This window comes from Rhinolophus hipposideros, assembly GCF_964194185.1.
Source record: "Rhinolophus hipposideros genome assembly, chromosome: 2".
Classification (NCBI taxonomy): Eukaryota; Metazoa; Chordata; class Mammalia; order Chiroptera; family Rhinolophidae; genus Rhinolophus; species Rhinolophus hipposideros.
The window spans coordinates 92,173,024-92,245,112 of NC_138048.1; positions in this window are offsets into that span (position 1 = coordinate 92,173,024).

Below are 72,089 nucleotides of genomic sequence, written 5' to 3' on the forward strand. Positions count from 1 at the left end.
TCTTTCTTTCTTTCTTTCTTTCTTAATATTGCAAATGTTTGGGAAACATAAAAGAAATTTAAATAGATGGCTCAGCTAACATTTTATTTTAACATATTAACTAACTCTGCATTCATGCACCGTGTTAAGCATTTTTGCACAAAGGTCCTGTAGCTAATTTTATATTGCATGGTTGAAACTGATATGAATGTTATCTTCCACAAATTAGTACCAATTTCCTGAGGATTCATTTAAAAATAAAGGGGAAAAGTACATGTTTTATATGACTGTATTTTCTTATTATGTAAAAAATACATTATGAATTATTGAATAATATATTATTTATATTACATTTGTGTTTCAGGCCATGAGTGTTAAATGAACCAAGTGAATTATTATAATGTAATACATTATTTTCTTTGAACTTTGAAATTAACTTGAAAGGATAATGTAAGAAAAATATACATAATTTTTTAATTCCCATAATCTCAACTGTGATTAAAAGAAATACTTGAAAGCATTTTAACATCAGGGTCTGTTGAGGTTATCAGATTATAATGTTGCAGTACTCGGCATCTTTCACATCTGGCATCCCTCTCCAAGGACCAGTCCCACTTGCCTGATTGATATAGGAAGTCAAATAGCTGTTCCAAATGCTTTTGCAAGCTCATATTCTCCTCCCTTAATCCATGGTTATGGAAACGGAAACACCATTTGAAATATCTACTGTCTGTATAAGTTCTTAACTAGTAGAATGTTGCTACTCTGCCCTCCACCAGGTCTAAAGTAAGAAAAGTGTATCCAGCAAAGCCTGGTTATGGTTTGGTTACACATCTTTCCTCTTGCCTCCTTCAACCTCCCCAAAGCTGTTCCTTTTTCTGAATTTCCTGACTAGCACTTCCAAATGGACAAAGACAGAATCACTGCTTTGTCCGACCCCTCCAAGATTTGGGGTCATTACACATAAAAGTCACTCAATATCCATTGAACAATGAATAAAGATAACCCTTGGTTTCATCTGACATTCATTTGACAACATGTAAAATAAGTTGGGGTTACAATCCTTACTTAATGTTTACTCTTTCCCATCTGCTGCCCTGCTTGGTTTATATCAATTAGTGTCCATTTCAGAGTGTCATATAACCAGTTTTAAGGTGATATCTTAATTTATATATAAATGTATTACCTTACTTAATTTATATATAAATGTATTACCTTACTAAACAGTCCACCTAACATAATATGCTAGTTTTGTCCTTGAAAAATAACTCTTCATATTCTGTATGAGGAGTTGGGAAGATTTAGGCATATTATATTCATCAATGATTTTCTTTTATATATATATATATATATATATATATATATATGCTCTTTCACATGTGGAGAGACTCTCAAGGCAATAGCAAGATAGTTTGTAGCATGACTGGACGTTTATCAGGGTGATATTAAGAAATTGGTGTGGGATGCTCTTCCTCCTGCAAGAAGTCTTTTCCCTCACATTTCTCCACGTCATAGCTTACATGTTATATCATCACAGAGAACTAAAATACACATCTCTATGTCCCATAATTTTTATTACTATCTTTAATTTTTAAAACAATTTTAAATGCCTTTGTTATCTGAATTAGAAGCAAATTTACTCATTAAGTAATTTATTTTTTCTCTCATCACTAAAATGTAAACTACATGAAGACATGACCTCTTCTATCCTTCATGTCTATACGAATCACCTGACATGGTCTGTCTTCGTCAGTTTGGGCTGTTATAACAAAACATCACAGGCTTGCTTGTAAACAACAAATACTTATTTTTCATAGTTCTGGAGGCTGGAAAGTCCAAGATCAATAAAGTAGCATGGACACATGCTAGAAAGAGCTCTCTTCCTAATTAGTTCATAGCCAGTGCCTTCTTGCTGTGTTCTCACACTAATGGGAAGGGATCTGATCTTCCAAGAGCCTCTTTTATAAGGAACTCATCCTATTCATAAGGACTCCATTCTTATGACTCTAACACCTCCCAAATGTCCTACATCCTAATACCATCATCTTTGGCAGTTAGACTTCAACATACAGATTTTAGGAGGACACAAACATTCAGACCATAACATGGTAATACTTCCTTATGAGATGAATCAGGTTTGTGTTAAGCCACACGTCTTCCACTTTCAGAGAATGATAACCACCCAGAATGGAGGTCATCTGACCAACATGCCATCAGAATCATTTGATAATATTGATAATTTATTGGACTGAAAACAAATAAGATCAAATTTGTACTTCTTTATGTTATTCAAAAGTTCAAAACATTGCGTAAGAACAACTTTGAAAAATATAAAGCCAAACCTATCTCTTACAATCTTAAATTTTTTCCTTGGATAAAATGAGGAAACTTCAATTTCAGTTTCTACAAAATTCCTATATGAAAAATAAAGGCATGGAGTAGGCAGAATGAAAGACTGTGGTAGTCAATGCAAACTGGAGAACTTACATATGTTCAAAGAGATAGCAGGTACATAGGCAAGGAGTGTCTGGTTGCTAGGTGGGTAGGGGTAGGTGTGAAGGCTAAATTCTGTCACAGTGTCCAGTTTTTTGAAAGACGTTTTAAATCTGGATATTAGTTAATGTACCTAGAAATTCAAGTTTTGGAGGTTAATTCTAAACATTTTAATTAATCCAAAAAATGTTTGAAGAGGATTGTGACCCACAGATTGTGACTCAATTCTTAAGTGCAGGACTCTGTGTATCATGATTCTAAGGTCCTTTTAGAATCATATTTACTCAAATGCAAATTATTTTGAAAGACATCCTAAGAATTAATATGTGAAATTCACCATTGTGGTTATTATTGGAATAATGAAAAGGTATTGCTTATAATAGCCTTAATATGCACTCTTTGGAAAATTTTACTCAGCCCTTGGCATTTTTTTCTTCAGAAATTGGTGTTTTCATCTTAAAAATACTGTGAATCGAGTAACAAAGAATATCCCATTTGTGATGGCTACAGAGAAGTTATCTCCATTCAACTCCAGTAAATATATGGATATGGTGACATTGAGTTTAGATGACTTTAATTTATCACATTGCTAAATTCTAATAGAACCTGAGATATACTTCAAATAAACCTCTAAGATGATATATTATTTTATAACATTGCTATCAACAATGCACATATCTGCATGTATAATGTATGAAATACAATTGTCAATTATAAGTATTGCCCGTTTTATTCATGTTGCATGTTACTAGTAACCAAAACAGTGGCTGACACGTATATGTACTCAATAAATATTGTTTAATGAATGAATGGATTCTTAACTTGTAAATCGGATGCCTACTAAGTTATAATAAAATATACTAAGTACCTTACATGAAGTAGTTATCTAATAAAAAGCCATTTTTTCATATATGTCATCTTACAAATAATCTAATTTAGACCCCTAAAAGTTACGAATCTCAGTTTTCACACACTTAGGGTAACGATGTATGTCTCAAAATTCTGTGCTATTTCCATAATTCCATCATTTACAAAATGACTTTAAATCACAAACATTAGATATTATGGAAGTGATTAATAGTTTATTAAATCTGTTTTCATTGTTATGTTTAAAGAAAAAAAAGAAAATATGTTCCTTAGAAAAATCATTCTTAAAAAGCAATTACGTTAAACAAGTTAATAAAGAAATAATCAGGAGCTTGGATGTTAAGATTCATGATAGTAATAAGATGTTGTGCAAATAGGAAACAGTTATTACTGGATATTTTACTTTTAGGAACTCTTGCATTTTTAATAATTTGACCAAAATTTTCAATTTATAAAAATAAGAAAGAGTGATATTTATTGTGCTTTCATATTTCTGGTGCCTATTATAACATTTTTATTGACAAGGAAAAGCTTAATATAATCATATTTATTTTAATTTCCATGTTGCCCATATAAGCACTAGCTCCAAATTCTAATTAAGATAATGAGGAAAGTCTTGAACCAAAATTATATATACTAACAATAGCTTTGTAGTGAATGTCCACATGCTAGAAAACATATTTAGAGAGAAGAATCCTGAAAAAATTAGTCAGTAAATCTTAAATCTGCACTTTTAAATTTTATTGAGATGCAGAAAAATATTCTGAAGCTTTAGAGATATAAAAGCCTTTTTGGCTAAAAATAATCTAGAGTAGATTACTCATCTTCTATTTCAATGTACATGAATGTTGTTTGATCCTAGTAGGATCAGCATTTTATTCCAAAAGAACACCTTCCCTTCTCAATCTTATTATTACATTTGAAAAATGTCGTCAATTTCCTATTGTTTGTGGGCAACTATTTTTCAGCCCTAACCTTAGGCCTGGAACCACACAGTGTGTTAACTCATTTAACATTAAAAAAAAAAAAAAATCTCTCCTTAGTAGGTATTATTACATATATGTTACCAAGGAGCAAAGCAACTCTCAAAGCAGTTAACAACTTAGCAAATGTAGGAGGCAGAACCAGGATTCTAAGCAGGATTTTTCTGACTTGATAACACATGCTCTTTATCATGTCATTAGATTTAGTCTGCTTGAGCTGAGGTCCAGTTGAATACAGAAGAGGTTCCTGTTACCCCCAAATTTGATATAGATTAACAAGGAAACCAAAGTCAGTAACAGAATATGTGTGAAATTAGTCCTAACTTGCTTTTCTTTACAATGAAAGACACTGTTATGGATGGAATATTGTGTTCCCCCAACTCATATGTTGAGACCTTAACACCCAGTGTGGTGATATTTGGAGATGGAGACTTCGAGAAGGCACTAGGTTTGAAGAGGTCGTGTAGATGGGCCCTTCAGGAAAGGGACTGGTGTCCATATAAAATTAGGAAAAGACTGTAGCTCTCTGTGAGGATACAGTAAGAAGGGGACTATCTAAAACACATGAAAGGGGCTCTCCCCAAGAACCAAATACTTTGATCTTGGACTTCGTAGCCTCCAAAACTGTGATAAATAACTACCTGCTGTTTCAGCCAACCAGTCTATGGTATTGCTTACATCAGCCTGGGTTGATTAAGACAGGAATCTACTAAAACTTTTGATCTATTAAATTTCATCTTCTCTATCCTTCAAAACTACTCCATTGTTATTACATTTCAATGTGTCACTTGCCCCAGCTCTTCTGACAGCAAAGTAATGTCTCATTTTTCCTTGTTTCTAGCACATAAAGGTTCCTAGCACATAGTTTAGTAAATATTGTTACTTGTTGATATGATTTTTCATCTGGCAACTTGCATTTATTTTCATTCATTCCCAAAATATCTCTTTTATAAATGAATTAATTTTCCTGTCTATTTCTACTCTGTCAGGAATTATACATGACAAACTCATTCTTTTATTAGTGTGAAATTCAATGTCAGGTAACTTTCAAATTGATGGTGTGGGAGTTGAGTGCTCTCCTCAAGGCAAGTGGATATAATTACTGTCCTCATGGGTCACCATTATGATTCACATTTTCTTGCAGGCTCCCAAGGAAAATGTCAGTTGTTCCTGGACTAAGTTGACCTTAATGTGTACGTATGCTCAGTATTCTTTTTCTGAGTTCAAAACAAATGATATACTTTGATTAAACTGATTTTATAGCAACCAGAATAGCAAGCAAAATATTACTTTTTATAACAAGATTTTGTATGATTCCTAAACGTCCTATTTTTTCACACCTATGTTCATAACATAATATTCACGAATGTCATCGAGCCTCTAAAACACTGAACTAATTAAAAAAAAAGTATTCTTCAGAGAATTGAAGCATGCTCTGTAATTTTATTGCCTCACTGAGTAGCAGCCACTATTAGCCTCAAATTAGAGATCCAACAAGAATAGCATGCTTGTGAAAGTTTTAAGCCCCCTGCTGCTATTTTGAAAAACAAACAAAAATACGCATAGACTATGTAATCTTTGATATTAGTATATCGTATTATAATAGCCAGAAATCACAGGAAATCATTTTTTCAGCATAATTTAAAGAATATTGATAAAAATTAGGTAACACAACTAATTTATCCTAGAAGCCAAACAATCCTTTGTATGTAGTAATAGAATTTGGGATCAAATGCAGGTCTTACAGATGCAGTGTTAAATATTTTAGAACTATCTGCAGATCCCTTCACAAATCCACAGAGTACTAAATCATAATCAATGTGATTGCATTAAATTATATACTTTACTTTTAATTTTCAGGATTAAAATAACCTATTTAATTAATCACTGCTTTTTCCCAATACATTCGGGAATTTACATGAGGAAGTGAACTGGCAATTTTTCTTGAAATGTCTAGTAAATTCAGAAGAGAATGGCTGAACAGGTGTGTGTGTGTGTGTTATTCAGAAAAGTGGATTATTCTTATAAACACAAAAGTATAGAGAAAGAACTCTATGGAATAATTTTGTAAAACCCTTACCACTTGAGCTTTTCCCCAACAATAACATACCTTCTTCAACTTAGGTCTAGGTGATAATTTTTTCTCATTTATCAAGGTACTAATAAATGTGTGATTTCATAATTAAAGAACCTAATGTTGAATTTGACTTTATTTAAAGCAAATGAAAATATTTTACAAAAATAGTTTTTAAAAGATAAACTTCCCTTGAGATGTAAAGCAGAACAAATAAATCTCTTACTTATTTGAATGAATTCATTGCTTACCACTCTGCAGTCAATTGAATTCATTTAGAAAAGACACTCATTTAAAAAGAAACACTCTAGTAAGCAGTCAACAGCTCATTTGATGTTAAAAGTTTACAAAAGGTACTACACTGGCTTACAAAGGAAATTTTAATTCAGTGAAAAAGCAAAACAGAAATCATCTTTACTAAGAATTACTGCAATTCTCATTGTAATGTTGGAGAGGTTTTTGAAATAACTTTTTAAAATAGGATAAATGTTTATTTCCTCTAGAGTCAGGCAGTGCAATGGAGTTTTATACAGAGAAAACGTATTGGCCTTTTAATGGTGGAAATGGGCTTTATATTCCTGAGAAAGGCAGCTGTAAAATTCTAAAAGTAAATTGGGCTAAAGAAATTTCTTCCCACCACCTATATCAAACAAGTTAGAGGCGTATTCAATTGCTGTTTGAATCATTTACAACTGGTGATTGTCATGATGTAATGTGTCATTTTGCAATTACAGTCAGCTTTTTTCATTCGGTTTTCAGACTTAATTTCAGAAAATGAATTCATATTTTAAGCTCAGAGCACCTGGCCTATGACTAAGCCATGCATCGATATAAACAATTGGACTGTTTGATGAGAGGAACATGCTTTGGGATTTAGGTGGCATTTTATGAATATGGGTGTTAATTGCTAAATGGCTTGGTTGGTTTGACACACTGACAATGCTTCCATGTATATATAAATTCTTGCTTTAGCTATAGATATCTTCCTCTGTGTTGAATGTGAGTTTCCCAAGTTGTTTCAAAGCTTAAACAAGATTTACAGAGCATTTTAGGAGAATTTTAGAAAACTAAGTGTCTAGGGCCCTCAGCCCAAAATTTATTTAATCATATCTTTGTAGGCACTTCATATGCAAAAATTGGATCAAAATTGGATCAAAAATTCAAAGTTAGAAGATCTTTAGGAGGTATATTGTCTTTAAAGGTTACATTTAAAATCATATGTGACTTATTTATCAACAACTTCCAAGTTTTCATTTTTGACATGTAATTTCAGTTTCTAAAGAAAAAGTTGACATCTATTTTCACATTTACATATTGATTGAAGAAATAACACAATGATGTTTCTAAAGTACTGTCTTAGTCATGATCTATTTTAATACTTGCATCATCATCAGGTAGATATTATTTTTATTAGTGTACCATTTATAGTTATGCAGAGTTACACACACACACACCCAAATCTTTCTAATACCCTTCTCCTGAACTGTTCCTTTATTTATTGCTCTTGTTATTCAAAGTGCAGTTAGAGAATCTGCAGTATCACCAACATTTATAACAAATGCAAAATCTTGGGCCGTGTCAAAGACTGATTTACTTAGAATCTGCATTTTAAATAAGATTCCAATGTGATGCATCTGGACATGAAAGTGTGAGAAGCACTGGTGTAGACTACCTTCATGGTCATGTTGTAGCAGTTGTAATCTTCATGTGGTCTAAAGATAAATCTTGATCTTTGATATTGAAGCTTTGATATTGATCAGATGTACCATGCCACACACCCTATTCGCAATCTGTTAATGACTACATTTTTCTTGGGCATGTAAATGAATCACATTTTATATGTGATTAACATATAAAGAGACACATTGACATTTAGTATTATTAATAATTACGCATTCTGGACTATAGAATCAAGAAGAGAGTATAAAACTATATCAAATCACTTAAATAGATGGTGTATGAAATTGTATCTAATCACTCGAATGAGAGAGATACTCTGTTAAATACCTTAAAAGATGTAAAAAATTAAATGTTAGTATCCAAAAAGTAAAAAGGAAAAATGACAACCAGCTGGACAAATGAGGAAAAAAATCATTATGGAGAAAGCTTCGTTTGCAATTGAAATTAAAGATTAACAAAATGTCAACAGATATAGCTAGGAAGTTATTCTCAGACAGAAGATTAGAGTGTGAGCAAAAATTTAGACATAGGAGAAAGGGATTTTTTTTTTTTTTTTTGGTGAATAAGTAGTATGTTGAACTATATTACATAAACAATAACACTGAAGTAAATTTTAGAAAACTGTTTTGAGGAGTTTTTACTTTATTAGGTATTTTGATTCTTGAGTAATTTTTGTTAAGGGACTAATGAGGTTTGAACAAGGTGTAATGGTTCATTTTATGTGTCAACTTGACGGCCAAAGGGTGTTTAGATTACATATTTCTGAATGTATCTGTGAGGGTATTTCCAGATGAGATCAGTGTTTGAATTGGTGATTTTAGTAAAGTAGATTATCCTCTCTAATGTGCCTCATCCAATCTGTTGCAGTCCTGAGTGGAACACAAAAAAATAGGGAAGAACTTGCCCCTTTTGCTTCCTGCCTGCCTATTGGAGCTGGGGCATTAGTCTTCTTGGATTGGAATTTAAACCATCTGATCCTGTGGTTCTCAGATTGGCAGGTTGAGGGGGCATATATATCACTGTTCTTCCTGGGTCTCCAGCTTGTAGTCAGTCAAAAGACTGAGACTTCTCAGCTTCCACAATATCGTGTGAGCCAATTAATGTATATATATATATATATATATATATATATATATATATATATATATATATATATACACACAAAGCTTTGTCTATTTGTTGTAGGAAAGATTGTACAAAGCTGAGAGAAAGGCTGAAAAAACAGCCCCTGAAAAATACGATAGAAATAAGGATAAGGGCAGTAAGGATAGATAAAAGGGTTATTACAAATAAATTCTGGAAATGTGACCTATAAGACTGGGCAGTCATTGTATAAAGTAGATAAAGAATGATATAGATTAAAGGTTAATTATAGAATTTCAATCCTGTTTAAGAGAGAATCAATAGGACATTTACTTAATAAATCAAAAATAAGAACTTAAGAAATCAGAAAACAATCAAATTTAGTTTTTATATATAAATGTTCACATTGGACTATTCGAAGTGGAAGAGATTCTAGTGTGCCTGACGAGGTAACATGAAGATATATTTTACTCTTCTTTGCCTTTTTCTGGCTATGATGTTATCAGCAGCCCAGTCAAAAAACTGCTAGATTGTAAACTTTCTTTCAGCTACCATCCTTTCTTTTTGTAGTTAAGCAAGTGCTAAAAGCAGGCATCTCGCATGCTGACAAATGTGACTAAGCAGCACAATGCTCCCCAATGTCTACTCTCCTTTCTTCTAAGTATAGAACATAGTTTACTTGTGGCTTTAAGAAGTTTTTTCCTCCTCCCCAAAAATGTTTTTCCAAATTCCATTTCAGCTCCTGTGATATAATATACAGTTTTTACCAAGGGGATAAAGACAGAACTTAGAGGGAGGCCTCTGAAGGATGCTCATCAATTCAACATGAACTTCATTTATGTTTTGTCTTCTTACTTTATGAAATATCCACTTAATGGCTGAACCTCTGGCAGCCATGTTGCAAGTGTAAAATGGTGATCATACCAAAAGGATGAATGTTAAATGTTAGAGGATATTAAAAGAGTGATATCAGAAGGGACCAGCTTGCTTTAGATCATGTTATAGCCATAGCAAGTCATGGATATTCTTATTTTAAAAAAAGTTCCTAGAAGTAAAAACATATTTTTAAAAATGTGTTTAACCTTTGCTTTGGATCTCATTGCTTTTCTTGCCCAAATGCAATTATTTTATTTTATTATTTTTAAAAATTTTTGTTAAATGTATTGGGAGTGACATTGCTTAGTAAAATTATGTAAGTTTCAAGTGTAAAACTCCACAAAACATCATTGATATATTGCATTGTGTGTTCACCACCCAGAGTCAGTTCTCCTTCCATCTCCATATAGTTGGCCCCTTTTCCCTTTTCTGCTAACTTCCCTCCCCCCTTTCCTTCCGATAATCACTAAACTGTTGTCTGTGTCTATGAGTTTTTGATTCTTTGTCTGTCTCGTTGTTTTGTTGCTTTCATTTTTATATTCCACATATGAGTGAAGTTATATGGTTCTTGACTTTTTCTGTCTGACTTATTTTGCTTAGCATGATAACCTCAAGATCCATCCAAGTTGTCGCAAATGGCAATATTTCATCTTTTCTTATGGGCAAGTAATATTCCATTGTATATATGTACTACATCTTCTTTATCCAATCATCTACTGAAGGACATTTTCGTTGTTTCCGTGTCTTGGCCACTGTGAAGAATGCTGCAATGAAATCAGGAGTACATATATTTTTACAGATAAATGTTTTCAGATTTTTGGGGTAGATATATAGAAGAGAGATTGCTGGGTTATATGGTAATTCTATTCTTAATTTTTCTCTTCTTAATTCTAACCTCCATACTGTTTTCTATAGTGGCTGTTCCAATTTACATTTCCATCACAAATGTATGAGGGTTACATTTTCTCCACAACCATTCCAACCCTTGTCTTGTTGATAACAGTCATTCTAACCCATGTGAGGTAATATCTCATTGTGGTTTTGATTTACATTATCCTAACAGCTAGTGAAGTTGAGCATTTTTTCATATATCTGTTGACCATTTGTATGTCTTCTTGGAAGAAATGTCTGTTCAAGTCCTCTGACTATTTTTTAAATTGCATTATTTGTTTTTTGTTTTTGTTTTTTTTTGAGTTGTATGAGTTCTTTATATATTTTAGATATTAGACCCTCATCAGAGGTGTTGTGTGCAAATATATTTTCCCATTCAGTTGATGGCCTCTCTGTTTTGTTGATGGTTTCTTTCTGCTGAAGATTTTTAGTTTGATATAGTCCCATTCATTTATTTTTGCTTTTATTTCCCTTGTTTTTGAGATCAAATTCATAAAATGATCTCTGAACTCAAGGTCCATAAGTTTAGTACCTATGCTTTCTTCTTTGCAATTTATTGTTTCAGGTCTTATGTTTAAGTCTTTGATCCATTTTGAGGTAATTTTGTTGCATGGTGATGGATAACAGACTAGTTTCATTATTTTGCACATACATTTATGATTAATACAATAAAATCAGTATAGAAGGAAAGTACTTCAACACATAAAGGCCATATATGACAAATCCTCAGCTAATATCATACTTAATGGAGAAAAACTAAAACCCTTTCCTCTAAAATCAGAAATAAGAGATGATTGCCTCCTGTCACCACTGTTATTCAACATAGTATTAGAAGTCCTAGACAGAGCAATCAGGCAAAAGAAAGAAATAAAAGGTATCCAAATTGGGAATGAAGAACTTAAATTGTCACTTTTTGCAGATGACATGATTCTTTATATCCAAAACCTTAAAACCCCCACCCTAAAACTATTAAAAACAAAAAACAACTACAGTAAATTTGCAGGATACAAATTCAATGTACAAAAATCCAAATGCAATTCTTAAATGATAAAATTAATTCAATGTGTTTTTGATGTAGTCTTAGTCAATGTAAATAGCAGACTTAGTGTCATCATGGGTATGTGTACATCTTAAGGGAAAGAAATCTTATTGCACTAACACCGAGTCCCATCATCGATGTGGTTTAACAATGTCTGTTACACTAGGGGTAGATACTAAAGACAGGTGTGGTTTATAGATGACAGGCTTATTTATCACTTTAATATCACTTTAGCTTTCTGTTCCAATTGTCTTATGTTGACTGGAGCAAGCATGAATTCTATGTTAGCAACCACAGCATCAATCATGGATACTAGCTGAGAAAGCACAACATCTTAAAGTCCCTTGATTCCATATTCCTGTCATGCTGGCTTAGTGCAGTGTGGAATGTATGCTGATCCATTAGGGGTTGATAAAAAGCAACGTGATTAACTAGTGATTTATATCCTTTGAGATCGACAGCATATAGAAAATAGTGACAAATGGAGGGTCTAGTGGGGCTGAGAAACATATTGAAAATAGAAAGCTTGATTACCTTATCTTATATAATTCATCATTCTTGCTTCATCAGTTATCTCCCCTTATCCCACAGCACAACAATCAGTAATGTAAAAAAAAAAAAGAAAAAGAAAAAAAAAGTGCAGGCTGGGCTTACATCCTCTTAGAACAAATGCATATTTTACTCTTCAGTAGCATCTAAAGTCCTCCAGATTAGATTTTGTAAATAATTATATATAAAATTTTAAATTGAATGGAAGAATTCAAGAAATTCAACTTACCCTGCAAGTATATTAGCCTTACACATTACAAACCCAAGCAACAAAAACAGTTGATTTAGTAATGTTTTATATGATACAGGTGAAAAACTTTAATAAAATATTTAAAGAAATGCTTAATATCCACTAGCAGACAATTTTGATTGTCTGACAAATATATATTTACTTCTTTGCTGGCAGGATCAAATTTTTGTGTTCATCCTTCACCAACTCAATAAATAGACACCTGTCTCCATCTCGAGGTTTCATACCTGATCAGTTTCAACCAACCATTCTGGAGCCATTCTCATTCCTGCTGATGGATTTAAGCATTGACTTGTGAAACAATTCTAGCCAATTAGATAAAAGGGCATGTTTGCCAGGAACCTCTAGGATAGATTACTATAATCTGTAAGAAAATCTTCCTTTCTTATACACTGGCCCTTTTCATTTTTGGTTGTGTGTTGGATGGAATTTGGCAGGTTTTCTATGGCCTTGTAAGGAGCTTGACTGTGAACAAATCAACATGCTAAGTGTGGCAGACAGATGTTTAAAGGTTCATTGGTCCTTAGTGAAATGATTTAGTGGCAAAATTTGTAACCCTGGAGCCTTCTATGTTCAGCTTTCTTGTTTTATAGCAGGATGCTTTATTTCTTATTTTTTAAGATGAGGAAGTAGGATTTCTTTTGCTTGCCTCCAAAGTATGCTGATAAAAAAAAAAAACATATAAGAAAAATAAAATAAAAAACCCACTGATGTCTACTGTGGGCATGCCTAGTGTTACTACAAATGTATTATTTATGTGTTTTTTTTTATATTTTTTAGTGTAAAATGCATAATTTTCCATTTTTTATTAATATAAGAGAGGTGTGCTATGCTCTGGAGTATAATCCCCATCAGTGTTTTTAAAGTGATAATCTGAGTACCAACTCCCTGAGGTTAAATTTTCAGATTCCTGGTCACTACACTTGAACTACTAAATCAGCATACTTAAAGGTAATGACCAAGATATATAAATTTAAACAAATTGCTTCTAGTTGGCCTTAGGTGTTGGAGAAACCACATAGATATATAATTAACTTTTTAGTTGTTGAAATCTGGGTATAGTTGTATCTTCTCCATTAAATAAAAATCTTATATCTTAATATTGTCATGAAGACTATTTAAAAAATATCAAAATCTTTATTAAAATAAAGTAATTTTTTACAAGTTAGCTGTATTCAGTGCCAAAGATATGTCTCATACACTAAAACTCATGAACATAATTAGTATCAGCAGCAGCAGTTTCTAAGAATGTGTTAAACTTAGTTTTAACTATCTTAATCAATTCCACTTATTCTCTTCAAAAAATTCCCTCAAAAATGAATTTGCACTATCTTTATAAAAAATAAATGGCATTCAAAAATGTAAGTTAGTACGTTGATAATTGGAGATGAGACCAATAATGCAATTCCCAAAGGATATAGAATCCCATTTTACAAGCATGAATGAATCAATTTTAATGATGGTTTATTTATGGAAACTTTAGAGGATTGCAAGTGTGTTGTTGTGTCTGCTGGTTCCATGACTAGACTGTAGAAGAAAATCCACAGTGGGGGGGAGAGAGAGATAAGAGAGAGAGAGAGAGAGAGAGAGAGAGAGAGAGAGAGAGAGAGAGAGAGAGAGAGAGAGAGAGATGGGAAGGGAGGGGAGGGGAGGAGAGGGGAGGGGAGGGGAGGGGAGGGGAGGGGAGGGGAGGGGGAGGGGAGGGGAGGGGAGGGGAGGGAAAGGAAAGGAAAGGAAAGGAAAGGAAAGGAAAGGAAAGGAAAGGAAAGGAAAGGAAAGGAAAGGAAAGGAAAGGAAAGGAAAGGAAAGGAAAGGAAAGGAAAGGAAAGGAAAGGAAAGGAAAGGAAAGGAAAGGAAAGGAAAGGAAAGGAAAGGAAAGGAAAGGAAAGGAAAGGAAAGGAAAGGAAAGGAAAGGAAAGGAAAGGAAAGGAAAGGAAAGGAAAGGAAAGGAAAGGAAAGGAAAGGAAAGGAAAGGAAAGGAAAGGAAAGGAAAGGAAAGGAAAGGAAAGGAAAGGAAAGGAAAGGAAAGGAAAGGAAAGGAAAGGAAAGGAAAACTACTTGTCACACTCAGCAATAACAAAAAAAATAAGGTTTCTGCTTGGGAGTCAGGCCCTACAGCTGAGCGTCATCATCCGCCTTCTGGTGATAAGATGAAACAGGAGTTGGGGAGAGAAAATAAGAAAATAATTCACTGCTCTGGATGTAAACCAGAGAATTGATGTGCATTCCTCAGAGATACAACTGAAGAGAGGATTTGAATATTTGCCCTTCATAATATGTTATGGTTTGTACTGGTGATCAAACTAGTTTAGCTGCTGAAGAATAAGACCACCAGGGTCATTACCAAGGATGCAAAGAAGCAGAAATTAGAATGTCAGTAATATATTTTGTCAAGATGTTTCATGGTAATATAAGTTGTGATGTCTTTGTGCACCAGTTCTAAGAAGAACATGCAAATATGCCAGCAGAATTGAGGATGTAACACATATCTAGTGCTTAATGTTAAATATGCATGAAACGTAATGTCTTCATGTTTAATTCTATTATAATTTTGAGTTATATTTGCACATTCAAATTTACATTTATTATTAACATACAGATGTGAGAGCAGTTTTCTGCAGCTACAATAAGTTAGGTTTTCCAGGTTTCTTCCTAACAAAGATTAATTTTTTTTCTAAGGGACATGACTAAAGTAGCTATCTTTCTATTGAAGGACTAGAACACAATGCAGGCGTCTCTTAAATTTTTTATCAAGATCATTTATGCACATTGTGTCCTTAACAACCATAGTGATAAGTGAAAATACAAAAGGGCATTTTACCATAAACAAATAAAGATGTTCAACTTATTTCAAGGCACATTAATAATTTATTTAAGGCATTCTTGATAAAGTTAGGAAACTAGCTCTTATTTCTATTGTTCTGCAAGATAGGTTCTCCAATTATTAGGATTTTTCAATGGGATAGTATAGAATGTTTTTAATGGAAACATAAAACTAGAAGATTTAATTTTAATTTATTTGTAATTAGTGTGCTTATTTTTCTCATGTCCTAAAATAGAGATTAGTCTTGCTCCTTATAACCTGGCACATGTTTCTAGAGTAAATTTACAGAGATTAGTAACCCTCTGGCACATATTGTCACATAAGAACATAAAACAGAAAACATTTTTGGTTATTCAGTTGTTTTGTGAATGATCATAAATGGCCATTAACTTTGGTTCCTAATTGTAGGCTAGTGGCTAATAATATTCAGATATTACTTTTATTGCTCCAATTCAGTTACTGGTTTTATAAGCAAAACAGTAAAGATAAACTGGGTCATTTAAAAAATAATAATTTAGTGCTATTGGTGATGAAATTAAGATTAAATCATGCTTTTTACACATCAAAAACGTGATCGACATAAGAGACCTATAACAGCTAGTCAGCCTCAGCACACAGATCAACTCATAAATCAACACAGACATTTTTACTAGAACTACTAACATTGCTGGAGTTGTAAATTTAACATTGATTTACTTATCTTTATTTTTTTTATTTCAGATATGACAACCACAAACCTTTGGGTTTTCTATTTATGAGGCGGTTGAACATAGTCACTAGAAATTCAGAGCAAATGCATCAAAAGTCTCAGTCCACCACAAGCACATTTCTTTTCCTTCTGTGCCTATGGCAGTGGGTCCGATCCCCTCAATCCCCACTCCTCTTCTCTGAAATCCAAACCTCTCTCATCCTATCCTAATTATCTGTGACAATTTCATCTCTTTTCGCCAGTAAACCTCTTTACACTCTAGTTAAGACTGATCTATTCCTTTTTTTTCCCCTAAACTATAGTTGTTTATTTTTTGTTTTTTTGGTACCTCTCCTTTTGGCAGAGAATCTACACTTTCACTTTTATTACCAACTATCCCAGAAATAGAACTGAGCCCTTGTTATATGTAACTCAGATTACAGACCAGTTCCCATTCCGTAGCTACATACAAGTACGTACTGCTTTAGCTTTAAGAATGGGGGAGTGGAACAGTGGGCATGGTCAGCTTCTGTGATCTCCATCTTAGATATAATAGCTTTACCGCCAAACACACACACACACACACACACACACACACACACACCTTTGCCAGTGTTTCCACCTCTCCAAGTGTTGGGTCTATTGATGGAAGATTAGAAGACAATGCACATTACTATATGGCAGGTTGTGTAGGAGATGGAGTGGGCACTGGCTCAGAGGATAATTGATTACAGTCAGTTCTTTCTCTGGTAGGCCCTTTTGTGGCTTTCTCAGATCCTTTGTCTCCCTAAATTCCAACCTATAGCCTCTTAATAAGGAAGGTATCTTTTACAAGTTTGGCTGTTTACAATCCTTCTTCTGTAAGGATTCTTTTTGGTACAATGCACTCATAGAGCACCTCCCCCAAAGCCACCCTCCCTCTCTCCTTAACCTCTTGAACCTTATTCAGTTTTCCCTTTGTGATGGGGTAAGAACACCAACACTAATGTTTCACATTTCTTTGCAAGGTCTACATAGTTTCATTCATTAGACAATAAATATTAGTTGGGTGCCTGATAAACTGGCAAGCAGTGGGACTATATTAGGAAACAAAAAAGAAATCAAATGTTGCCTTCATTGAGCTAGAAACTATACAAATAAAAGTTAAATATATAGTGTGTACATAGGGATAAGTGCTAAGAAGGGAAAATAAGAAGGAAAGATGATATGAAGTATATTTTCAAGGGGCGGGGGTGGAGTTGAACTTTTAGATAAGATGTCTAGGAAAAGGCTTCCCTGAGAATATGACTTCTGAGCAGAGATCTAACAAAGACAAAGAATGAGATTAGGTGACATGGGAGAACTCTCCAGATAGAATGATCAGCATATTCAAAGTGCCCTGAGTCAAGAAACTTGGATGTTCAAGGAAATTTGCAGAAGCCAGAATCAATAACATGGGTTATGGAGGTGATGAGAAGTAAAGTGGTAAGGGCAGAGAAGTACCCTATGCCACTAGTTAGCCTTGTGTGCTCTAAAATCTCTTGGGTTTTTCACCTTGAATGAGATAGAGTTCCACTGGAGGGTTTTGAGGAAAAGATGGAAATTGTTCTTTTCATGCTTTAATATGGTCACGAAAATTGCTGTGTTGAGACTGTTGTGTTTGAAGAGCACAAAGGCCAGAATAGGGAGACTAGTTATCAACTTTTGCAATTATCTTGGCAAGACATAATGAAACTTGTTCCAAGATGGTGATGAGTTGATGAGAAATTATCAAGTTTGTGGTGTTTTAAAGGTATAATCAACCTGATTCACTAAAAAATAGTCACGTGTGAGAAAAAGAAGAGTCAAGGATGGCACCAAGATTTGTGGCATCGCCAAATAGAATAATGGGCATATATAGGGGATGTCATATGTATACATACATACATATACATGCACCTATTTATATACACTCATATATATATATATACACATACTACTGCATATGTATCACACATACACTGACATGCATAAAACAGTGTTCCACCGAACTATAAAATTATTATATATGTTTTACTCTTCTATTTCTGTTTTATTTTATTAAAAATAAATAAATCTAGCCTTAAGTAAATAAACTAATTTCATGACCCATCAGTTTGTAAAACACCATTTTAAATCATTTGTTTCACTATGTAGTTATGAACAAACAAAAAAATGGTTTAGGGAAAACACAAATGTATTAAATGATATTTCTTAACTCAGGAAGGGACAAAGTGTCATTTCTATTGTATATAACAACCATCGGTTACACTCGGACCATATGGCAGAGCTGTACTTTGGACCCATCAATGCTGTCGTTGGGCACAAACAGCTTAGTTTGTGTCACACACACTGGACATTGTGTGTTGACATCGGAAGCTCTGCTTCTACTGCCACTGAAGAGGCATGGTGGGAGTGGGGGGAAGGGTGACATTTCTTGGTTTTCTAGTTTAATGAATCAAGGCTCATGCAGGCTTTCTTAGTATTGGGGTTCATTCCATATAGTTGAATACTGCCTGATAGAAAGCTTGGTTAGAATGAGTTTCTACCTTGGAGATGGACAAACTCCATATGGCCAGTTTCACCAGCCTAAGAAGCATTTCTAAATCTTTAGGACCACCAAAAAGTGGACAAATTATATCTGTACCTGATAACACAGAAAATCTGCCTTGTATTTATAGATTTTCATAATATGAGGTTTCACAGTCTAGAGAATTACAATAAGAAAACCACAAAATTAGCTACAAAAATATAATACACCATAATATATGGATTTGGCTGAGAGACTTAATTCTATGTACATTGTTACATATTACTATGAATATTTGCAAAAAATCTCTCAAGCTAATACTTTATTAAAGACAATGGCAAAAGATTGAATTTAATGTGTAATGTATTTCCCTGACATATCATCCTACATTAAATACTACATCTGACAAATCAGTGATGATTCAGTTTACCTGAGAAATACATAACAAATGAAAATAATTATATACTTGAAAATCATACTCCTTTCTATTTCATAAATAACTACCTCCTAGAAGTCTCTGTTGACACATTTGTTTAATGTTGATAGTTTTAACACAAATTACTTTCAGAAATAACGGGAATGATTTTAAATAATTGTATAATGAAAAAATAAGTTACCTATGAGATTATTATAAAGTCCCAACCTGACTTTGCAGTGTATCATATTGATGGTGACATGTGTAAAAGATGGTTTAACTTACACCTGATAAAAACTTAAAGCAACCCAATCATCCTGATGTTTAGATTTCTCAGTATGCTACATGGGCCTAGTCAAAAACAGCAATATTTCCACTGTAATTTTAAAACCAAAGAGCATTCATTCTTATGTGGTAGATAAAATTAGCAAATTTAGGTTCCCTCCCAAATGTAAACTCATTACTAGGAAAAGAAACTTTAGTGCAGAGCAGCATAGGATGCTAGATTTCCTTGTTAAAAAGCAAGCAAATGAAAATGAGAGAATGTGGATGGAATGAGCTATTCTTGGACACATTTTCTTCTTTCCCTTATGTCTTGCTTCTGGTTCCCCACAATTTTTGAGCAAGGAGAGACACTATAGGGACTTCATTTTGTGATTTTCATTTGGTGAATTTTAAATGATCAGCAGTTACTTGACTTTCACTGCTGCCCAAGCTTCATCGCATGGCAAAAGAGGTTTATAATCTTGATAGTTGGCTTTTTTGCCATAATTTATGGTCTGGATACCTAGCATTTTTCCATCAAAGATGTGGAATAGTAATAATTTAGAAATATAGGTATTCTGTAAATTCTTTGATAAAAACATATTGGGATATATTTGGTTTTCCTCCTATAACTAACTGCCCCATAAGTAGACACCCAATATTCCCTGAATTTCATCCAGCCAGGAGTATGTTGGCCCTAACTTGCACTGGAATATCAGAGCTAACTATTCAGTTCTCATGAATTGTGCAAGCCTTTTGCTGTTTGTTGATAACTTAAATTGGCCATGGTGGGAGTATTGACATGATGAAAATGTGCAAAAGCTGCAAATGGGAGCTCTCGTTTTGTCTGTTTGTTTGTTTGTTTGCAGACAGCCATTCTACCAGCACACCACTGAACCCAGCACATTGTGTTTGATGGGCATGGGAACTTTGACACATTTGCATAACAGAGAAAACTCCAAATGTTTGTTAAGTGTTCCTAATCATTAACCAGTTTATGCTTATATAGCTGGGGATAGATATAGTTATCTTATCTGCTAGTACTAAAGATTATTTCCTTTGTTAGAAAAATACCTTGAGATATGACTTTGGATTTGGATAATAGGGATCAGATGAATGGTCTAGAAACAGATACATATATAAAAGTATTACTGAACTGTTGTACACATGACAGTGTGATATTCCTGGAAGAGTGGCTTGGGAAAAGAGGAGATGGTTATGAGGAGGAAGGGGTTACATACAATACTAGTAAGGGGTCATTTTAAGATTGAGCACTTTCTATTTCCCCAGATTAATATTATATTAAAAATGAAGAGTGTCAATTCTATCTTTTACTCACCCTGTTCCTATTGCAATTGTTCTACTATTCTACTTAATAGACCTATCTCTTCAGAAAAAAAAAAAGTGAATGTTCAAGGTTTAATAAAGGCATATAGAAATGAAAATAAATGTGATGTGTATGTGTGGGGGAAGAGTGGGAGGGAGGGAGGGAGAGAGATTCAGAAAGTTAATTTAACAAAATTTTGTAGGGATTATATTAAGTGAAGGCATGTGTTTTGGATTTCTGATTCCTCATTCAATATTTAATGGATTTTCCCTTCTCAGAGCACTTATTGATTTTAGAGAATTTGGTACATAACATCCTCAACATGATCTCTTAATTTTAATCTACAAAAAATTTAGTGAAAAAAAAGTATAGATATATAGTCATTAATGATGCTCATTGAAGATGCTCTGAATGTGACCAACAATTCATTACAATTTTGTCCTCTCAACAAATTTTTCTCCATGATGAAACCTGACACATATTCACCTCTGACATCTCATTTCTACAGCCTTCTTCCTTTACTTATGTTTATCAGACCCTGTTAGAGTCATAACTTATCTCCTACTTCTTCAGCTAGTGATCTAAGCAAAATATCTTCATATGTTAGGGATGTTAAGGTATAGTCATACTGAAGAAGAAAGAAAACATCCACCAAAACAGATTGAGCCTTCCAAGCAGAACAATGTTTCAGGTAAGTAGAATATAAAAAAATACGTGTGAAAAGGATATTATTTAATAACTCACTGTGTTATATACCACAAGTGGTAGTTCTACTTTAAAAATAGACAACAGCATTCTCTAAAAGAAAGAAAAACTATATTTCTGGGACTTGAGATATTCTCAAACTGAGAAGGACAGGGAAAATTAATTTTTACCTGTGGAAATACTTGATGACTTTTTGCAAACCTACCAGTTATTTTCCGTACCTTAAAGTCAATTTGCAATGGATATATCAGTATAAATAAATATTTGTATCTTCTCTGTGAAGCTCCATGTAATATTAACTAACCTCTTCAGATAATGTAATGGTCCGCCAGCTGCCTATTCTGTCACATCCTTAAATGCATCCTACTGGGATGTTGCAGCTACCACCACAATATGAAAGTGTTACTTTCAGCTTTCATCATATTTGTAAGTTGTGTATTTGAGAACAAACGTTTTTAATAGGACTTACACCCATCAAAAATGTTGCAGTGAAGTGATCCAGCAATTGTAAAAGCAGATTAGGTCAGGAAACCTTAGACTATTTTTAGCAAACATTCTCCGATATTTTGAATTTGCTCGATAATATGGTGGTAAAGAATCCCAGTAGTAAGATCAATAGGAAGCATTCAGTGCAACTGCAATAAATGGGATGCAGCTATTGTATCAGTAATGGTAGTCGGAGGAAGGAAACAGGACTCTCAATGATGAAGCCAATAGATGCCCTCTTTAAAAATAGGGAAACCTGGATGTATGCATGCTAAATTATGTATACTAAATCACTATTATTAACTGATTGACATGACTCCCTCATGACTTTCCTTCTTCATCACTTGCATTATGCTCTTTTACAGCTAGATTTTCAGAGTGCACAGGCACATAAATACACAACACACAAACTAAGACTTCCTAATTAGAACTTTAAGTAGATATTGGCTTAGACATTATTGTTATGTAAGTTTTGCTCCTTAAAAATGTTAAAGGGCTAAAAATAATGTGGACAAAACTCATAAAGGAAGAAAAATAGACTCAGGATACTTTCCATCACTTCTGAATAAATCACAGCTATTTCGTCAATGTCCTTTTAGAAGGTTTACCTGCTTTGTAATAATGGGAGCCTAATTATCATCACATAGCTAAAAAAAGCTGAATATTTCCAATACATAGGAAGAAATGGAACATTTCTCCATTTGTTCTTATATTCTGGGGCCAAATGTATTTCTAGAAAATAATTGTGTCTATTCTAATTTAATCTCTATCTATATTTCAGGATTTCTAGATCTTATGTTGGTTTTTATACTTCAGCCTCAAAATAATAAACATGGATTTGAGTCAGAAATTCTTTTTGGTTTCTGTCCTTGATAATGAATAATGTATATTATTTCTTCAGGTGTCATCCTTCTCTTGGGAGGGCAAATGTTCCATGATATTTTTCTCCCTTTGGACACTGATTTAATTGGGTGAAAGTTAAATAATCTTGGGTCTTCATTCACTGTTCTAACCAGTTTTAGTCCTGATACAGTTTTGTCCCAATTCTACTCCACTTCCTCTTATTTATAACTTCCAGGGATGCTAAACTTAATCTCGATTAATGGATTCCTAGGGTCCACCCCTCTATAATCTACTCCAGTCTAATTTTCCACTGGCTACATGGTCATTGTTTTTAGTCATGAAGAACTTTTTCTTTCTTTTTACTGGGGCTACTGCAAATGCCACCAGTTCCTCTGTATCTTATAATGATTCCACACCCTCTACTGCTCCCACATCTCAGGATTGCTAATGTCAACAATTCTGCTGCTGCTCTCAAATCCAATACCACCTCAATGAGTCTTGATCCCCTTATTCTACCATTAATGGTTGTGAAGCTCCAGTCTAATTATTTCTTCTGCATTATCTGTTTTATCTTGTTATGTCCTCAATTCTCTGGTAGTACCCAACTCCTGATGGTGAACTTTGTCACACATGTGATTATAACTTCTTAGGTCAGTTAAGTTTACCAAATACTGTTAGGCATTGAGAGGAGTAGATTAGCATGGTGCTAACTGTAGGTAAAAGAGGGACAAATAAGACATCCCAGACTTTAAGAAACTATTAATTTCCCAAGAAGGAAAAATGGAAATTGCAACTTATTGTAAATTTGTACTGCTTAATAGTATTGATGATTTCACTATTGCTTCTACTCTAGCCTACTGCAGCACTCATCTGTACTGTTAAACGATCTGCAGAAAGTCAGGTGGACAATCTCGACTACAATTTATTTTCATTAGGAAAAATAGGTCGTGGTCTCTTGTCTGTCCAACAGAGCATCAGTGTTTCGTCTTATAACGCTTTCCCCTGTAAATCTTACACAGTATTGACAGCATGTTTTCCTCTCTCTAAAAGTAGAGTTATGAGCCTCTAAATGATAAAATAAATTTTACTTTTTTGCATATATTACTTTAAACATGTATCATTTTCTTTAAAAAATGAAGTATAATTGGCATATAACGTTAAACAGTAATACTTAGTTTGAGGTGTGCAACATCATGATTTGATACTGGTATGCACTGCAAAATGATCACTACAATAGCCTACTTAACATACATCTTCATAAAAAGTTAGTTTTCATTTTCCTCGTAATGAAACCTTTAAGATTTATTTAGTCTCAGTAACTTTCAAATATTTAAAACAATCTCATTGGCTATAGTCACCCTGCTATACATTATATACCATGACTTAACTTATTTTATGACTTATTTTATACTTCTTATACCCCATCACCCATTTTGCCCATCCCCTAACCTCCTCCCTTCTGGCAACCACCAATCTGTTCTCTGTATGACTTTGGTTTATTTATTTGTTTTGTTTCTTAGATTCCACATATAAGTGAAATCATGCACTTCTCTTTTGTTGTTTATTTACTTAGGATAAGACCCTCAAGGTCCATCCATATTTTCACACATAGCAAGATTTCATACTTTTTATGACTGAGTGGTAGTCCGTTGTGTGTGTGTGTGTGTGTGTGTGTGTGTGTGTGTGTATGGTGAGATATATGTGTATATGTATACACACACACACACACACATGTCACATCTTCTTTATCTACTCATTCACCAATAGACACTTAGGTTCCCATCTTGGCTATTGTAATAATGCTAAAATGAACATAGGGGTGCCAAGACTGTCAGTGTTACAAAGGCAGAAATTTCAGTCAGCACTTAGTTTCAGGCTGACTGGAAGACATACTTTCAGGCAGTAGCTTTAAAAGTACGTAAATATGTATTATCCTGGGGACCTACAATCCTAGACTCTACTGTGATCTGGAGTTGTTCCTGTGGTGACAGTTGCAAAAATTGGTGCATCAGATGAGTGTATAAGTTCTTTCCTAGAAGGTACTAGTGAACTGTAGGGAGGCCAAAGGAGAGAGCAAAGATGGCCTCCCTTTGCCTACCTCCCCTGATGTGTACCTCCATGTGTTGCCACACATAGCCTCTAGATGTGTGGCAAACCTAAAACCTGCCCCTCGGGCTGAAGCTACAGAATCAATAAATACATCTTATTTACAGGAAGCCTGGGGACTTGTTTCAGTTGGTTGTCTGTGTAGTTCCCTGAGGCTGGCAGCATGCCAAGATCGTCTCTCCGATGGTTTCAGTCCCATGGGGCCCAGAAATGCAAGTCCCTTGGCCACCAGAGGCAGCTGCTCATGGGGTGTTTTCTGTGTAGACTGCCCTTATCCACTGGCATTCTCCAGGCCGTAGGAAGGTGCAGGGCTGGGGTGTGCCTGCACCCTTTAGCAAGACAGCAGGAAAGTGCTGTAACTTTGTACCCTACTGGTAATCATAAGGTAGAGGGAAAGGGCAAAAATGGGAGAGACTCCCAACAGGCCCCCGTCCTTCTGACAGACACTGAAGATTAACAAATAAATCTCCTTCACATAAGATTCTTTTAGAACTGCTGCTTTTGTGCAGGTTTGCTAGGCAAGTGTGTCTGTACAGAAGGCATTTACAAATATAATCTGAATTTCCGACAGTCCTTTCGGTCTCCTGGCCCTAAGCCCATTGTTTTTTTTAAGCTGGACATTTTAGGGGTTTGTTTCTCTAGTGGAGGTCCCAAGGCTTGGGGGTACTGATGTAGGCATGGCCCCTCCCCCTCAGGAAGAAACTTCATATCTGTGAGATCTCTCCTGATTGAGCGTCACCACACAGAGGGTGGGTTTTTAGTGAGACTCGCGTTGACATAGCCCTTTTATTCTTTGTTGCAGAGGATCTGTTCAGCTAGGTTTTTAGATCTTTTTCAGGGGGACGTTTTTATGCGTAGCTGTAGATTTGGTGTGTCTATGGGAGGAGGTAAGTTCAGGATCTTCCTACACCACCCTATTGAATGTCCCCTTCAAACAAGTATCTTTTTACCAGTTTCCTTCAATAATACATTCATAGTTTCTTTGAAAACACCGAAGTCCATGAGAAGAATTATGTTTTCATATAAACAAAATAGAAATTCAAAATGGGACCACAGAATTCCAAAACGTTAAATCCTCTTCTAGACATTGATTAAAGAATTATATTTCTTACCTTGTGTATGTGTGTGTGTGTGTGTTGGCAGATGATGATCTTTTCAAATATTTTCCTCAGTTCTAGAAAAAAATAGAAATCATAAAATACAATAAAGAACAGACTTTACATTTTAATTAGCTTCCAAAGCATGCAGCATCCTTAATTTTTTTACCATAGTAATAACATGGGATGAATTTTTCAGTCTCTATAATTTACCCTCAAATAATAAACTTGTATTCAAGTCAGGAAATTTTCTCAGTTCTCAGTCCTGAGTATATCTGTTATACTTTCCACACAACAATCACTGCTCATGCATTTTTATGAAAGTACCTTAAGAATACATTATAACTGAGTCTATGCACACCGTGAATTGGGGAATTGTCACACTCACAGGTATAATGCAAATTGCATAATACACTCACTTAAGACACCTGCTTGTTTCAGGTCAATAGTCTTTGGCTTGAACTGCAAAGAATTTTCTAAGACACTATATGGCATGTATTGACGTAATCTTAATCAGTATCATCATATCTGGTTTCAAAATGTCAGTGAATTTAGGCACTTAATAATTAAATACGGATGATAAAACATTCCCTCGCATTGAAGTGGTACACCAAACTATAAAATTCACAATAAAGACACTAAAAATTAAGGTGACTGTCAATAGCCAGAAGGCTTCTCTGATGTCCTAAAATACACATGAAAGATTTTATTAATTTAACTACCATCTGGGATATAGTTGAAAATTGGCATCTAAGGGCAGTTAAATCCAAATATAATCTGAATGTCACAGTGTGTTCTACTCAAACTTTTGCTATTTTTCTCTTTAGTGACACTGTATGAAATCATTTTAGTTCTTTTTTTCCCATGTGTATGCAAAAATAAAATACTTTCCTTCCATCAGGATGATATTGTTAAAAGTACTTGGAGTTCAAATGAGAAAACCTGTATGTATATCTCCATAAGGAGGTAATTGACTGCTACACAAATCCAAAATTATTTTCTCATGAAACCTATTAAGTTACATGCTCTCAACAATTAACATTAATTTGATTTCAACTTCACTGGCTCCTGAAATTTATTATATCATGCATAATTTTTTAATTTTAAAAATTTGCACTAATTTTCCAAAGTAGTGCATATCCAGAGAAGATTAGATCTGGTCTTTTAAACGACATTCTGCCCTTGGTCTTCAGATCAACCTTCCTCACGTATAATACAATTTCTCACCTTTGAATTTAAGGTATTGCAGCTCCAGATGGCATTAGCTCTACTAGACCAGGGATTGACAAACTAGGACCCCTGGGCCAAATCCAGTTCACAACATGATTTTCTACCACCCTCATGTTAAAGCTGTTTCTTTTTTTTTTTTTTTTTGGTTACATTTTAAAGAGTTGTAATAAAAAAAGAGCAACAACCACATAGACATTAAGAAGAAGAACATGAAACAGAGGCTAAATGCTAGCAAACATATTTACTATGTTTGTGTATATTAGGTGCATTCTTTGCAGCCTAAGATATTTACTATCTTGCTCTTTACGTAGTTTGCTAACCCCTGGACTAAGTTACAAATTATTACAGAGATTTTGCCTGTTGGCTTCAGCCCTGACACTCGATTGCAATAATTTCATAAAAATAAGAAGTACACACAAAAAATCACTCTCTCTACATAAACATGGAAGAGCTCTAAGATGAATAGTGCTAAAAGAGCAAAGTCTCATTGGCTGATACATCTAAGCACTGACAATGTTAATTAGAACCAAGAACTCTGAAATCTACTGAAGTCATTTGCTGGGAATTTAAATTAATTGTTAATATTAAATTATTTCAATGAGCTTATTTTTATAAACTTACAAAAAGAAATCATGTATCTTTCTGAATGTCACTGATAATTTTGTAGTGCTTTTGAATTTTATAAACTATATTCATCCATGTCTTCTCATTTGATAGTCACAAAGATCCTGAGTTTTTGTATTTTGTTTACAAGATTTACATAAAGTCATACAGTTACTTAGTGATAACCTTTCAGCTTAATTAACTATTAATTCAAGTTTCTGTCCCCCAAATCCATGCATTTTCCTCTACACAGGTTTGCCCCTCATCAAGTGAAAAACAAATAAAAAAGTAACAAAACAATGAATAAACTCAAAAAATAATTAATTGTATCAAGGGAAAGAAAAGAGTTTTATATGCATGTAAAAATGAGTGAATTAATAGCATACCAAACTCAAACAAACAAGTTGGATGCTAGTTTAAATAACTTAATTCATTATTTTTATTCTATTTATTTAGAATCCATTTTTCAATTAATACAAACAGAAGTTGAAGAAAATAGAGTGAAAAATCATGAGCACTAGGTTATGAAGTAACTATTTTTAAAATAGTTTTTAAAATGGCTATTCCAAAACTGTATCCTTTACATTTCTACTCTCAGACAGAACATATCAAAATCATTAAATGTAGATGGCTTCAAAAGTACAGAATTAAACATTGTATGTAATTCTTCTAACATCTTGTAAATCAGAAATAGTGCAAACATACTGGTGGTATGACATTCACATTTTTTTCTTTAATTTTTCATCTTTTTGGCTAAACATTTTGTTTAATGCAAATAAAATATAAATATATCAATTAATTCAAATTATTATAAATGTATTTTAGTAAGGATAAGAGATCACATTTCCTCTTTGATATTCATTAACTTAATATAAACTAAAAGTTACAGTATTTCTGAGTCATATAGACATTCTTTTTACCACAATCATTAGTGTTGGTTTGTAAAACTATAGTTTTATTACTCTACTAAAATCTTTTATACAGCTTCATATAATATGGAGCACTCTAGTTTTCCCTGTGGTATATAATCTTCCACACTGTTAGGTTTTTATAACCTCACTGAGTAAAACGCTCTCCAAGTTACTGATTTTTTTTAATATAAAATTTTAAATCTCAACAGCAAATGCACTTGATGAAATAACTAGGCTTTTTAATAGGCTATTATAGATGCAATGTATTGCATCAACCCCAAACCACAATTCCCAAACTTAAGATTAGGTCTGTCTCTTAGCCTTGCAACTAAGGAGATCAGATCTCTGAAAATTGTTTTATCTGTGATCTGAGAGTATTCATGAATGTCCTACTATGGGAATTTATTATCTTATACTCCAACTTTATATTTAAGGAACACATTCAAAATTATATTCCACAAACTTAAATACACAGCATTTGCCATATAATAAGATACCCCACATACTGCAACCTAAGACAGCTTTTCAAATATTAATTTTGAAACCCAAAGCAGAAAGTGCTAGCCCATTCCCTATTAATTTCTGTGACTTACTTAACACACAAAGACCTTTCTATGAACACAGCAGAAGCATTACTGTGACTTTCCTACAGCAACTCCAGCAGAGAATTAAACAACAGGATTCTATGTATCATTTTAGTGATAACAGAGGGTTAACTTTAGGTTGTTTGGGGTATTTTTTTGTTTTGTTTTGTAAAAGTTTAATATTTCTAAGACTGATAGTTCTGCCATTGCGCTTGGCATTGGCTTAATTTTTCTTACTTGTAAATAGAAATAGAAAGTTATAACCTAAATAATTAGCTAATATTCCTAAAGGATTTATCTCCTTGGGGAAAACATAAAACAGAATAAATGCTTTTAATTGTAATTTGCTCATGCATACGACTATCAGGGCCCGTTTATTATTATTTTTTATTTAAGAATAACTTGCACAATATTATGGCAAATTAGCAAATGCAATGATGATTCCAAATCATCACAGTGCACAAAAGGATACACTACTTTGTAGAAATTAGTAATTTAGCAATTTAGAAAGACAGGCAGATATTTAAAGAGATGATAAATTCAGTTGTACTGATGACATATTTTCATAAAAATTCATCCAAGGTATAAAGGAATTTTCTTAGTCTTCAGTGTGTTTCTTCTCTACAGCAGAATTCACTTCCTTCTAACATTCCCAGAAAGTCAATCTTGCCAGCACCTGTGTGTCTGAGAAGACTGGTCAGGTCCAGGTCACAACATTAAGACTGTGGGCTGTAATTTTAGGAGTGTGTTCAAGCACAGCCCTGCTACTTGCTAACAATATAATCTTCGGCACAATTTATTTATTTGTCTGAACTCCAGTTTCCTCATTTGTGAAAAGCTTTGAAAATGTTACACTCATAGGGTTGCTATGGGAATAAATAATTTCTATAAAATATTTGGGGTTGCACTTTTTTCAGAATATGCACTTAATACATAAATATTGTCTATTATTATTGTTAACTTACTGTCACTTTCCAGTTTATGTCTCTCTAGACCTGGGTGTATGAAAATTTAGCTATTACCAAGCATACTCATTTCTAAACCAATGTTGAACTGTCCACACATAAGCCTTTGTAACCCACCTTCTGAGGTTTTATTCTTTCTGTCCCTTCTATCTTTTTTTTCCTTTCAAAACTCTCAAACTTATAGCATGACATGCTTAAGATTCAGATCAAAGTTATTCTTTAGTCCACTTAAGTATATACATCTCTCCCATTATAAGATACTCCAAAGTACTGTAAATTAGTACTCAACAATACCATACTGACTTTTTTTTTTCATTTCTGCTAATATATCTAGTATGTGGATAATTATCGGGCACATAATAGCTACTGGATAAATATAAATTGGCTAAATAAATAAATTACTACTTACATTATAAACGTGTATTTTAGAGCTAGATCGTAAGCTGCTAGACAACTAAAGCTTTCCCTCTCCTGGTCGTCTACCATCAGTCAATATTGTAGAGAAGAAATAATGTACATGCAGCACCCTGGTGGACATGCCCTTAGAAATCATATTGATTAATTGACACAATATTTAAATTAAACTAAGTTGAACTTTAGTCACAATGGCATAAGTGTTAATAACATTACTTTAGTCTTAGCACAGTACTTTCTATAAAATAGGAATTCAATTACATTTATTATCCTGTGCCTTAGATATGAAATCTTTCTTCTAGCTCCTCTGTGATTCTCCTAAATATTTATTGTCACAACTACATTCTATGTATTAAACATAATAATTTAAACTACCATTGAATAGTGTAATTATCTTTTTTGTATCAAAAAATATTAGAAGGTATGTTTAAAAATAAGATATATGTAACCCAATGTTCATTTCAGCATTATTAATGGTGGCCAAGATATGGAAACAACTGAAGTGTCCTACGATAGATGATTTATATATATAATGAAATACTACTTGGCCATAAGAAAAGATAAAATGCTGTCATTTGTGACAACATGGATGGACCCTGAGTTTATCATGCTAAGCAAAATAAGTCAGACAGAAAAAGTTGAGATCCATATGACTTCACTCATATGTGGGATATAAAACTGAAAACAATAAATCAACAAGACAAACAAATAAACAAAAACTCATAGACACAGACAACAGTTTAATAGTTACCAGAGGGTAAGGAGGGAGGGTAGTTTATAGAAAAGGGTAAAAGAGTTAAAAAATATGGTGATAGAAGGGAAACTGACACTGGGTGGTAAACACACAATGCAATATATAGATGTTGTTTTACAGAATTGTACACTTGAAACCTATGTAATTTTACTAGCCAATGTCACACAATGTCACACGAATACATTCAATGAAAAATAAGTTGTCAGACAATAAAATATGTGATGTAAATTTCCATTAACTTTGGAAAACATGTTTAATAAGAGTAGTCAAAAATAACACTATCTTAATAATTATAGTCCTGAGATTTTGTCCTAAGGAAATTTTAAAAGAGTAAAAATTGTATGCTCAAAGATGCTAATTAAGATAGTATCAAAAATAGCGAAATATTAGGAATAATAGCTTTAGTAAAGTGAATAGTCAGGAATTGATAGAATATTTTCCAGCATTTAAAAGTATAGCTATACTATAAGTGAAATAATTAAAATGCAAATTTTAATAAAACAATGCAAAGTGCAAAGTTATACGTTGTTTCTGATAAAAAGTGCTCAACCGATATTTAAAAAAAAATGTTGAGAATGATTTTTTTTTTTTTCACATTTCAAACACATGGCTAAATTCCCAAAGTGCATGATTTTCCCATGTGGAGGATGATTAGGCTGCTGATACTATTAACACTAATGGTTTGGAAATGGGGACCCTGACTCATTCTCTTGTTTTAGTGAGAGGTCGGAAAGGATGACTCAGTTTCTCTTGCTAACAGAATATGCAATGCAAATTTCTTTGCAAGTAATCAGCTGAACATCAACTTGCTGGAAGGATGTATATATTAATATTTGGTGGTAAGAGATTTATATTTTTTGGAGATTTGTTTATCCCCGTTCTCCAAGGCATTTAAAATACGGCAGTGAAATGACAAATCAGAGATAATATGTGGTCTAAATAATATTCATGTTAAGATGATATAAACTACACATTAATGAATAAATCCAGATAAGACCAAAGATATCTTAGAAGCAAGTTATCTTCCAGCAAAGATGCGGGTTACCCCATGGAGTACTTTTGGAAGAAGCATTTTGTTGTTGTTCTAGTGTATGATTTTAAATTATGACAGAAAGCAAAAGTTCTTCAAGAGAAAGGACACTGGGTTTTGTAAATTTAACCATTCCATGTCTTTTTTAAATAATAAAAATATATTGATGGTATATTATAGAAATGTATACTTAAAACCTATATAATTTTACCAACAAATGTCACTCCAATAAATTTAATACAAATTAATCAACAAAAATAGAGCTCACATAATAATAGCTAATCTTTCTTAAAGTCTTACTTTTTCTAGTCACCAGATAAGTCCTTTTTTTGTGTTATCCCATTTAAACCTTATAAGATCTTAGTGTCATAGGTAGTAATTTTACCTGTTTCACTTAGGTGTCACCTGAAGCTCATAGAAAAATAATAACTTGCCTAATGTCACACAGTTTCAGAAAGGTAGATTTTATTTGTTGAAGGGCAGATTTTTCCAGCAAAACATTGTACATTGCAGTAGTTGTTATTGTGTATAAAGATAGCTTCTTAATTACCAAAGGCATCCCAGAAAAGAATCAGTAATGCAATAAACATGTACTTAAATGAAAGAACAGGGACACTTAGTGCTACATGACATCTGTCCCAAAATGTCTATGAAAAATATGGAATCCAAATGTGAGATCACTGGTGTCTCGTTTGTTACATACAGAATATGTTCTCTATGACAAGACTATTATTTTAGATTGGTAAGACTTGCGTAACACCTTTGCAGAAATGGGAGAATAAATTTAAGATGTCACAAACATTTTTATCATATTGATCTCTTCTTTTCCTGCAGCATACTCAAACTTGTAAAACTGAGAGAATTCAGGGAAAATGTCAACTTCGCATGCTCCTATAACTAAGAAGTGTATGACTGGGGTTTGAACTTACAGGTGTTCGATTTCAAATCTGTGCATTATGTAGTATAGATGTAAAGGTTCCATAAGGGTACATACAAAGAAGTTACAGCAATTGTCAGTGGATTCAGTTAAAGGGGTCCAGTAATAGCACTGGTTACCAGAAACTGCAAATTTGGGAAACAGGTGACAAAATCATTCACTTCATGAATAGATGACATTGGGAAAACCAATTTTAGTTGAAGTGTTAATAACCTACTATGATCAATATTTTAAGCAAAGAGATAATTTTTAAAAAATCTGGCTTTGTGCAATGAGAACCTGTGCTCCACATAACAGAGCTATGGATAAGGATTTAGGGAAATTTATGCATTGACATATGAATTATGATAGAATCCACAAGAAAGATAACATCTTCAAGACATAAAGAGAAAAAAATGAACTCAAGAAGATCCAGTTTTGCATACTGAATGCTTTCCATCTCAAAGAAAATATAATATCTTGTTAAGCTGTAAGTTTTGTTCAGATAAGCTCTAACATATTGTTTTTGCTATCATGGAGTAAAGATTTTTTTTAAGTCCTCAAGCAAAGAAATATAAAGGCTCAAGTCTTATTTTAGCATATCATTTTGAATAGCATATTCTACCCCCAAGAGATAGAATTCTATATAACTCTGTTAGAGCAGATGACTGAGAATGTTATTCTATGAAAATCTACTTTTTTACCACATTGTCTTAATTTTGTGATTGTTATGTCACTTTTATTTTAATATGTATGTTAAATTTTGTTTTAAAAGAAAGGTGAAAGAACACACTTACTGTGTTTTGACATAACATCTGTAAATAGAATGTAAGGCTCTTAAAACACCATGGGCTCTCATTCCAGGTAGGTGGAAATGAGACATCAGGGATTCAACACAGTGAGTTAGAAACAAAAAAAAAGATCAATGTAAATGTTAAAACTTCTGAAGTCAAAAGCATGCGGACTGACTTCATTTACTGCGCTTTTATTTCCCCAAGTTTATATTCATCAGCCTTCTAATAAAACCTGAAGAAAGCAGTAGAAACCCACAGCTGCTCCATCCTTGGATGATTGAGGATGGGGAGCTTTCCTGGGTGTAATCTGAAACTGGTATTTTAGAGGATTGGGAGAGACCCAAGAGCAAGGCAGACTACGCCAGATTGGTAAGTGGCAGGTTAAATAAGCAAGGGAATTTGAGTCTTGTCTTGTGTTACCTACTAGATGAGCAGTTTTCCCCACCCACCAGCCAGTATCTTACCAGGGTACAGAAGCCTTAACAGAGTTCAGTTACACACATATACAGGAGGCCTTAACTGGGTTTAGTCATATACCTCATCCAGATAATCCCATCACCACATTTCTCTCTGGAGGCTGTATCCTTGGGAGGGGCAGTTTCTGGGAGTGGGAAGTAAGAGCACACATTCCAAAGACAGGGAGGGTACGGGGAGCCTCCAAATGCCTGAATCCTGCTCAGGAACACTGGTGGTCATGTCTTCTTTTTTTTTTTTTTTTCCCTCCCTCCCCCCCGGTCATGTCTTCTTGATGACCTTCTCTAACACGAGAGCAGGGAAATAAACTAAAATCCAACCAAATATCATAGAAAGAGTTGAAAACTGCAGTCACAGAGCAGAGGCAGAGTATAATATAGCAAACTTCATGCATTAAGTCGGTTACTCAATCATGAGTCATGTAGAAGTTTCATTTTAACTAGGATACCAAGTTCCATTTTAGTCAACTGTTGGGGGATTTCTGACTATTCATTTACAAATGGAAAACATAGAAAAGAGTGAGGAGAACTGAATTTTCAAGAAATAGCTAGCTCTGCCTTTAACTAACACTCAAAGCATGTGGCAAGTCTTGGTGGTGACCAAAGTATCCATATTCCTTCACTTTCTTTATAGTGATGTCCCACCAAACTGTCATTACTTTGAAATTAGACAGACCTCAGTACAGTGGGAAAATGGTTAAAAGAAGACAACAAAAATCAAAATAAACAAGACAAAGAATCAAAATAGAGAATAAATGAATACATTGAAAAGTGGGAAAATGGAGCAAAGTAATGAGTGATGAATAAATAAAGAACAAAGGATAAAATGGAAGAGAACAAAATAAACTCTTATGTCTGTCTTAATAGAGATACATAAAAATGACAGATGTTTTTGAAGAGAAAATGATCATCATAAACATTGTACATTTCTTGAAGGAGCAAATGAATGAAAATACTCAGAACTGAATGCATATCACAGAAGGGGGTAGGAATTCTGCAGTTGTGTTATTAACTTGATCAATGCCCAAAAACAAATAGGCAATTCAACACCACCTTCTCTCTCAATTCACATTAGTGCTTATAATCTACTGATTGTCAGCAAACTGAATAATTACAAACTCCACTTGTTCAACTACTAAGTTAACATAATCTCGGTAGCAACATTGAGTTATTTAAAATAGAAAAGGATACATGTCATAAATTATAAATATGCAGAGTATGATCAGTTTGAAATTCAGATTATCTCCTTAATTTTAATCATTTAAATAGAATTATACCATAATGACTATCAAAATAATGTAATCAATAAAATGTCCAAAATAGCATTGTTTACTGTGTCATGGTCTACTCAGACTGGGACATTTTAGTAGAAATGAAAAAAAAAAAATCAAACTACTTCTGCAAAAACCTTTACAATACTATAAGTAAATAAATGTGCCTTTGCATGTAAATAAGATGAAGTTTAAAATATGTAAGTTGAACGTAGTATTTTAAAATAACAAAATTATCATTGTATCTTAAAATTAAAATACATTAAAAGTATACAACATATACTATACCATAGATAACTTGTCCGCTTCTTAATAATATGTTTTGATAATAGAATATAAGATTTGTTAGAGTAAATATGGGGCAGATAAGTCTTAGTGCCGAAGTCAATAGACTTTTTCCCTATGGACTGTAAGAAAAGATCAACAATGGGTGAAAATTCAGTAAAAGCAAACCCAGATTCTTTACAGGCTGTCCTTGTTAAAGAACTAGAACAAAGGATCTAGGCAGGTGGAATCACCCAGCACATAGTGCAAATAGACTAGAAACTGTTATTCTTTAAATCAGTGTTTTGAGGAAAATATACATAATTCCCTTTCAAGTTTTTGTTGACTTGTACCATTCATTTAGGAATATTCTTTCATCTTCTAATATCTGGAAGAGTTTGTGTAAGATTGGAATGATCAATTCTATGAATATTAAGTAAAACTCAGTTTCAAATACATCTGATGTGTATTTTTTTTTCCAATGGAATATTTGAAATTACAGGTTCAGTACCTTTAAATTATCAGAAATGTTTAGGGTACTTATTTAATGCAGAGTCTGTTTTTAGTAAGTTTTAATAATCTAAGAACCTATGTATTTAATCTATGGTTTCAAATGTATTTGTATAATGCTTTATATCATAACCACTATATTTTAAAGCTCTGATGCATATATTATTTAAATTATTCATATGTACTGTTCCTGTTTTATTTGGTAAATTCTCCATAGATTAGTGTATTTTGCTAGTTTTTTAAAAAAACCACATGTTAATGTTTTGCACTTTTCCCAGTTATTTTCTTTTAATTTATTTGTGTTTTCTTCTCCTCTTTATTGGTTATTCACTTCCTTTTTTAGGCTTTTAGTTTGTTGTTCCCTTCCTTCCTTCTTTCTTCTTTTGGGTGTGTGATCCTTTTCTGATCTAAGTTGGTTACTGAATTCATTGATTCTATTCTTCTACTCTAAATTAATTCTTTAAGTAAAAATTCCTTTTAAGTGCACTTTTAAATACACATTTAAGTACACATTTAAGTACACATTGCCTTCATCTCCTAAGTTTTGACATGATTTTTTTTTTTAATGCTAGTTCTAAGTAATGTCCAGTTCCATCATGAATTTGTCTTTAAACCACAGATATGTTGCACTGCATTTTAAAGTCTAAATTTATTTGGTATAGCTAATTATACTTTTGTAAATTTTTATTAATTCATTGTAAATTGATAATGGTACCCATCATTTTAACTTTGTTTAGATTTTTTTCATGGCCTTGCTCATATGTTTTTCTTTGTAGTGCTACATTTAGGATGGCTGTCCATCTAGGTTTTGCTAGGGACCATATCTAAGAATTCTGTAAGCTCCAAGAGTTGTCACCTTTCCTGACTAATTATTTCAAGATTTTTCCTCATCTGTTGTCTACATGACAATTTTTTGAGTGGGTATTAGTTTGTTCTCATTTATAAAAGAAACCCTAAAATTTTTCATCGTTAAGGATATGAAGTCTGATGTTCCCAATGTCTGGAAGTTATTCTTGAAATTCTAATTTAAAATTCTTTGACTCTGGAATGTTTTCCCCGACAATCTTAGGTGGATTTTCTTTTTGTTTACATTTTGAAATTAAAAAAAAAATTAACTAGTGGGTTTAGTTTATTGTGATTTCTGATCTTTGACTTTTAAAGTATAGTTTGTTAATTTACTGTCATTAGTAATCTATTGGGTCTTATTTCTAACGTCATAGTTGTATTCTGGTGTCTGTTAAATTTCCCCAGAGTTAGCCAAAAGTCACTGGAAGAATATTCCCTATGGGGTTTGCTTACCCTCTAGTGATCCCACTCTTAATTTATCATTGGCCTAAGCAGATACTTTACATTTAAAAAAATGTACAGATAAGTAATTAATTTCAGATATATTTTAAAATATTTTATCTGACAATTTAATAAATTTTAAAGGGTTACCTTCATTAAAGTGCTTGTCGTACAGGGTGTCAGGTGGGGGTCTCAGCTACCGCTCCCCACATAAGAACACAGGACATGGTAAGGCCAAACAGGAACACCCACGGAGCCATAGATAGGGGAGTCAAACTGTTATATTCTCGCTGGCGGCTGGGCTGGAGACACAGGAAGCAGGATCAACATAATCTGCAACCCACCCCCCCAGTCCTAATAGCAGTCCGCGCTTGCCAGCCACCATCTTCTTGCTAGCCCCCATTTTTTCTGCTAGCGTAGCCACAGCAGTTATATTATTGGCCAATGGCTTACGGGTTACAGCTGATGGCCAACTAGCCACAGCTGAAGGCCATCTGATCACAGTTGATGGCCATTTACTACCCGAGCCAGCACCTTTCTATGTGAGGCCGAGAGCCTGGAAACTGCTTTCTGGGACTCTGTCCCCACAGTGCTTCTCAAATTTTTCATGTTATAACATACATAGAGAATGTTACAGTTATATGACATATTGGAAAAAACAAGTAAGTTATTTGATGTTGGAGCAACTGACCTAATATTTCAAGTCTTGTTGAGCTAACTAGGTGCTTGGGGTGGAAGGGGTAGGGTGTGATATTTTTGCAGATTTGTAAACCATTTGTGCACACTTGTAACTCATTTGTGGAAAACAAGGTTGCAGTAGCAATGCATGAATTATGAAGATTTTTTTAAATTTTTTGTTTTTAGTTTAAGACTTTTTGTTTATCATATTGTTGTAATATGTAAAAGTATTATCTACTTTAATTGGGAAAATTCCTGTAACTAAAAATGTTTCTACTGAAATATTCTCAACCTGTTCCAAAAATTGCACTCAGTAATTAATACCATTTAGGAACCCGTTAAGTAATGAAAATTAAAAACAAAAACAAAACAAAACAATTTTTGTTATTCTCATGTGTTAATATACAAAAACAAACGAACAAAAAATCTTACAAAAAGTGATATATTAAATCTATGGTACATGAGCTCTGCCCCATTCCATTTATCAAAGTCTAGTTGTTCTCTAGGTACAGAGATAACTCTGTTATTTCCCATGGGTATATAAGCAGAGCACTATCTAACGCCAGATGAAAAATAAATGCACATATTGAAGTGAAAAAATACGGCAAGTGTATCTGTTATTTATGACACCAATTATTTCATGAATTTGCTGCTTTATTTTCAATCTAAAAATGACAAACAAGGGTCATGGAGAATTTCTTTAAAAGCCATGTCTACCTATGCAAATCATAATGGAAATTGGAAGGATTCATGTAAAAACTTCAAGCCAAAAGTGCTATTTTGCCTGAAATAAGGGTAAATAAGAAGTAAGGAATCAAAATTTTGTTTTCGTGTGACTTATTTTAATCTTTGAATTTGTAAACAAAGAGAGAAACCAACTGAAAAATTCTGTTATATGTGCTTTCAAAAATGTTATGAAATATAATATGCACACACACACACACATGCATATATACTTGGAATTTAATATCTGTATGAGAATAATGAGGCTCAGAAATATAATTGCATGAAGTCTTAAACTAAAATACACTGTTGAATTTTATGACCATTTCTGCTGGTTTACAAGGACTTATTCTTATTACTATATTATGTAATATCATTACAATGATATTTTATATTGGATTATGGCATATCACATTATAAAGCAAGGAGCTCTCAAAATTATATATATTTGATGCTATTTGATAATGATTATTTCCTTATGCGACTTTCTTAACACATCTTTAGTTTTTAGGTATTACTATAAGATTCCACAGGGAACATGGCATTTCCTAAATGGACATCCCTTATTTTCAAGTAAAGGTCAATGTTTCCATGTGTTTACCTTAAACAAATAGCCAGATACTTCTCCACCATAATGGGTATATTTGGGAACGAAATGAATTGCAATTCAGGACATGTGGTCTAATGGAAAACCACACACAAGTACTGAGAAAAAAAGGAGAAGAAAATCTTATACAAAAGAAAAGGTTAAGAGAGTTATTATAAACAGAGTTGTTCATATTGGGCTTCCTAATCCATGTAGGTTGTAAGAGCTCCCTTTTCTGGCCTCTCGACTTCATTTTAAATTAGGTTTCTCTTTATTAACTTTATACGGGATAAACGTAGTGGCTAGCAGACAGGGAATGACAACTAAGTTTGCGAACTTGTTGAAATGATATTGCTAAGAGTTTTTGATATCAGAGGGACTATTCATTATGACTTCATACCAATTGGGCAGTTAATCAAGTTCACTGTTTGGAAGTACTGAAAAGGATGCATGAAGAAGTTAGACGACCTGAAATTTTCACCAACAATTCATGGCTCTTGCATCATAACAATGCACCAGCTCACACGGCACTGTCTTTGAGGGAGCTTTTAGCCAGTAAACAAATAACTATATAGGAATACCCTCCCTACTCACCTGATCTGGCATCCAATGACTTTTTTTTACCCAAAAATAAAGGAAATATTGAAAGGAAGACATTTTGATGACATTCAGGACATCAAGGGTAATACGATGACAGCTCTGATGGCCATTCTAGAAAAAGTTTCAAAATTGTTTTGAAGGGTGGACTAGGTGCTGGCATCAGTGGATAGCTTCCCAAGGGGAGTACTTCGAAGGTGATCATAGTGATATTTAGCAATGAGGTATGTAAAACTTGATCTAGGATGAGTTTGCGAACTTAATTGTCAGACCTAAATGTAAATTTGAAGCTGAGGACCAAAAATATTACTTACGGTCACATCTGGATTATAAAGTTAATGGACTAAATGCATTCAGAGAGACCAAATATTGCTCAGAAAATGTCCATATTTGATATCTTAATGAGAGCATCATATGTCATGAGAAATGGGAGGATTTAGTTGGACTTCCTGACAAGGTGGCGTATAAAGGTCTTAATACAGAGATGAGTAAGAAACAATGGAAGTGAATTCAGGGCCACACCTAGTAAGAGAAAAGCAGTTCCTTAGGAGGGGACAGCAAAGTGAGAAAAGGAAAGAGGGTGACTGGTTGCTGACTAGCTTAGCTCATGTGTTTTTCTTTGTAGTGCTGCATTTAGGATGGCTGTCCATCTAGGTTTTGCCTGCTAGAGCAGATGTTTTTCTACAGACAGCTGTTTTATGTGCATTTATTTTTCTATAGCCTAAATAGTTTCTTTCTCTAGTTTCTCTTTAGCACACTTTTCCTTATTAGGATCACAAGTGAGAAGCCAATATGTGACCTGAATACTTAGCAATATGGCAAAAACAAATGGAGTTCTTCAGAGCCTTCTAATATGCAGTGGAAGTATGCTTTTTTGAAACAGCAGTTTCTTTTTAGTCAATACTTGGGATAACCTACTTTACTTTCAAGCATGATTGGTATACCTCTCAGCTGTTATAGAGAAATAACCCCTAGATCCCTTTTCCATTTCAGTGGAGATAACGATGCACTGAAATAGCTCTCAGGTGTACCTGAAAGCTTGACATTGCACGGAAGTTTATATTTTAAAGCAAAGAAGTTACATTCTATTAGGTGTTACCATCTAATAAATATGCAGTACACGGAGAGATTTCCAGAAAAGAAGGAGAGTTGGTACATATTTCCAAAACTGCTTGACAGACATTAAAGTGATATAAATCACAATAAAATACAGACAAAAACTTCATCTACATAAAAGTACACAAGTTCCCCTCATTATCCCACACAGTCTGAACTATCAACCTGATACAATAAAATTTAGATGAGGCTGCAAGTAGTTACCAGGAGATACTGCTCAATTTTCTGGCAAGTGGGGACAATGCAATTCTAAGACTATATACAAGCTTATGATTTAAAAAAAACAACAACAAAAAAAAAAACCCGAGTGATATGTTCTATCCTGAAGAAGTGAGAGCTGAAGTCCTGCATTGAATATCACGAGCAAGGAGCAAACTATTTGGAAATCAGACTTGCAAGTGGGCCAGCTTCTCCGGTTTTAGTGTGTATCAGAATGACCAGGAAGTCTTTTACAACAGCAATTACTGCATCTCACTCCCAGAATTTGGGATTCAGTAAGGCTGGCGTGGTGCCTGAAAAGTTGCTTCTCTAAAAACTTCCCAGATGATATCAAAGAAGCTGGCCTGGGACTATGCTTTGAGAACCTCTGGTATAAATGGTTTGGTTGTCATGGTTGCTGGTGGCATTATGGTTTAAAATGTTTTATTTTTTACAGTGCTTTTTAGATTTACAGAAAAACTGAGAGGAAACTAGATTTTCCCCACATAGCCTCCTACAACACACATGTCCAGCCTCCCGAATTATCAGCATACCTTACGGAGTGGAACATTTGTTATTGATGAACCTACATTGACAGATCATTAGCACCCAAAGTCCATAGTTTACATTAGGATTCACTCTTGGTGTTGCACATTGTATGGGTTTGGAGACATGGATAAAGGCATGTATCCATGATTTTGGTATCATATAGAGTGGTTTCACTGCCATCAAAAGGCTTCATACTTCGACTTTTTATCCAAACCTGTTCTCAGCCTCTGACAACTGATTATTGTCTTCATACTTTTATCTTTTTCAGAATGTTATATTATTGGAATCATGGCCTTTTCAGATTGTTTTCTTTCAGTTAGTGATATGTATTTAAAGTTCTTCCATGTCTTTCCATGGCTTCATAACTCATTTCTTTTTAGCACTGACTAATATTCCATTGTCTACATACAGCATAGTTTATTCATTCACCTACTAAGGGACATCTCATTTGCTGTATAAATGACTTTTAAAAATGTGTTTCATTTCTGTCTTCAACCTAGTTTCCCAAGAAGAAAGTGTTTTGAAGACAAGGAGACAAGCTTACCCTGATAGTTGTGGGATGGGGGTGTGGGAGATATGAGAATGGCACACGAAAAAAGTCACATTGCTACAGAATCAAAAAGTTTGGTATCATGCTGTGATGGTCTTTTGCTGTATCTATCAGCTTGCTTAGGCTAAGTGACATTTCCAAGAGTTTACTTTCTCGCATACTTCCAGATAGAGCAGGCTATAAAAATATATTTGTACAACAACGTAACTATCCTAAAATTTAACCTATTTCCAAATAAACCAATGTAACCAATCGACATTTAAACTTATTCTAAGAATTACAAATTATAAGGAAAACGTATCCCACAAAACAATCATATTTCTTTATCCAAACTATGCAGTAAATTTTCACACTTTTAGAGCAGTAGTCAATGTATCTGTGACAGAAAGAGGAAATAAATTAATTTAAAATTTATTATAATTTTTTCATACATTTTCCAAGGTAGGATAAAAAGGTCATTAAGTTAAGATAGTAGAAAGAAAAAAAAAAGTTTTTTTTTTTTTTTTTCTGAAAGCTAGAAAGAGGTGAACTCCTTAACATTTTCCAAGCAATAAACAAGCTATGTTACCTAACGGTAATGAATTAATATTGAACAGCCAGGGAATGAATCAGTAAAGACCATAAGACCTTCTACAAAGACCCTGCAAAAATCTAACCTTGATTACCTGAAGTCATTAAAGGAAATAAAACAAACAAAAGATTGTCACAGCATTCAACTGGAGTAAGTTTAATAAGTTATAAAATACTATTTTTACAGAAAAATAGAGTAATTCAAAGACAAATTAAGTCATCAATTCATATAGTTTGAAATTAAATATATTTTATAGTGTGCTTTTAATTTACTAACATTTTTTAAGAACTTTTACTTTGTGAAAGAGGCAAAATATTTTAAATTGTCTTCAGTTTATCGTATACTTTAGTTTTTTTCTTTATTTCCCTCCTTTTAAAATTAAAAGCAAATAACCTAAAGCAAAAGGAATTTTTTTTTTTAATAAGTCAGTAAGGTGTTAATAAGGATAGCTTTTCTGAGGATCTCAGCTAATTCAATTAACTACTCTCTCTTTTTTTTCCTTTCTTTCTTTGACAGACTGTTTCCTCCTGCTTTGTTTTCCAATAACATTGTGTATTAATAATTTACCTAGACTAAGAAAACTGAAGTCTTAGGTTGTATCTGCAAACAAAGTTTAAGACAAATATTTTACTTATCCAGTTCATGGCACACAAACACACACACACACACACACACACACACACACATGAACACACACATGAACACAGATATATTTATCTAAATGGTGAGAACTGAAAAAGAAGACATCGTTTTGAGGCCATTACTTAAATGTTCACATTAGACTAGAATTTATAGCAGAATTGAGCTAGAAAGATTTTAGGTAGGTTAAAAAAACAAGAAATGTTTAAACATTTTAAAGGGTGAGTTGCTGGAATATTAAAGAGTTTGAAAACACAAGCATTTGCAAAAATAAGGTAACTGCTGGTGACTTAGATATACACTCAATTAGATAATATTAAAGACCTGAGTTACGTTTCACAAATTCTATCATTTTAGCAATGACCTCTGAGACATTGCAAGAACAACAAAGAACAAAGAGATTACATCTGTGATCTTTAACTTTCTTTACAGATAATATGTACTGCTGGTGTAGCTAACTCTCTGTTGTTCCTCTGTCCCACTCATCTTTGACAAAAAAAGGTATAGAAATAATGGGAGTGTTGAGTACACATTTATAACAGTTTGGTGACATTTTTTAAATCCTTGTCCATCACAACACTAGAATAATTTTACTCAGACTTGGGGACAGCGGGCATTACTATAGAAAGAACTATAGTAAGGCATGTTTTTTAGAACAAAGGAAGACATGGCGGATCATTTCTATATACATATATATTTTTTTCTTTTTTTTTCCCCTCAATAGTCCTCGTCAATTGAAAGACAAATGATTTATGGACCTCTATATCCTCATTGGTGGATCTTCTCAAATTTTACCTAAGCTCTGTATGACATCTCAAATTGCTTTGAGAAAAAAGACTATTTAAAATAACATCATATTATGACTGATTTGACAGAGGTATGTGAATGTGATAGGGACATCAGCAGAAATCGATGGCTTTACTGAGAAAGGTTCCTCCTTCTAAATGATACAAGGCATGGAAAGCAGCCTCATTTGATCAAAACTTTGTTGACTTGTAACTGTAGTACACAGGTTCATGCCTTCACAAGTACTGGCTATACTCTTCAGTGTGGTTATAACGGGGTATGCTTTTCTGCATTGGGAACTGAAATGAAATCTTTGGCAAACCACTTTTAATCATGGTGCCTCCATATATTGTAATATTAGGTCTGCATTTGGTTGAAGAGGTAGTTGATTGCAATCAAGTCAGTATCACTAAATAAAAGTGTAGAGATTCTCCTGAAAAAGAAAACAACAACAAAAACAACAACAAAAATCCTCTAAATGAAACGCTCTGATAGATAAACGAAAGAGAACACTAGCACACTGTATAGTTCATTCTCCAGGAAACAGGGCATCCTGGTGACAATTGTGCTGAAACAATGCTTGCTGTCTCAACTTATATGTAACCATAGGTAGAAGTATTCTGAAATTTAGCAGATATTCACAATAAATCCAAGTATAATAATGATCCCTTTCCATCCCATTTATACAATTGATTGAAAGACCGAACATTGAAATATGTGGTCAGTCTTTTTTGAAGAGGGACTTATCTTAAGGCAATGTAAAATAATCTGCTAAACACAAATACACACACATAACTCTCACAATAAGTGTATATTAACTAGACACATACATGAGTTGAAAGAGTAGTGTGTGTATCATAACAGATGCTTATTGTTTACAGTCATATTTTTTCTAGCCTAGTAAATTTACTGTAGTTTAGAACACATCTTATGGGAAAATGTATCAAATAAAAAAAACAAACTGCTTATACAACGTTTTATTCCCTTTCACTGTCTTTTCTTTTTGAAAACAACCTGTATATATTTTGGAGATTGCCAACAGTTAGTTAGCCAACAAATCTCAATCAACAGTCTGTTGCGTGAAAGTCTCTTTCTGTGTGCACTACGTGAATACTTTGAAGAAGAATTTAGCACCACTGATGCCTTTGATGTACTCTTTTAAAGTATGCATTTAGGACCCCCCCCCTACACTTGAAGTTTGTACTCTGGTAGGTATTGTGTCTAGTGGGTCATATGCCTGTGATCCATTCCCTTGGGTCTTAGTCTAATGATAGAGTTGGGAGTACAAAACAAACAAACAAAAAAGCACCATAAATAAATCCCAGTATGTAAGGCAAAAATATATATTCCTGATCATTCTTGAATGCATATCAATGTCAAGTGATTCTAAGGAGAAAACCACTTTTAATCTTTCTGAGTCGAAAAGTAGTGAGTCAAACCTGATCTCAGCTTTCCCACTCTGTGACCTTGGATAGTATTTTAACCTTGATTTTCTCCTCTGGAAAATGGAGATAGGAATGCATGCAATTTCTGCTTACCTCACAGGCTTGTGTATATCGAGAACTGTCACTGTCATTGTCCTTACTGGTAGTAGCAGTAGAACACAGTAGTACACAGCAGTCGTGGTACTAGTCCTAGGATTAGCAGAAGTATTACTGATATCACTGTGGGGAAGATGCATTTTAAACATCTCTAAGCTTTTTCACACTTTAAATCCTCCTTAATCCACAGTAATACCAATGAAAAGGAAATGAATGAAATGGAGAGAGGGAGGGAGGGGAGAGAGAGAGAGAGAGAGAGAGAGAGAGAGAGAGAGAGAGAGAGAGAGAGAGAGAGAGAAGGAACTTCAAATAGACACAAGACTGAATAAGTAATTCCTGAACAAAATTCAGGAGAAAGGCCTGGAGAGGTTACAAAATTTGTCCGTGCTACCCTGTTTCTTCAACAAGCTTTCTTTACAGCTCATCTAATTGGAATATTGTCAGTAAAAACAATGTTCCATGACTTTGTAATGTGTGGTAGTGTGTATTTGAATGAGTAACGGTGTTAGTGTTCTCTAAGTGGATTAGGTAGCAAAGCCAGAAATCAGAGTGCAGCATTTATAAACCACTCACTCGTCATGTGGGGAAGGCAGGTATCCTGGAAAAAGGCAACAATTTCATCTGACCCTGATAAGTGAACAGGCTACATGCACCCAAACCTTGATCTTTAAAACAAAATGATGAAAATGTGCTTCAGAGGAGATAAATGCCTCCCCAAAGAGGGGCAAAAGACATATTGCTCTGTGAGCTCTAAAACATTAGTTGTAAGAGACCAAGATTCTTATCCCTATAATTCCCCGAGGAGGAGAGGCACTGGGGAGTGACGGAGATAGACACAACATGAAGTCAGGGAACATTTTCATTTCAGTGAACATCTGTTGACAGACAGTAAATTCAGTGATAACTGTCATGCAGTGTGGGTGCTTTTCTTTCTAGTAAGCGTGGTGAGAGCACCTTATACCTCCTGGCATAATTGTTCGTGTTCCAAGTGTGCATAATGGGGATTTAAAAACTATAAGAGAAAATAAAAGGCAAAGAAAAATGTGACTATCTAAAAAGAAAAGCTATTTCTAACAAATCTATTTTCTTTCGATGCAACTAACCCTTACCGTTTTCGTACTTTCACAATGTGTATAGAATATTTAGTAAATATTCTGACGTCTTTTTTATGAATAAAGATGCAAACCTTTGCATATTTATTGTTATTCTCAAAAGAGAGGATGAAAAATCTTAAAGACGCAATTATGACAATAATGATGTGGCTTTGGTTTACAAAAGCTTTATGGACAAAAATTGCTTAGAGACAAATGCCTGTTTCAACCTGAATGTGTAAAAGAGAGTCATAGACATTTCAGATTTATAGATAGATCAAGGCTATTTCTGAAGAACAAAATAGCAAAATCTTTCTCTCCTGAATGTATTTATTATGTTTTTTTTTCTTAAAATGACCAGAATTCTGGATTCCATAAAACATTTACTTATATTTATATAGTGAATCATTTTGAATTAGTGAATTATATTGAATATAATGAATTAGTATTGAAAATACTACTAATCAAAACTAATTACTAATACAAATATTTATACTTAGGGCATTTCCAAAGCAATTTAAGTATACAATACAAGCAATGTAACTTGATAGTGAATTACTGGATTTCCTCTAACTGGCAACAGTCTAAAATCTATTTACTGGCAGTCTTTGGATCTCATTAAAAACAGTATCATCTCACCATGTGCAAAATTATTACATGGGCATTCTCTGTCAAGGACTGTTCTAAGTGCAATTTGGTCCTAAAACACCTCTGAAAAAGTACCTTTGTCTCATCCCCAGCATTAACATAATACCCCCCTCTGGTAGAGGTACTGGTAGTTCTAGTTTATTGTTTCTAGCAATTGAATTCTATGACTTCAAAAAACCTGGAATTACTAAGGGTTGCCAAGGTCAAGAAATATATTATCAGTGGATACTGCATGTGTACTACAGAAAATTGCTGTCAGTGTAAATTTCCCTCACGGAGTAGCCACAAAAAATCATTTAAATATTTAACTTGGTTATTACCATACTGCATGGCATCATACAGAACTCACAACTGACACTACTTTTGGACATTTCCCAGAGCCTGAACACCAATGCTCGTCATTGATAAACACTTGCTAACTAATCACACACTGCCAAGTCATGTGTCTGAATAATTCGCCGTGTAATTTTCTCATATTTGTCAAATTAAAACAATGGTGATGCATATACTATTCCAGCCAGTTAACTTAATGGTAGGTGACATGTTTAAATCAATCATCTGCCATATCATCATAATCCAAACTTAAATGTGGTTTCCATTTGTCCCAAACATTTGAAAACATTGTATAAATATGGGTGACTAATTTATTCCACGTGTACTCTCTCTATATTAAATAGAAAGTAATGTCTTGAAAACTTACACATATTTGGTTGTATGTTTTTGTGCAAGGTGCTGTCACTATGTACAGAGAAAACTCAGTCCACATGATGCAGATATAATCTAAGGTTTATTGGGAAAATGGACTAGCAGAGAAGCAGTAGAATGAACTCTGTCTTCCAGACTCTCATCATTCAACAGCCTAGGTTAGACATAGATATTCTATATTCTCCATGGTCAAGGTTCTAGCAGAGATGCCTGCCTGTAGAAAATTTAGAGAAACTGGAATAATTGCCAAAGAATGAAAATCATTCAGTAATGATAGCATCCATATGTGTCAAAATGTTACAGTGTAGGTGATAGCTGTACATAGTTGATAGTCCCCATGCTTTCCTTTATGTCACAGACAGTTTAAGTTCATAAGAAAATACTGTATCTGGGTTTGTCGTTCTTCATAATATGCTTTAGTAGCCTCATGGCCTGACCTTAGAATCAGGCTCTTATTGTTTGGCCATGAATTTGTATAAACCTTTAATAAATCTTGGGTGGTATGCTTTATGGAGAGCAACATCATTTGAAGTTCAAACAATTAAAAAGAGTATCGGAGGCCATAGATATTGACACTGCCTGCTCCTTTATTGTGATGACTGCTGCATTCCTTTGGGTGTGCCTACCTTGGAGGTCCAGTCTTTTGTCAACAAATCATATTGTATTTTTCAGCATGATGGTTTGAGGACAAGGACCCCATGGATCTGGTGGCAAGATTGCTGTTGTGCCCAATGTTGGAGTAGCCACCTGTTTGTAGTGATGGCTACAGCTTTGAGGGTCAGTATGGGTCATTAATTTAATATTCAATCATAGGATGAAAATATCAGCTCTATGACACTAAATTTGCACTTGTAAACTTTGATAGGGGCCAGGAACAATCTACCATTAGCCATTGGTAGCAGGAAGAATTATGGAGTCTTTCTTCGAGAAAAGTTTCAATTTACTGTGAGGTTAGTTCAGATATTTGTAATTTCATTAGATTTGAAGGAGTTATAGGGCTCAGGGCAGAGCTTGAGTTGTTGTTGTACAGATTGCTTTTAAGGCATCCAGCTATGGGCACTTCCATTCAAATTTAACTATCTGTCTGATGTCTTAGTATAGAGTCTAGAATAGAATTTTCAGATGTGGGATCTATTGTCTCCGATATTCAAAAAAGGGGGACTAAGTTCTTTGTCCTGGCTCAGCCCATCCCCATAATTTTCTAAAATCAAGTGCAAATTTTGGTGTCAACTTATCCACATAGTACTGCTTTCAGTTCCTAAGCTCCCATCACAACAGACTGTTTATCCATTAAATTTTTTATCAGTCTCCTAGTATTAGGCCAAAAAGTGTATATATCTATATCTATATGTATATCTATGTCTATGTCTATGTCTATGTCTATGTCTTTGTCTTTGTCTATGTCTATGTCTATGTCTATGTCTATGTCTTTGTCTTTGTCTATGTCTATGTCTATGTCTATGTCTATATCTATATTTATATATATATCTACATATAGAAATAGATATGTCTCCATATATAGAGAGATATATACTGCCATATATATGTGTGTATATGGCAGTTTTATTATTGTTTTCTCTTCTTGGCTACCAGAAGTTTACTAGCTGATTTTCCTTGTTGACAAATCCACCTTGGCTTAAACATCCTACTTGTTTTGGTGTTTTAATCACTGAGAGACTTCTCTGCCATTGTTTCATCCCCTCTGAGACCTGGAGCAGATATTTCTGAGCTAGTGGAATCCCTAGGTACCCTGTCTGCTCTTGGACTCTGAACAGGTATCTCAGCTGCTTCACCTGAGGTTCATGGGCTACTGGATGCTGTTATGGCTGTACCCAATCTTGAGTTATGGACTACCAAGTGAGAATACTGCCTATCACTATTCCTAGGTGATAAGATGGACTAATTAAATCTTTTCACTTCCCCAAACTGAAAACAGAAGCATAGCACCAGGATGAACAGAGTGTGACCTGTGTGGAGTACCAACTGTCTTCTGAGGGAAGAAAGTCACTGAAATACATGAGTAGTATATCCTGGTACAGCTTTAATACATTTTATTGGACAAAACAATAGAGAAGCACAGTGCATGCTGTCTTCCTCATTACTCCATCGCCTAGACCAGGTATAGAGTTGTGCACTTTTGCCAGAATTTCCACCTTAGAGGAGCATGCTTGGGTCAGCAGACTGAACACGTGACTGAGAAAGAGAAAGCAGGCTCTGTTCCCAACCTGCGTTACGTATTTATAGGGTGAGACAAGAGGCACTAGGTAATATCTATTTTTTTCCCCCCGAGACAAGAACTATATCAAGGAATGTCCAGGCTTAGGAATATAGGGAATGTGTATAGCACAGACCGTGTCTACAAAACCCGGGCTGTGAGAAGAGCTTTGTATAGCAGAAACATTTAGATCAGCCAAAGGTTTTATCTCTGCAGGATGCTTATTCCAACAAAGGGAGGAATTATCCTTCAGGGCAATTGATATGTTTGCTATAATCTATTTTTCTCCTGCATTTCTTATATGACTGAGAACCAAATCATGGTTAAAAACTATACTTCACTTGAGTTTTGATTCACTTCTAGTATATTAAAAGGGAGTTTTATACTGTACTTGACCTCAATATTAGTTTGTTTATATATCACCAGGGCTGTTTCCATCTTTCCTTTATTCTTTTACTAGGTCCATGTCGTCTGTTATGTATCGAGCCATTTAATAAAATTGAGTCCTAGACTTAGAGAATTTTAGAATAACGTAGGACTCAATTTGCAAGGACATAAGAACCATAAACTATATAGGGAATATATACACAAATGACTTTAACACCTAATTACAGTGAAATGTCTATAGAATGCTGTTTACAATAAAATAGAGAATAATTAACTGTTTGAGGGAGAAAGATGGTGTCAATGAAGTTCTAAAATTAAAAGGAAACACTTGGAAAAAAAGTAATACAAAGGAAGTAAGCACTGATTTAGTCTATTCAACCTGCTATAAAAAACTACCATAGATTGGTGGCTTATAAATAGAAGACACTTATTTCTAACAACTCCGTAGACTAGAAGTCCAAGACCCGAATGCCAATATGGCTGAGTTCTGCGCAAGACCTTCTTCTGTATTGCAGACTTCTCTTTGGATCTTCACATGGAGGAAGAAGCTGGCGAGCTCTGAGAGGCCTATTCTATAAAGGCACTATTTCCAATCATAAGTGTTCTGCTCTTATGACCTAATCACCTTCCAAAGGCCCAACCTCCAAACAACATCACCTTGGGTTTTAGTTTTTCAACATGTGAATTTGGAAATATCACAAACTTTCAGACCATAACAGTTACTTTATGAATAGATGTGGTCGGAGGTCTAATTTTAAGTTAAGAAGCAGAGTGATTGAAAAAATGGAGTTATGCGAAAATAGATCATTGGTGAATTCAACATACTTCACAGAATGCCTGGAGCATAGGGTATTCAGAGAAGAGACGGTTAGAGATAAGGTTGATGGGTTAATCGGTACAGAAGTGTTCTATCATACTTCCCTAATTTTTTCCTAATTTCTTCAACTTTGAATTTTATGTCATGGTCAGCCACTGACAGATTTGACACAAAGGAGTGACTTAAATACAATTTTATTTTAGAAGAGCACACGAAAGAAATATGAAGAATGGATTAAGAAGAGGTGAAATTAACATTGTGGAGACTGGTTAGGATATGGCTGCAAGAGATTGAATAAATTAAACTTCCGTTTTTATCACAAATTTCTTACTGTTTTCTCAGATTTTAACCATTGGCAATTTGACTTCGGTCCACAATCAAATTCAACTTGATTGAAACTCAGTTATATTTATTTTTATATCCCCATCACCTTGCAGAATGTCTTGATATATAACAGATAACCTGGACCTAGTAAAAGAATTAAGGAAAGATGGAAAGCACAGTTTGTAATATTTATGCCTTCCTCTCCCTACCAAACTCTGGCTCTAGAAGATTCTATTCATTCAAGTTGAATTTGATTACTTGTAACTGTGAAAGAAGGAACAAAAACAAATATACAAATCAATGGACATGGACATGTCAAAAGAATATACGGAAACTGTTCTAGAGTTTAAAAAAAAACATAATGAAATTCAGTTAATGCAAATAAATTAAACCCAAAAAGAGATGATCAATTATTTTTAACATAAGGAAATGTACTACATAAAACATACATACTCACCATATTTATAACCAACACATATTCAAATGAAACAATTGGAATAATTGCTACAGTTTGATTGCAAGAACCCATTAAATAAGGATTTGCCATTATTTATCTTTGAAGATTTGAAATTCCTGCTAAAGCCCTAAGACCTTGAATTTTCTTTGAAGCTAGCATCTTCACAGAGTCAACTTTGAAGTGATGGCCATTTTTTTCCAAGGAAATCTTCCTGTAAGTAGTGTGTTCCTAATTTAGGTGGAGATATCTATTGTGATTTTAAATAATCAAGACCTTTCTTAGTAAGATTTTCTCCTGAAATCTATTCATGGTCAGCAGAATGTCAGAGATTCAGGTACAGAATACCTGCAGACAAATGTTTTGGCTCCCCCCGGAGGATATCAAAACGTCACAGAACTTATTAAACTATGGAGTCAATGTTAGTTTCTCACAGGTAATATAAGGTTGAAAAGATAAAATGGAAACAATGAAAATCAGGGACTTCTGTTTCTGACTATGATGGAATAACCAGTATTGGGCATGCTCTCCCAAAATAAACAACTTTAAAGCTGGGCAGAACACAGGAGACTACTGTCTTCAGTCAAATGAAAAGAAAGCAACAAAAGGCTGATTACTGAGGAAAGGGAAACTCAGGAATTAAAACTACCCTGGCTCCATGCCTGGTGAAAATTTCCCTAGCACAGCAATGTGGAGACTTAGCAGAACATGGTGGTAGTTCTGAACCCCAGAAGCAGAAATTAGAGTTCAGACCAGCAATCTGAAATCTGCAAGATAGGGCTCTGGTAAGTAGTTTTTAAAGGGTTGGGAATGGGGAGACAGAAATCTACACAAGGGCTTCCTAAAAATTCTTGATTTATGGTTGGTTGAGAATGTGCAGGGTAGGATGGTATGAAGCTTCTAACAGAGGAATTGTCACAATATTGACAATCAAGGAGCTGGGATAAGAGAGATCAGACATTGATCTGATAGCAGCCCAGCCTGAGGGCACAGAACTCATTAGTCACCCCTTAATCCCAGGGTCTGAAACCTGAGACAATGAAATGACTTTGATTCTGGAATACGGATAATGCTCAAAAGATACACATTAAAATTAAAGAAACAATTAGGTGAAACTAAAAGGACAGAGTAAACATAAGAAAGCCCTAGGGCTGTTATCAAACAAAATAGACTTCGCAAAAAGAGTGAACAATAACTGAAGAGTAACAGTTCATAAAGAAGAGATACATTAGAAAAGCATGACAGTTATAAATATGTATGCACCTAACAATACTTTAAAATACATGAAGCAAAAGCTAACAGAATTAAAGAAAAAAAAAGAAAAATCCTTAATGTTAATTTGAGATATTAACATCCCTCTTTAACAATTAATAGAACTAGTAAACTAAAATGTAGTATGCATATGGGAGATCAGAGCAGTATTATCAACCAAGTTGACCTAATTGACATTTACAGAAAACTGCACCCAACAACTGTAACCGTGACAGCCAGATATACTTTACAAATACGCAAGGAAAAGACCATCTCCTAGTCCATAAACTAAGGTTCAATGCATTTTAAAATATACAAATTACACAAAACATTTTACTAAAATCAAATTGTATCAAATCAGCAATCGACAGAACACAAAAGAGAAAAATTCCCAATTAGGGAAGCGGATGCCAATTTTCCAAGCAACAGTGAGTCACAGAAACCATCCAAGGGATTTAAAAAATAAAATAAAATAAAATAAAATAATAAAATAAAATAAAATAAAATAAAATAAAATAAAATAAAAAATTGCAAAATAAATAAGAAAACTTTAAAATATTAAAATTTGTAAGACAAAGCACAAGCAGTACTTACCGTGTTTCCCCAAAAATAAAACCTAGCTGGATAATCTGCTTGAATGTGTCTTTTGGAGCAAAAATTAATGTAAGACCCACATTATATTATATTATATTATATTATATTATATTATATTATATTATATTATACCGAGTCTTATAGTGAAATAAGATTGGGTCTTATATTAATTTATGCTCCAAAAGACACATTAGAGCTGATTATCTGTCTAGGTCTTATTTTCGGGAAAACATGGTAGGGGTGAGATTGTAAAGGTCTGTATTTTAAAAAGGATAAATGCTCAACACAATTACATAAGTTCCTACCCAATTAGATCATAAAATAAAAGTAAGTTGAACTAAAAGATAACACACAAAAAGGAATAAAGGTGGAAACAGAAATTGATGAAATAGTTGGCATAAATTTTAAACAGACACAAAAGTTGGTTATTTAAAAGTTTTAATGAAATCGATATATTAATAACAAGATTAATCAAGGAGTTAAATAAACAAAAAAAGACACAGAAACTACCAACATAAGGAATAAAAAAGTTGATACCACTATGATAATGCAGATACTAAAAGAAAAAGAAAACTTTATAATAATATGATTACTTAGATAAAATGGAAAATATCTTGAAAAACAAAAACAAAACTTAGCAAAAATAAGTCAAGAAGCAATAAGGAATATGAAGACCCTATTAAAAATCAATTAAAGCAGACTGGTGCAGCCACTATGGAAGGCAGTGTGGAGGTTCCTCAAAAAATCAAGAATAGAATTACCATATGACCCAGCAATCCCTCTCCTGGGTATCTATCTAGAAAATCTGAAAACATTTATTCGTCAAGACTTAAGTGCTCCAATGTTCATTGAAGCTTTACGTACAATGGCCAAGACCTGGAAATAACCAAAGCATCCTTTGATAGATCATTGAGTAAATAACATGTGGTATATATGCACAAGGGAATACTATTTTGCCATAAGAAAAGATGAAATAATGACATTTGCTACACGGTGGATGGAGCTTGAGATTATTATGCGAAACGGAAGTCAGACAAAAAAGGTGAGGACCATAAGATTAAACTCATATGTGGTATACAAAACTGAAAACAACAAAGGAACAAGACAAACAAATGAAGAAACAAAAACTCACAGACGGAGACAATAGTTCAATGGTTGCCAGAGGGTAAGAAGGGAGAGGGTAAGCAAATGAGGGTAAAAGGGATCAAATATATGGTGATAGAAGGAGAACTGACTCTGGGTGGTGAACACACAATGTGATATATAGATAATGTATTACAGAATTGTGCACCTGAAACCTTTGTAACTTTTCTAAAAATTGACACCCCAATAAACTTTAATTAAAAAAGAAAAAAGGAGAAAGCAAAATAAATAAATAAAACCAATTTCATGATAAAAAAAAACAAAACAAAAAAAAAAAAAACCTTTCCACAAAAAAATACTTCAAGCCCCAAATTTTCAGGTTATTATTTTATGGTATTTAACATTTAGAGTAAATTATAGATGCCTTATTTCCATTTAGTTCCTTTCACCTTCACCACTTTTTAATTGTATTGTCTTGAGTACAAGACAATGTTAATAATTTTTTTAATCATCAAATATGATTTATAAAACTTACGAGAAGGATAGTATACTGGTTCACTAGTGTCTCCCTGAGACAGAGAATGACAGAATGTGACTCCATGTGGAAATTGGGTATTTGCTGATGCAACAAATGTGAAATTAAGATGAAGTCATTATGAGTTAATCCAAAGACTTGTGTCATTACGAGAAAAGAAAGCAGAGACATAGGAATAATGCTATGTGACTGACTATATAGGTAGAAATTGGAGCTGTGCACCTATAAACCAAGAAATACCAAGGATTGTTATCAACCACCAGAATCTGGGAAGAGGCAAGGAAGGATGAGACACAGCATACCTCTACTGATACCTTAATTTATGACTTCTTATCTTCAGAGCTGTCAGAAAATGCTTTTCTGTTGTTTTAAAGCATTTATCCCGTAGTACTTAGTTATGGCAGCCCTAGCAAATTAATGTAGATATTTGTACAGAGAAGTGGGGCACTGCTGTAACAAATATGTAAAAATATGGACGTAGCTTTGGAATTGGGGAATGGATAGAGGCAAGTAAGAGTTATCGGATGCTTAACAGAAAAAAGTCTAGATCTCCTTAAAAAGACTGTTGGCAGAAATACAGTTGTTAAAGGTGGTTCTGGTGAAGGCTTAAAAAGGCATGAGAAAAGCTACAGAGAATGTTCTGTCATCTTAAAGAATACGTGAACAGAATGTAGTGACAAGAATATTAAAGGTGAATCTGGGGGTGCCTTAGGAAAAAAAAAACATATTATTGGACATTGCAGGAATCAGTACTACAAAGTGCAGGAAACTTGGCTAAATTGTGTTTTGCTATTGGGTGAAAAGCGATGCACTTGGGTATTTAGATGAGATTTCCAAAAGCAAGGTATGGTAGGTGCAGCATGCACCTTGCTGTTTACGGTGAAATGAGAGAGGAAAGAGATATGTTGAGAAAAGGCCTATTAAGTAAAAAGGAGCAAACCCTTGATGATTTGGAAAATTTTCCACCTATCCAGATGGCATGCTTGGAGATGATTTGATGTGACTTATATCCTCAGTCATCCATATTAACCAATCCCAATGGGATTCCCATAAGAATATTGGATATTGAGTTATTTTCCCATGGGCCATTATTGCTCTGTTCGTTTTGTCTCCCAATCTTTTTCTCTTTGTTGTTCAGATATGGTAAATTTTATCGATCTCTCTTCAAGTTCAATGATTGTATCCTGTATTATATTCCCTGTACTATTGGATCCTTCCAGAAAGTTTTCTTTCTCTGTTGTGTTTTTCATTTTTATAATTTCATTTGGTTCTTTTTTATACTTTAAACTTATTTGCAGGTGTTTTCCATTTCTCATTCATTTCAAGAGAATATGTATTAGATTGTTGAAGCATTTTTATTAGTGTTGTTTTAAAATCCTTGGCAGATAATTCTAACATTTGATTCATTTTGATGTTATTGTCAGGGGAATGTCTTTCTCCTTCAAATTGTGATTTTTTCTGATTCTTGGTACGATGAGGAAATTTTTGTGGTATCCTGGATATTTTGCCTATTAAGTTAGGAGATCCAGAATCCTATTCAATGGTTTATTTTAGTAGGAAGTCACCCTGTTTACATTTACCTATATTTATGGACTGTGGATTCAATGATCATTTGGTTTTTCGAGGCTTTGCATAGTTAGTTTGGTCTGCTTGGTTAATTTGGTTCCACGGGGGCTTTGATCGGTCACAACTTATTGTGTGTGAGTAGACAGAAGGTATTTAACCAGGCTGGGCCACAGTGGGGAAAGTGAGTTGCTGGTCTCTGAAGATGAAAACCTCTTTTGGAGCTGGACTGCTATTGTGGGGAGATCCCTATTGCAGTTGCCCACTGGCCACTGGGTATCACTAGGTGAGTTAGGGAGACTCAGGCCCACAAGGATACAAACAGTATTCCTGGATGAGGCCCCTTTTAGTGGTGGTATCCCCCTTGCTTGTAGTAGAGTTTTCCCCAGCTTGGTGCTTGTTTTGGTGGATTCCCACTTGCTGGTGACACCAATTGCCTGGTGTTCCCGTGTGGGAGAGGAAAGGCTTAGGTTATATACGGAAAGATAGCACTTCCCCTGGTTGATCACATCAGTGGAGTTTTTAATCAATCCTTCTTTCCAGTGCTGCCAGGCTGATCTGCTTCTGTTGACAGTACTCCCATTTGATATAGGCCAGTGATGAGCATACCTGGTCACTTCTTCTTGCTAATTTGGAGGATGACCAGCAGCAGGCCTGAGTCCCACTCTTCTGTTGACAGGGTTTCACAAGACACTCTAATGCTGTGTTATTTCTTCAGTCCTACTACCTCTAACCAGTCTGCCTTCTTATCTCCATTTCCCAGAGTTCTCCTTTTTGTTACCTATTGCATTATTTTCAGGGTTTAGAGTTGTACTAAAGAAAGGGAAGCAGGGAGAAATGGGTTGGGGCCATAATTGTATATCTGCATTTGTCTTTTTATAACTTTTAAAAAGGGAATGCATTTCAAAAATTCATTCAGAAGGTAAACGAAGAGTAAACACTTAACTGACTTTTACAAAACCAATGCAACCTAACAAAAAGATTTTTAAAAACCTGAAAATTAAAAGAAAAAAAATCTAGAAACAAAAATGCGGATATTTTCAACAAAATGCTAGCAAAACTAATCCAGTCACATATGAAAAATTTAATAAATCACCACCAAAAAAGTTGTATCTCAGGATTCAAGGAAGCTCAACATTCTAAAATCAATCACTTGTGAATACATTACCAGAATTTAACAATTACTCATGATGTTGTTTCAATAAATACAGAAAATGGAAAAAAAATCGCAAAGGAATTCATGTGATATTGAAGATAAAAAGGATATAATGAAAATATTTTACCAATTATATGTAATTAGGTCTTTCTCAGCTATTAAAAAATAAATATAATGTCTTTTATAGAGATGGTTAAAAGTTTAGACAGTAGAATTAATGAAACCTGGAATTCAATTCCCCTGACTCTGGTGCCTAGGAGGTCTGCAATACTGACATATTACTTAAGCTCTCTTAATTTCACTTTCCTTTGTAAAAACCTCTGTAATTAGTGTTCCACTCTTCACAGGATTTTCGGAAGTATTGATGCAAAATGAATGCAAAGGTTTTAGTAAAAAGCACTCTCTCAGTAGTTTAATGCTATTGTTAACTATTTGCATTATTAATGTCAAATTTATAGTAGGTGATTATGTTTACAGAATATTATGTTTATAGAATATGCATGAATAATTGAGAACAGATAATCTAATTTAATCTCAATACTGCTGTTCCTGTTTAATTACTCTACACGTATGCAAAAGCTTCAGGATATGTTTAACCTAATGGGGATTTTACTCAAATAAATCACTATCTATTGAATGCTTTACTATGTGCCAGGCATTGTAAGCTGCTGGGAGTAGAGTAGAATCTCCTTACTGTTCCTGAAACTTAAGTGCCTAGCAGTTAAAAATTAAACTAAAAAAGCATTCATAAAGTAAGATAAATGTTGTGATAGAGTAGGAAAATCTATTCTAGTCTGAAGGTTCTCCAAATCATCTCCTGAAAATAACTGGACAGGTGAGATCTGAAGTAGGAGAACAGCAAATTGATGATCAGGAAGACTGTTCCCAACAGGGACATTCTCCTGGGTCTCTACGCAAGGAAAAATGCCTTAAGGCAAGAGAGGGAATAACAAAACACAAAGAAGTGAATGATGCTTAGTCACTGGTGGAGCATCATGGCAGGAGAAGAACAATGAAAGATTTCTAAGTGGATGAAAGACCAAGAGAGAAATTGCAGAAAGAAGCCAATGATTCAACTTCCCCAATTATCAGAAATATAACAGATATATGGGTCTAGAACACAGACAGGGAATTTATAAATTACTATGAAATTTGTTCATTATTGAAGAAATAAAAAACAAACTACTGATATGGTAGTTTATTAATATGATATTATATATTATACATATATTTTAGGTATATTATATGATTGAGTATACAATTACCATAGACAATGTTTTAAAGTGGATAAAATACTGTTATTAAAAAAATATGCCCCCGTATGGAAAGATCTTCAAAATATATGATTAACTAATATATAACATTATGTACATATCTGTATATATTACATGTGTGTGTTTGCTCAGGCATATGTGTTTATTTCTTCCTATATGCAATTATAGGAAGACATTCAACGATATATTGAAGAACACTCACTTCTGGAGGAGTGAGTCTGCTATTTTTTGATAAAGAGAAAACTTTACTTTTTATTTTAAAATATACATTTTTGCTATAATTGTGCTTTACAATTTTAAAAAGAGAAATTATTTTAATGATGAATAAGAAAGCTGAATAAACTAGAAAATACAACTGTACTCCTGAATAGTTTAGATTTTAAAAAATTGAATATAACCCCCGATGTGAAATTGGATTCCAACCTGATTATAATGGCTTCTTGACAGATTTGATAATATTCAACCTATTCCCTGAAATTAATGTTTAGAAAAGATTTCATTATATTTTCAGATGAACAATATACAGAATTCTGAATGTAATTATGCTCCTAATAGTTTTTCAAACTCCAAAATTATTTACTTATTCCTTAGTGATCATGGAAAATCATGTAACTTTTAAGGGTTTGGATTGCTTGTATGTAAAATAGTTACAATAACCCAATATGCTTCCTAGTGCAGAAGGTTGATGGGATAAACTATTGAATTTGAAAACTGCTTTAGAAAACTGACTACACATTTTAACTAATCTGAAAATTTTGATATAATCTATACCTGGAACTCTTCGCATGAGTTTTTTGAGCTATTTATTCTTGGGGTAATTGATATTATTCATACTAATATTAATTAGGGTAAACATGATTCCAAATACATTTGTGTTTTAGCTTTAGTATGTCCTTAAAAATATTTTTTGAATCCCTTCAAACAATTTAAATATTATACAAAAATATGCTATTTTTCAGCATTAAAGCAAATTATGTACTATAATATTAGCTTATGTAAACCTATTTAAATAAATCAAGTTAGTTGTAAACTTTTCTACTATCAACATTTTTGTTCTGTTATCATTAGAAAACATTAACTTTACATGCACCAGGGCTTTTTACTGCAGAGGACACATTTTTTTCAGCTTCTGCAGGATTAAAATGCCTCCTGTAAAATAATTCTATCTGATTTTCTTCATTCTTCACTTGGGAACCAGCATACTTCTAAAGCCATAGATCTTTATTGCTTTTTTGAGGAGAACTGGTTTTGAGTGGCACTTAGACACAAGCTTAGCTGGAGAAAGGTGACAAATCATTGCTGAATGACCACATGTAAACATTAAGCAGGAGGGAATCAACACTTTTAGATGGGAGGTCACAAAAAGGTATGAAACCTGTTGTTGTCCTTGCCATTGTTGAAAAGAGTAATCAAAGTTATGTTTTATAAAATTTATGTTTTGTGTAAAGGGATGTAAGAAAAGTTGATACCTTATAATTAAACTCACAAGTAATAGTCATCAGATAAGAGAAATCAGGTAAGATTAAAGGGACACATTTCATGCACCTTTCTTCTTTTGTTTTATAGAAAGTAAAGATACATAAAAATGGAGATAAATAATGTAATCACTTATTGAGAATATCATAAGACATTTACAGTTATCTTGAAATACCTGAGTTACTGATTGGATGCTATAAAAGTCTCTAAGTTTCAACAAGGTTATTGTGACTTTGTTTTGAGCCCTAAGCTTGCTGACCTGAAACTGAACAAAGATGTAGAAATGACATTCACACTTCTAATTGGTATCATTAAGATAATTTTTTTTCATGCCAGAGGACAAAGTGAGAGACCTCCTTGAGATTACCATGCTCTTGGGAAAACTGAAACTGTCTTCTAATGAGAACAGAATGTGTGTAGCTCTTAAAAAGGCACCAGTTAGCATTTGGTACATACTTTAAAACAGATATTCTGCTCTGCAAGTATTCTAAATTGTTTGGTGTCCCAGAGGGGGAAAGAAAGAGCTGTGAGAAAAGTTAAAATAGTTCATGCTAATTGAAGAGATGATAGAAAATATGAGGGGAAAACTGGGATTATGTATGTGTGTGTGTGTTGATATGTATCTCTGCATAGGAAGTGGAGAAATGTTGAATGAAAACCCAGTAATTTATTGCAATTAATGTCACACTAAACTGCCATCTACTGAATACGTGGTAGGAAAAAAGTAGAATGGAAAACGTCAGAAATTTAAAGTTGATTTTTCCTTTTAAGCAAATGTAATCCTTATAGAATTTGCTCAAGCAAAAATGGCTTTATTAAATCTTCAAATATCTTAACAAGGTATTTAAGGGGGTTATGTGTATTGTAATGTTATTTGCCAAACATTCATGAGCCTCTGAGTGTTCCCCTCTCTCTCTCGCTCTCTTTTTAAAACATAGAGTGAGCCTCCCTACCTGCCCCAAGTAATTATATTATCAGAGACATCTGTACACATTACCCAAAAGAGTTTGTAACTTTTACGTTTAATATATAAGCAAGGACCTTTTCTTATCTCTGGCTTTTTCTCTTCCATTATTCCTCCATAGTGCTTGCTCAACACATTTAAGGGTGTGTCCCATTTTAAGGAGACAGTGGAATTCTGGAGATGTAATCCTCTCTGGTTCACATTGATATGAAATTTTCAACAAATAATGGTTTTGTAAGTGATTCCTCTGGATTTGAAAAATATGAATATTCTTAGGTTTGAATCTCAAATTTGGAATAAAAATCTGACCTCACTCTTTCAGGTGTAAAATATTAATAATATAAATCACCCAATATTAGACATTTTATGAACTACATTACAATCTTACATAGAGAATAAGGCATAGTTCTTTTTATCAACTATTTACCTATTTCCTGGGAGAGAATAATAGCATGTGAATTGATAATGAGTTTATAATGAGTGCTACATTCCAGCCATACACAGAGTTTTCTGGGAACAAAGAGGCAGGACATATTTCTGCCTCAAAAGAAAAATAGAGAAAGCATCACTGCATGTATGTATCTTGATTTGAGTTTTGAAAAATACTATGAATTAGGTAGATAAGTGGAGTACGGTGATCCTAGGCATGACATTTTCAAGGAATTCTATGTTGCATGTCTACATTGGGTGGTATGAAGAGTGATTTTATTACTAATTAAGATGCAAAGTTAAATATTGTGCCAAGCGAATCTTCCAGTAACTCCCATGACTTACTTCCATTAACCAACACATCTAGTCTCAGGTATTATGGCACAAGAAAGAGCTTCTTTTACCTCCCATAAGGCAGTTGCTTTATTGCATAAAACATCCCTTCTCTACAGCAAGCAGGATTCTAAATAAATAAGTAAATGAATAAACACATAAATAAATACACAAAACAACTCATATTTGTTAAAATATGCACACACATGAACACAAACATGCACATATATACATACATATATAAATACATGTAGTTTTATATAGAAATATAGTTTTATGTAAAATATGCTTAGCTATCAATATGCATGTTTCTATGGACATATATTTTATTTGGTTTTATTTTCATTAAATGATAGAGGAATTATTTTGTTAATTTGACGTAAGTGTTCTGATATGAGGAAAGTTCATTATAATAATCTACTTCAAATTTAACAGATATATTTATACAACGTATTTATCTTCAGAAAATTTTAAACAATGGTGCTGTGTTTCCCAACCCTACTATAACCTGACATAACTTTTAAAAAGTACATTTCACTGAGTTCTATAGCTATGTATAAATTGATATATTAAAGAAGTACAACATAATTTTCAAGTCACATTGATAGTAACATTGAAGCCTTTTTGTGCAAAAACAAAACAAACAAACAAAAAAAACAATTGCATAAATAAGTTGCTTTGCATTTCAGAATTTCAGAAAGCTCCTACATTACCTCTTAATTTTTAAATTTGAACTTGTAACTGGATGTTCCCTTGTTTTGTGACTCGTACAGACACCTGCATTTTCACAAAAGAAAGAGCAGTAAAGGATACATCATATGAAAACACTAGGAGCTTTTTATTATTATTTATGTTTATTCTAGACTAACTTTTCTGAACTGAATCAACAAAGCTGGATGGAAGCAATTATGGACCATGATGTACCACACTCTGCCTTGCAGACATCTTTAAATTCAAGAGGCACAAATAAATTTGCAACAGAAATCTCCCTGGATTTTTGGGATGGTTCTCATTTATCAACTAGAGTTTAAAAAGCGAAACATACTTGTCTGCTTTTAATTAGAAAAAGTCAGGTTCCCAAGATTCCAGTGAATCATAATGGGGACATCAGTCTGGACAGAGGCACATACTGAGCTGTCTTCCTAATGGCTGATTTATTTCAGTTGTTGGGTTTAAATAAAGATAGAATTAGATTTATTGGGGTGATCATATTGGAAGTTACATAAATGTCTAATCACTACGTTGTACACCTGAAACTAATATAACATTGTGTGTCAACTGCAATTGAAAACTAAAAACTATATATTTTAAAAGAATAAATTTAAAATATTTGCATAATTCTGATGATATTTGTCTTCATATATAGGAACTACACAAACCTTATGATTCTCATCTCCTTTTCAACTTTTATTTTTCTTTCTTGTCTTTCCTGGCATATTCATCTCTTTTCTGCCTTTTCACTCTCTTCGTCTGCCTGTGTGTTCTCCACAATTGCGACAATGCACTGTTTGGTATTTTTCTTGATTTTATTCATCCTGGTAAATCTTACCTTTTGGGTTAGATTGTCTTCCCCTCCAAATAGATATGTTCAAATCCTAACTCCAATTCCTGCCCTGTCCGTAAGGAATTAGATGGCTAAGAAGCCATAAGCATCCACCCCAAATCTCCCCAATGATTGGAGTGATGCTAGTAGTGAAAACCTGAGTGAATGGCTCCTCTGCCTGCTCAGAGCCACCAGAATGACAGACTGGTTGCACTGCTTGTGTTGTGTTAAATGTATACAAAGCCATACTCTTTTGTTTTCTCGTTTCAATGTTTTTGCTGTGTGGATGAATAACGTGGAGTATGCAAATTATTTGAAAATCTTGAAAGGAAGTTACTTTTCAAAGACAGTATTCTTTTTAATCAATAAACTTACTATTTTTACAGCAAAAAAAAAAAAAAAAATCCTAACTCCAGGTAGTTGTGAATGTGACCTTATTTAGAAATAGGTTCTTCACAGCTATAATCAAGTTAAGTCATATAATCAAGTAGGACATTTTGCCTTTATTCATGGTACCATTTGTAAGACAAAACTTCTCAAATAAGTTATCTCTATTACTTAAATATGTTGTTAAATAAAGATGCTAAGAGAAGCTACCAATTTCATTTCATTCCAAAATCAATACAGAAAACAGTAGGAACTCTAGCTAAAGATTCTTCTCACAGGTCAAGATATTCCCTTTCTGTTCATTTTCAAAGACATAATTTTGAGTTTTTCTGTTTGCAATTATTATTTTCAATAATTTAATTTTTAACAGTTCCAGAAGTGGAAATGTCGAGGGGTTGCACTTATAGAATACTGTGATTAACAACTAATTTAGAAAAATTAGTTCACAACTAATTTAGAACTAATTTAGATTCACAACTAATTTAGAAAAATATAATGAAACAAGCTTGAGGACTCATTTCAATAATGTTCAAAATCACTAATGGGCATGTACACTGGTTTTTAAAGTAATACATCAAAGATTTTCTAAAATTTTCTTCCCAGTGAAAAGTTAAAAAAGGTGTATTTTACAATGATGAAGACTTCTTTGCATTCAACTTTAGCTTCATCACACAAATTTTGTGTCTTAATACTCTGTATAATTTTTAAAAATTATATATTTTGAATTCTACAGCTTTTATTTTGATTGGTAAATATTAGTGCTTACTTGAACAAAATAAAAATCTTGTCCATCAAAATCAATTAAAAAACATTACTGCTGCATACATTTCTTAGTTTGTAATTGTATTATTAATGCAGGAACAAATCACATTATCTTCAATCCTGAAACCTTAACACTGTTAAAATTTACAAGAGCATTCAACATATTGTTAGGCATGAAAATAAGTTCCAAAAGTTTTACTTTGATTCACTGAATTGAATGAAAATATCAATCCATTATTGGAATTTACATAGTTTTCAATTTGAAGCATCTGTTGATGGTAAAAGCTTTATTTAACTGTGAAGTTCTTTTGCTAAAGAAACTGGGATATTAAATAGGTATCACCTAATTTTTTCTATGTCAAACAAAGTATTATATTAAAAAAGGAGAAAATTTAATTTATGAAATTAATCATTTGATTTAATTGAAAATTCTTGTTTCACCAGATGATATGCAAACATATCTTCTGTGGTTAATTTTTTAAAAATTGTACCCATTTAGAATATAATTTTGAAAATGCTAACTTTAAAAATAGAAACTGATATGTCTATATCTTTAGCTTTCATATCATTAGAGTATCAGTGTGGCACCCAAGGTGGGCAATCAATAACAATAAAGATACTTATGCAGATAAAGTGATCAACATCAACTTTCTCGAGAAAGAAATGTAGTATTTAATTTTCCATTTGACATGCACTTTAACTTTAATGGGTCAATTGCTGCTTAAGGATTTTTTGGAAACAATATTTAAAATATGTTCCTAACAGTAAAATAATAAAAGTTTAGAATATATAATAACTGATAAAGTAATGTAGCCAGAGTGTGTAGACTATTCTCTTCATATTGCCCAGGAACAAAACTTAGCCACTATTTCAAGCACATAGTTTATTTTTATTAAATTGATGATTTTCCCATTTTTCACTGGTTTTCACCAATTTGCAACATGAAGACTTGCAGAACACGGAGGGACCCATGGAATATTGGCTTGGACAAGTGACTACCAAGTTTTGTGTCATATCTCTCCCTCTAGAAACAGAAGATGGAAGGCCCTTGACTGCTCTAAGAACTGTTGTGTTGTTTTTGTTTTATTTTGTTTTGTTTTGTTTTGTTTTGTTTTGTTTTGTTTTGTTTTGTTTTGTTTTGTTTTGTTTTGTTTTGTTTTAAATCAGTGAGCATCCTGCATAGTATGGTTGACAAAGAAGCGATCGTTAAATTAGTTTGGAAAGTTTTGAGAAAAGAGAGATAGATTATCACTGCAAACCTTTTAATAACATATGTTCAATTGAGACGCCTACTCAATACACATGTATTCCAATCACTAATAGATGAAATCATGGCAAGATATATATGAACAGACATACAGAACATGATCCACTTAGCCTTAACTTAATGCAGCTATAGTGGTCCCTTAGTATCAGTGGGGAATTCATTCAAGCATCCCCCATAGATAAAAAGGTCCCCAAATCTCAAGTTCCTTATATAAAATGGCTTAGTGTTTGCATAAATGTATGCAAATTCTCCCATAAACTTTGAATCATCTCTAGATTACTTATAATTAATACAATGCAAAATGATCTCTACATTACTTATAATATCTAATACAATGCAAATGCTATATAAATAGTTGTTATACCGTGTTGTTTAAGGAATGACAATAAAAAAGTCTGTACATGTTCAGTACAGACTCAACCATCACAGGCCTAATTACATAGTACATGTCAGCAACAATGTAACTTTTTACAAATATTTTTGACACTCATTTGGTTGAATCCATGGCTCAAAAACTAAATCAGAAAAGACACTGGAAAAACACAACAAACCAGGCAGCTCCCAAGCAAACCAGTATACATGGTCACACTAAGTATGAAACAGAATCAGGTCAAGGGAGATTTAAACATTTTTACTCTCTATTGAAAAAAAGAAAGAAAAGAAGAAGAAAAAGACTCAGTGGGTGCTAAGAATAAATCTAGATCACAATTCTGTCAATCAAAGAGTCTCAGTTGATTAACTCACTTGAGGAAGAAACAATACTGTGACCAAGTAGTCCAACATCTGTGATGTAAAAACAGAGTGATAGATGTAGGATGTCCTCTGGCCCAGAAAATTAAACACTTCGAATCTATATTTTTAGTGGAGTTATAAAATAGATTTCAATAGTTCCTTACACAGCGGGAGAGAGAGAGAGAGAAAAAACACAAAACAAAACAATGTCTCTGATAGGCAGCAGATGTCTTGAGAAGCATCCATAAAGCGGATGGCAGCAAGACCTGAATAACAAACATAATTTTGAGATGGAAACAAAATGAAGGATATTATTGGGGAGAATTTATTGAAGTATTTTATATTAAAAGAAACTTCAATGAGTATGTGATCACCTGAAAAACTGACAGGTATATCAATTAGATGAGAGGATGAGAAAAGAAGAGAGAGATATAGGGAGGGAAAGAGAGAAGCAGGGAGGAGGGAAGGAGAGAGGGAGAGGGGGGACGAGAGAGAGAGAGAGAGAGAGAGAGAGAGAGAGAGAGAGAGAGAGAGAGAGAGAGAGAGAGAGAGGGATATCACTGAAAGGAAAACAAAAACAAAATTCCATTTTGGATGTTGCTGTGCTCAATATCTAAATGACCATCTTTAAAATTTGATTTGTGATCTGTATAGAGACATGGTGGAATATTTCCATATGTTACAGTGTTATAAAATACTTATAAAGATGTTAGATAGATAGATAGATAGATACATACATACATAAATACATAGATAGATACATAGATAGATGATAGATAGATAGAGAGATAAACAAACAGATAGATAGACAAATTTTAGCAAGGCAAACATCACTTTCCACTTTTTTTTTTTTTTTTTTATTTTTTTTATTTTTTTTTTTTTTATTAATTAATTTATTTATTAGTTTCAGGTGTACAAAACAAGGTAATACTTAGACGTTCATCATTTATATCCCTCATACTGTGAACCCCCCTCCCCCCATCCACTATCCCTCCGACCTCACACTGAACCATCACATTATATATATAAAATTATAGTTGGCATTCATTAATGTTTAGCTTCTGATGTACAATGCCATGATCAGGTATCCACAGTATCCCTGAGGTGGTCTCCCAAATAGGACGCATGTCCATCGGATACCCAACAAAATCTTTACAACATTATAGAATACCTTCCCCAAATTAATTTTCAAAAGAAAAACCCTGAGGCCATACTTTCCACTTTTTAACCAAATGCATGTGTAAAAACATTTGTTGTGGCCCATGTCTCTACAATATCAACTCCCTCCCTATCATACCTATGACTGGGAAACTAATTTTTATTCATGAATTCAAAAAGTCATCCATTGAAAATATCTTTAAAAATTCATGTTCTTGAAGAGTCAGCAATGTTTATTTAAATATTGAAAATTGATTAGGTCATGGGCAACTGGGCAATTGAACTCTCTGATCAGACACAGGGGACTGTTTAGAACAGCTAATTCATCAGTTATCCCAACAAATGACATTCAAGGAACATTTTGTTTGTTCTGACACAAATGCATTTGCCTTTTAAATGGTTTTACAGGTTTTTACTGGAAAGGTTATGATAATTTAACAAGCACAATTCCCTTTTATATGTAAAAACCTTGTGTATAACTCACATAAAAGCAACATTGCAATTATTTAAAGTTGCAACATTATCCAAAATGCCAATAACTTCATTGCGTAAAACTATGAAGTACTATGATCCACAGTACCGATGAAGTGGTGGCATTTTATATTAAAATATCACTATAGACTGTTGTATAAAGACTGAGTTGCTCACCATTAAGATTAAATCTTCATTGTACTATGGCAAGTGGCAATGAGCTGGTAATCATCTACACTCACTGTCTTCAAATATTAGGAATTATTGTCACAGAAAATAGGTCCTGCTAATATTCCAGCCAACTATCTATAAAGTACAATTCATTGAACAGAAAACATTTTTTTTTCTAGCATTTCTCTTTAACTATCTCCATTATCTCTATTTGAAGGAAAGCATACTTCAAATACAGGACAATTTACATGGTTTTATGTACTGTATAACTTGCTTAAAACAGTAATTTGCTGATATAAAATTAATTTGATATTAAGTTTATATATACAATCTACTGGGATGTATTTTTATATGTTCAACAGTTTTTAAATTTTGGATATCTGTGGACATGTCTACACTTTACCTAAAAATGTATGGAATATCTCATAGAATATTTACCAGTAAGTCATCTTATTCTAATACACTATCTTGAGGAGTCAGTGTTATTTTGAATAATGCATTCTTTGATATGCAAATACTTCACCTAAATGTAAACTTTTATTAAAGTTTATTATTAAAGTTTTTTATTAAAGTTTAATAAAACAAAAAGTTTTATTTTGTTAGTAAAAATGAGAGGTGTGCCTGCTATAAGGTATGAATAATGGTTCTTGAAGTGTTGTCCATGGACATAGAAAAATAGCATAATTGGGATTTTATTAGAAATACAATATTTCAGGCCCATCCCAGACTAGTGATTAAATAAATAAATGAATAAATGAATAAATAAATAAATAAATAAATAAATAAATAAATAAATAAATAAATAATAAATAAATTTGGATAAGCTCAGCAATCTCCAGTATAACAAATGTTTCATGTGATTTTGATGCATACTAAAATTTGAGAACCAATGGTATAGTGTTATGACATGGTGTCTAATGCTGGGGATTTTAGGAACAGGAGAGAAAGAGTGGTCTGGAAGTAGCCGGGAGAAGCACAATAGAAAACTTTAGGTTCAGTGGACAAAGAGGTGGGACATACCTAACTTATAATAAGTTATAAGTCTTTCTGTCTTACTTGTTATATACTAGGAAGTATGCTGATGGCTTTACGTGAATGATCTAATTTAAGGAAAATAATTATAAGGTGTGATAATTAAGTTCACAAACTTGTTGAAACGATGTTGCTAACCTTTCTTGATATCAGAGGGATTATTTATTTTGAATTTGTACCAACTGGACAAACAGTTAACCATCTTTACTATTTGGAAGTGCTGAAAAGGATGTGGGAAAAAGTTAGACGACCTGAACTTTTCACAATTCATGGCTCTTGCATCACGACAATGCACCAGCTCACAAGGCACTGTCTGTGAGGGAGTTGTTAGCCAGTAAACAAGTAACTGTATTGGAACACACAACCTACTCACCTGATCTGGCCCTCAATGACTTCTTTCTTTACACAAAGATAAAGGAAATATTGAAAGAAAGACATTTTGATGATATTCAGGACATCAAGGGTAATATGACAACTCTGTAGGCCATTCCAGAAAAAGAGTTCCAAAATTGCTTTGAAGGGTGGACTAAGCACTAGTGTCAGTGCATAGCTTCCCAAGGGGAATACTTCGAAAGTGACTGTAGTGATATTCAGCAATGAGTATGTAGCACTTTTTCTAGGATGAGTTTACAAACTTAATTTCAGACTTTATATACGGCAAGTACTATTATAACCCTATTT